The sequence below is a fragment of the Ranitomeya imitator genome, chromosome 8, assembly GCF_032444005.1.
Source record: "Ranitomeya imitator isolate aRanImi1 chromosome 8, aRanImi1.pri, whole genome shotgun sequence".
In the NCBI taxonomy this organism is placed as follows: domain Eukaryota; kingdom Metazoa; phylum Chordata; class Amphibia; order Anura; family Dendrobatidae; genus Ranitomeya; species Ranitomeya imitator.
Genome location: NC_091289.1, coordinates 19474099 through 19546187, shown reverse-complemented (window position 1 = coordinate 19546187; position 72089 = coordinate 19474099).

Genomic DNA, 72089 nt, shown 5'->3' with positions numbered 1-72089 from the left:
ACTCACACAACCAATAGTCCAGCAAATTCCAGATTCCATAGGGCGGCTGAGCAGTCACTCACAGCGTTCCTTGGCCACAGTCAGTTATGAAACTGCAACAGTTAAAATTCATTTACCCATAATCAGATATGTTGAGGTAATTTTAAAGAGAACCTGTCACCCCCAAAATGGTAGTTGAGCTAAGCCCGCCACCATCAGGGGCTTATCTACAGAATTCTGGAATGCTGTAGATAATCCCCGATGTAACCTGAAAGATGAGAAAAAAAGGTTAGATTATTCTCACCTGGGCGGGTGGTCCGATCTGATGGGCGTCGCGGTCCGGTCCAGGGCCTCTCATCTTCTTACGATGACGTCCTCTTCTTGTCTTCACACTGCGGCTCCTGCGCAAGCGTACTCTGTCTGCCCTGTTGAGGGCAGAGCAAAGTACTGCAATGCGCAGGCACCGAGAAAGGTCAGAGAGGCCCGGCGCCTGCGCACTGCAGTACTTTGCTCTGCCCAACAGGGCAGACAAAGTATGCCTGCGCCGGAGCCGCAGCATGAAGACAAGAAGAGGACATCGTCCTATGAAGATGGGAGGCCCCGGACCGGACCGCGACACCCATCGGACTGGGCTGCAGCGGGAACGCCCCTGGGTGAGTATAATCTAATCTCTTTTTCTCATCTTTCAGGTTACATCAGGGGCTTATCTACAGCATTCCAGAATGCTGTAGATAAGCCCCTAATGCTGGTGGGCTTAGCTCAACTTCCATTTTGGGGGTGACAGGTTCCCTTTAACATTAATAAGGCTGTATTTTTGTTTCAGATCTTGGAAGGGGTTTGGATACAGTCCTATGAGACCGTAGAGTCTTACATGTGTCTTTTCAGGGCAATTGGTGGCTTTGAAATATTTGTTGCAAGTCAATTTTTGTGAAAAATTTTATGAAGCTGGCAAATTCCGACTACAAAAACTTTGCTCATCGCTAATTATTTTTAATGCTTCAAGTCTAAATCCATTCATTGGCCAAATCTTCTCTACTTGGCCATTGCCATCATTCTGCCATCTCAATAGTCCTGCTGATATGACTTGTCGATGTCTGCACACCAAGGTTGCTACACCATACCTTAAATGATCTGTCCCACTACTTCCAGTACCTTTGGTGGATGGTTAATTATTATATGGCTTCTAGAGGTATGTCAACCGGAATCAGGGGAAACTGATAGTGCTATAATGGAGGAACTGAGATTTATAAGACCAGGCGACTATCTCAGCATTTAGCTGCCATAAATTGTCCTAAATAGCCAGGCTGAGGCAAAGTTTTGGGATCCAGGAACAACATTCAAGTCCTGCCAGACCCCCTATTTCTGACCCTCAGCAACTACTTTTGTAATTTTTCTTCATGGCTCGACACATGATTTGGTGATACTCTGCAAGGAGATGTTTATGCTATCTATGTCTATGTGGCATGTGGTTATGATATGAGTTGCAGAATATCAAGAGTATTTGATATATGGAAATGTTTAGTGAAAAAATTAGTAAACCCTAAAGAAATTCATAGAAAGTTAAGGAGGTACCCAACTGTACCATGAAATGATTTTTAGATGTTCTCCACTTCTCAGTCTTTTGTTGATCACCTCTAAAAACATCTCGCTTATGCACACTATGTACCATTTTTAGGTGCGTTTTGTTTGGACCACACATGATCTTCTTCGCATGTCAAACTAAAAAAAAACAAACTAGATGACATTTTTTGGCAAGGTATTTAAAACCCATTTAGCTTTTTTTATGTTGCGTAGATTTTATGCCTTTATGTGGCTTTTTCTTTCTTCGTTAGAATATGCCAGACCTATAAATCATGTTACATTCTTAAAAGAAAATTAACAAAGGATCTTGTAAAGAAAATGGCTCTACCTAGTGATATAATTTGGAAAATTATTTATTATGGAGAATGGAATATTCTGGGGAAAATCTGCTTGACCTATATGAATTTACTGTATCGTAAAAAGGTTATTAAGCATTTGCATCAAAATTATCTAATAAAAAGCTTAATTTTTTATCATTCTGGTCGTCAGATGTCTCGGAGGTAAATTATTCATTGCAGCCATTTTAGTTGCTAAATTGAAGCTTCATGTATATATTTACATGGCAAAAGGGATGAATAAAATTAGCTCTTTGTTGGTAACTAGAGTGTGCGGACAGCTGTGACTTACAGTGACTCATATTTCACGGCTTATTGTGTGCGTGTATGTTACCTAGAATTTCTACACAATTTTTGACAACTGAAATAACATTGTCAAACATTACTATCATCTTATTATTTTTTAGGGAAGGGCAGAAAATTAAAATAATAATAAAGGACAGAAGTGCTGCCCATCCTCCATCTATCCATGGGCCAAGTAGAATTGGCAATAGAAAGGTGCAAAAATTTTTTGGGGAAATTGAATTCTACTCGAAATTTACAAAATGTAGATTGTTTTTAATAATTTGCTTCTGCCAGGATTTAGCAAAATGGTATTTTTTGGAACCTTAAAAAATCAAAATGAAAAAAAGAAACTCACATTACTCACATCGATGGCCCCTCCACTCTTCATCGTCACCTGTCTGGTCCTCGTCACATTTTCAGATCGATCCCAGGTCTCTCGCGCTTCCAGGTTAGAGTATACAGGGGAAATGTTCTGTACATGCGTATGTGAAGTCATGGCACTCGTGAAGTCCGGGCTCGGCGTCAGAAGCCCAAGGATTTCAGTGAAACTAGCAGTGATCAGAAGATGTGACAAGGACCAGATGGGTGACGGTGAGGAGCAGTGAAGTGAGTATAAGGATTTATTTTTTATTTTTTTACATATTATGTTTATCATGCTCCGGGGTCTGGAGAGCATAATAAGAGATCAAATTAGCAGAAAAAAACTTCACACAGCAGAGAAAACTTGTAAATGTAGCAGAGCCCAGCGATGTAACAGAATTGAATAAGTTAAGAAACTCACTGTCGTAATGTAGTAGAGCTCAGTGATGTAACAGAGTTTGGTAAGTTAAGACACTCACTGTAGAAATGTAGTAGAGCCCCGCGATGTAACAGAATTGAATAAGTTAAGAAACTCACTGTCGTAATGTAGTAGAGCCCAGTGATGTAACAGAGTTTGGTAAGTTAAGACACTCACTGTAGGAATGTAGTAGAGCCCAGCGATGTAACAGAATTGAATAAGTTAAGAAACTCACTGTAGTAATGTAGTAGAGCCCAGTGATGTAACAGAATTGAATAAGTTAAGAAACTCACTGTAGTAATGTAGTAGAGCCCAGTGATGCAACAGAATTTGGTAAGTTAAGAAACTCACTGTAGAAATGTAGCAGAGCCCAGTGATGTAACAGAGTTTAGTAAGTTAAGACAATCACTGTAGAAATGTAGCAGAGCCCAGTGATGACACAGAATTTAGTAAGTTAAAATACTCACTGTAGTAATATAGTAGAGCCCAACGATGTAACAGAGTTTAGTAAGCTAAGAGACTCACTGTAGAAATGTAGTAGAGCCCAGCGATGTAACAGAATTGAATAAGTTAAGAGATGCACTGTAGTAATGTAGTAGAGCCCAGAAACGTAACAGAATTGAGTAAGTTAAGAGACTCACTGTAGAAATGTAGTAGAGCCCAACGATGTAGCAGAGTTTAGTAAGCTAAGAGACTCACTATAAAAATATAGTTGAGCCCAGCGATGTAACATAATTGAGTAAGCTAAGAGACTCACTATAGAAATGTAGTAGAGCCCAGCGATGTAACAGAATTGAGTAAGTTAAGAGATGCACTGTAGAAATGTAGTAGAGCCCAGCAACGTAACAGAATTGAGTAAGTTAAGAGACTCACTGTAGAAATGTAGTAGAGCCCAACGATGTAGCAGAGTTTAGTAAGCTAAGAGACTCACTATAAAAATGTAGTTGAGCCCAGCGATGTAACATAATTGAGTAAGCTAAGAGACTCACTATAGAAATGTAGTAGAGCCCAGCGATGTAACAGAATTGAGTAAGTTAAGAGACTCACTGTAGAAATGTAGTAGAGCCCAACGATGTAGCAGAGTTTAGTAAGCTAAGAGACTCACTATAGAAATGTAGTAGAGCCCAGTGATGTAACAGAATTGAGTAAGTTAGAAGATTTACTGTAGCTATATAGCAGAGTTTACAGACGTAACAAAGTTGAGTAAGTTAGAAGACTCAATGTTGATGTAGCAAAGCCCTGAGACTTTGCAGAGCTCAGTATCTCAGGAGAATCACTCATGCAATGTTCAGTAGAAAGGAACAGTAGAATATTCATAAATAGTGGCTTGAATGTCATCTACCTGAATCCTCATGTGGCATTCACGGCCTGAGCTGGCCAGGGAATATTAAAATTGAGGAGCGTCATTTTACTATAATAAGCCAACATGCAGAGCAACAGAAAAATCTTGCTATAGAAGCTGACAAGCAGCGAAGTCAACTCCAGCTGGGACAGGTGGGTAGCACTGGTTTCTCTATGATGTTGAGTGAATGAAGTTACTAATCCTATTAGAATGTTGGGGTTTGGGAGTAAACCTGGATGAAGCCAAAGTATAGCAAGAACATACAAACTTCATGCAGATGTTGGAGTTTGAACTCAGGAGGACCCCAGGTTATTCTGTTCAATGCGGCTTTGCGGAAAAGTTTCCGGTAAATGGATTTAATGTTGGATGAAGTCTTTACATACATATCACAAAAACTGGGTGGAGACGTACAGCAGAAACATCTTCCAACATAGTAGCACACAACAATGTGGTTTGTTTTCCAAGTTGGTCACTTATTTCAAGAAATGCCCGGCCAGGATAAGGACGGACACATCTGTGCCTTCAAACCTCAAGATCTGTCCTCTGTATTAACCTATACACCCTTTGGCCATTTCCTCCTCCACTTCCCGATGCCCCACACAAGTTTTTGATTCTTCCAGCACTGAGGCCAGACAAGGTCAATCAAGGTCAAAAAGTTATCTTACTTTTTACATCTTTGAAGAGACATGGGTGCATCACTAGGGGTTGTCTGCTAATAGAAGAACCTACCTACTTTCCTCCAGAAATAGCGCCACCTTGGTTGTCTTTGGTATTGCAGCTCTACTGAAATGAATGGGGCTGAAATGCAATATCACACGCAACCTGTAACCCGATGGGGTGCTGTTTTTTGGTAGCAAGCAGCCCTAGTTTTCCAGTCCTGCACAACCTCTTTAATTATAGCACCTACGGTTTACATCTCCAAGTCTATGCCAATCTTGCTATCTCCAGTAATTGTTGGCCGAGTCGTTAATTACCCGCACAAGGTTATATGGAATGACCCTGCAATTGGACCAAAAATGTTTAATTGTACTTAACTGGAGGGTTTATTTGAAGGGCTTTTCCTAAATCTGAATTAGCATCGAGATGGGTAGGTCTCGCGGGAGGAGATAATCACTGCTCCCAATTAGGCATGAATATCTATTAAGCATAAATAGCTAGCAAGCGGCAAGAGTGAAAACTCCGGGGATTATGTATGTACTCTTCATTGTTAAATGAATCTAATAAATTAAACGAGATTTATTCTATTGATGATGTCTGAAGGCAGAAGCCAAAGTGTGATTGCTTTTATTACTGTGATTTATATGTTTATTACTTATACCCTAGCATCAAAAATCAGTCCTGATTGATAGTGGAGGGCTGCGGAGAGTCACACATGAGGGGTGCATTTGATGAATTTGCGAAACTTAGCAAATGGAAGATGATTAATGCAAATATATCAGGACATTTTCTCATAGTTCTCCAACCTTGTATTTTTCACTTTACAATGATGAAAACTACTATTTTTTTCGTGTCTTCCATTTAAAGTGCACTCAGCATAATAAACGTTGCACTGAGTGCGAGATAAGCCCGTCCCACGCTTACAATACGGGACCGGAAATTCTACAACATGTGATCCAGTTATTGGTATACGTATTCACATGTCATTTCTAAGTGTTATCATCACTGGGGTCTTATAAGGGGGATCTCATTCATGTAAAGTATGTCAGTGAGAGTGCAGCGGAGTGCTGGCTACAGATCCCACACTGCGGGGGCTTCTGACACCCAGAGACCCCCAAATGCTGCTCCAGTCAGACAGAACATCAATCCATGTAATGTCTTATACCCTTACTGGAAATAAAGACCTATCAGCTCTTGGTACATGTCTGCATTAGTGAGTACTTGTAGTCTACAATTCTGGATCTACTAACTAGTTCCTTAAAGGGGTTATCCAGGACTTTGAGGTTCTTTTTGCTATGGGGCTAAGAACTTCATGGCAGGTAGTTAGCAAAAATCTGCCGATTCTGCCCATGAATGATATCTTCCTGCTCAGAGCGGTCGAGGATTCTCCCACCTCCGGTGATGTCACGTCAACAGAGCAGCTCTGTCGACGGAGCATCACTGCCGACATCATGCTGATTGACAGGGCCAAAAGACAGGTCTCTCCCGGGCCAAAAGTCTACAAATTTAAAGGGCGAGTAAGGTGCACTAATTTTAAAATAGCATTAGCCTGATGGGAGGAGAAGCTCAGACAACATGTAGGCAGCCACCTTCAAATGTACAGTATATTACAGAGAAACCAACTCACCTGAGCGAAGTGCGAACAGGAGCAAGTAGCTGTGACTGGCGTATACACAAACCAAAGAATACAGCCGCCTCCGTGTGCGCAAGATGTCGGCAAACACTGAATATATGAAATGTAAGCTGCTTTATTGCCATGATGACTATACTTATAAAATGTATATATAGTGCAGTCACAGCACCTTGTTCACATTTGCTTAATTATTTTAGGAGCTGTTGATTTTTGTATCTATCGATTATCTATCAAATATTTATCTATCAATTATCTATCTATTATTTATCTATCTAATATCTATCTAATATCTATCTAATATCTATCTATTATCTTTCTATCCATTATCTACATAAATATCTATTATTTATCTATATATTATCTGTTATCTACATATCTATCTATCTATCTTCTATCTATCTATCTATCTATCTATCTTCTATCTATCTATTATCTATTATCTATCTATCTATCATCTGTCTATCTATTATCTATTATCTATCTATCTATCATCTATCTATTATCTATTATCTATCTATCTATCTATCTATTATCTATCTATCTATCTATCTATCTATCTATCTATCTATCTATCTATCATCTATCTATCTATCTATCTATCTATCTATCTTCTATCTATTATCTATTATCTATTATCTATCTATCTATCTATCTATCTATCTATCTTCTATCTATCTATTATCTATCTATCTATCTATCTATCTTCTATCTATTATCTATTATCTATCTATCATCTATCTATCTATCTATCTATCTATCTATCTATCTATCTTATATCTATCTATTATCTATCTATCTATCTATCTATCTATCTATCTATCTATCTTCTATCTATCTATTATCTATCTATCTATCTATCTATCTATCTATCTATCTATCTTCTATCTATCTATCTATCTATCTATCTATCTATCTATCTTCTATCTATCTATCTATCTATCTATCATCTATCTATCTATTATCTATCTATCTATGATCTATCATCTATCTATCTATCTTCTATCTATCTTTATCTATCTATCTATTATCTATCTATCTATTATATATCTATCTATCTTCTATCTATCTATGATCTATCATCTATCTATCTATCATCTATCTATCTTCTATCTATCTATTATTATCTATCTATCTATCTATCTATCTATCTATCTATCTATCTATCTATCTATTATCTATCTATCTATCTATCTATCTATCTATCTATCTATCTATCTGTTATCTATTCCCCATATACATTCACAGTGACGGTATACAACAATCCATGAGTCTCTGTGCACGATTACCTCTTCCGAGAACTGAATACTCAAAACGCAGTCGGAGCATAATCGCATTGTAATTAATTGCAGTCATATTCTTGCAAAAAAAAAAAACATGCAGGAAAATTACATCTTCTTCGATTAACATGAAATATAAGTGTCACCGCGGTGATAAAATCCCAATCAATAAGACAAAATAACAACGCTGTTAAAAGGGTACACAGGAAGGTGTTCTGGTAACTTATTTTCGAGGTTAGAACCCCTTTTAAAATAAAGGGATTTCATCTTCGCGCCGCGTCACGTAAATCACGGCGCTGTTTGTGTATACAATTATAATCAGACAATAAATTGTAGCTATCGGATGGATTATGTCTGCGCCGGGCGACCTTATAAATCTCGGCTTGTCGTACCTTTGGAAAATGCCCGTGTAACAATCAGTTGATTACATGTCGGGAGCAGCTGCATGTATGTTAGCTGGAAAATATGAAAGGCCGAGGGTAATTCAGAGTTCACCCATAGACGCGGATGAAATATTCGTCTGACAGAAAGTCTCATTGTACGACTGAGAAATCCTTGTTTAACCTGAGATTCTGCTCCGAGAGATTTATAATGAGCTCCCCGGAAAGTTCTGCTAAATGATGCCATTTTAGAAGAATGTGAAAGCAACAAGATAATTGTATTACATAACAATAGTAAATATTGGGACACAGAGATACAATGTTCTAAGGAGGAACCTTTCTTCTTCTGGATGAATGTAAGGAGACTTAAAGGCCATGCAGTTGTAGTGATCTGTGTATGTCCTGTGTCTCACAGCCAATGGTCAGGTCACATTGGGGAGTTGTAGTGTCCTGTGTGTGTCCTGTATCTCACGGGCAATGGTCAGGTCTTGTCAGGAGTTGTAGTGGCCTGTGTATGTCCTGTATCTCACGGGCAATGGTCAGGTCACATTGGGGAGTTGTAGTGTCCTGTGTGTGCCCTGTATCTCACGGGCAATGGTCAGGTCTTGTCAGGAGTTGTAGTGATCTGTGTATGTCCTGTATCTCACAGCCAATGGTCAGGTCACATTGGGGAGTTGTGGTGTCCTGTGTGTGTCCTGTATCTCGCGGGCAATGGTCAGGTCTTTTTGGGGAGTTGTAGTGATTTGTGTATGTCCTGTATGTCACAGCCAATGGTCAGGTCACATTGGGGAGTTGTAGTGTCCTGTGTGTGCCCTGTATCTCACGGGCAATGGTCAGGTCTTGTCAGAAGTTGTAGTGATTTGTGTATGTCCTGTATCTCATGGCCAATGGTCAGGTCACATTGGGGAGTTGTAGTGTCCTGTGTGTGTCCTGTATCTCACGGGCAATGGTCAGGTCTTGTCAGGAGTTGTAGTGGCCTGTGTATGTCCTGTATCTCATGGCCAATGGTCAAGCACATTGGAGATTGTAGTGTCCTGTGTATATATCTTGCATCTCACGGCCAATGGTCAAGTCACATTGGGAGGTTGTAGTGTCCTACGTATGCCCTGTAACTCATAGCCAATGGTCAGGTCACATTAAGGGGTTATAGTGTCCTGTGTCTCACGGCCAATAGTCAAGTCACATTGGGGGGTTATAGTGTCCGGTGCATGCCCTATGTCTCATGGCCAATGGTCAGGTCACAATGGGGGCTTTTAATGTCCTGGGCATGCCCTGTATGTCACGGCCAATGGTCAGGTCACATTGGTGGGTTGTAGTGACCTATATCTCATGGCCAATGGTCAGGTCACATTGGGGATTGTAGTGTCCTATGTATGCCCTGTATCTCATAGCTAATGGTCAGGTCACATTAGGGGGTTATAGTGTCCTGTGTATGTCCTGTGTCTCACGGCCAATGGTCAGGTCACATTGGGGGGTTATCGTGTCCTCTGCATGCCCTATATCTCATGGCCAATGGTCAGGTCACAATGGGGGCTTTTAATGTCCTGGGCATGCCCTGTATGTCACGGCCAATGGTCAGGTCACATTGGGGGGTTGTAGTGTCCTATGTATGCCCTGTATCTCATGGCCAATGGTCAGGTCACATTGGGGAGTTGTAGTGTCCTGGGTATGTCCTGTATCTCATGGCCAATGATCAGTTACAATGGGGGCTTATTATGTCCTGGGCATGCCCTGTATCTCACTGCCAATGGTCAGGTCACATTGGGGGGTTGTAGTGTCCTGTGTATGTCCTGTATCTCATTGCCAATGGTCAGGTCACAATGATGGGGGCTTATTATGTCCTGGGCATGCCCTGTATCTCACTGCCAATGGTCAGGTCACATTGGGGGGGGGTTGTAGTGTCCTGTGTATGTCCTGTATCTCATTGCCAATGGTCAGGTCACAATGATGGGGGCTTATTATGTCCTGGGCATGCCCTGTATCTTACTGCCAATGGTCAGGTCACATTGGGGGGTTGTAGTGTCCTGTGTATGTCCTGTATCTCATTGCCAATGGTCAGGTCACAATGATGGGGGCTTATTATGTCCTGGGCATGCCCTGTATCTCACTGCCAATGGTCAGGTCACATTGGGGGGTTGTAGTATCCTGTGTATGTCCTGTGTCTCACGGCCAATGGTCAGGTCACATTAGGGGGGTTGTAATATTCTGTGTATAGAGTATAATAACAGTGTATATAATCATGTCCGGTAGTGAGATACGAAAGAGTTTGCTCGAATTTGACAAAAAAATTGAATTCCTGCTACATTTATTCATATTTGTAGGACACTTTTATTTATAGAGTATAAAAGAATTGCATAGGGTCCTGTTGGGTGTTGCAGTTTTCTATATTTAAAGGTTCCGGTTAAAATAATTTTCTATAGGTAATTGGACACACGGCCCCCATCATTATATAACAAGCTGTAGATCGCTGGGGGTCCGACTACTGGGACCTGCCACACCAATCGTGAGAACGGACACTTGTATCCCCGTTGGAATGTAGTGCGCGCTCAACCACCGTTCCGTTTATTCTCTACATGGCTGTGCGACAAAGCCGCAGTCACATAGGGAGTAAATGGATTGGAGGTCTCAATTCTTACAGGGATAAAAGTACCCCTTTCCATGAGGATACCAGCGGTTGGACCACGACCGATCAATAACTTATTACCTATCATTTGCATGTAAGTGTAGGAGAATTGTACGATCGGTGTAGTGTTCTCAGTGGTTAGTACTGCAGCCTTGCAGCGCTGGGGTCCTGGGTCAAATCCCACCAAGGACAACATCTGCAAGGAGTTTGTATGTTCTCCCCTTTTTCTGTGGGTTTTTTCCGTTTTCCTCCTACACTCCAAAGACATACTAATAGGGAATCTAGATTGTGAGCCCCGATGGGGACAGTGATGATGTCTGTACAGCGCTGTGGAATATGATGGCGATATATAATCAAGTACAATAAATAATAAGATACGGTAATATTATTATAATTTCGTCCTATGTTACGGTCAGATTGGAGGTTATTCTTACATCTGTATAGAGTGCAATCGTTCTGCCCACGTCGATAATAACTATTCCACAGAAACTGCACACTTTGCAAAGTTTTCCTCCATTAGTTATCCTTCACGCCGGACAATGACCTGGTCACTGTTCCTAAAGGAGATATATGAAATAAACGCTCACTGATCATGATAAAGTCTCGTCCCTAAAAAGATTTCTCTTGTGCGCAGCAATATATCAGACGACTCTTTCCCGAGCAAGTTTCTAGAGACTCCTCTCATTAGTCTTAAGGAACAAGGTCAAGGAAGGTATCAGAAAGATCAGAAAGTAAAATATAAAAAAAACCTCCGCATCTGACGGCGCGTCGCCTTCTCATCTCGCAGCGTCATCTCTCCACCAGCTCAATGGCTCATTTACCTGAGCTCTCGGCTAATTCACCCGTCTAGCCTGCAATTTATTTCCTTAATGTAGATAAACAAATTGTGGCTTTTGCTATAATTGATCATATCATAAGACAATTAGAAAGTCTTCCGAGTGGTAAATTCTCTTCTCTTACATTAGTTCTCAATTTCCAATTATTAAACCAAGTCATGAAAATCATGGCACAAGTTGAGAACAAAGCAGGGTCACAATATCTGCTGTATGGAATACAAAATCGATGCATCAATCACATTTTTAGAGATTTTCTTTATCTGGTGTAAATGCCGCTGTTCTCCTGAATCCGGCGATGCTTTTCTTTTCTTCCTGCGCCTCCCCGTTCCTGAGATATGGCCGCCTAGTTACTGTATATAAGTTTGTTCTTGTTTGCTGAGTGGGTGTGGCTAAAGAATACGCCCACATAGAGGAGTTGAAGGCCACACCCATTTGACTAAAATTACATTTACACACAGGAAAGATACAGCTATATCTCAGAAAAGAAAAAGAAAAACATCAATCAATTTCACATGGTGTTGTGCAAATGGAATAGACAACAGATGGAAATTATTGGCAATTATCAAGACACACTCAGTAGAGGAGCGGTTCTGCAGGTGGGGACCACAGACCACATCTCAGCACCAATGCTTTCTGGCTGATGTTTTGGTCACTTTTGAATGTTGGTTGAGCTTTCACACTCGTGGTAGCATGAGACGGACTCTACAACCCACACAAGTGGCTCAGGTAGTGCAGCTCATCCAGGATGGCACATCAATGTGAGCTGTGACAAGGTACACCAGGAGACGTGGAGGGGTCCATAGGAGGGTAACAACCCAGCAGTAGGACCGCTACCTCAGCCTTTGTGCAAGGAGGAACAGGAGGAGCACTGCCAGAGCCCTGCAAAATGCCTCTTCTGAGAAAAAGAGGACTTAAACTCTATAGCGCCACCTGTTGGAAGTAGCGATCCTACAAGTCACAATCAACTCTTTAACGAGTCGTGCAATATGACTTAGGATAAAAGCCAAATTAGTATCTCAATTCGCAGACACGGTGTTTCGGGCTGTTGGCCCTCGTCAGTGCGAAGCATGAGAACTAAAGACCCCCTTAGACCCCAGTCCAGAGCCTCTCACCTAGCCAAATTAGTTCTCATGCTTTGCACTGACGAGGGCCAACAGCCCGAAACACCATGTCTGCGAATTGAGATACTAATTTTGCTTTTATCCTAAGTCATATTGCACGACTCGTTAAAGAGTTCATTGTGACTTGTAGGATCGCTACTTCCAACAGGTGGCGCTATAGAGTTTAAGTCCTCTTTTTCTCAGAAGAGGCAATTTGCATATTATATTTCCCAGAGAAGCATTGCACGGCGAATAAGCCTCCTTACCTTGACAAGCGAGAGATGGTATGTCGCTTCCTAAGTGGACAGTTTGATTTCACAGAAGTTTGATTTACTTGGAGTTAGATTCTGTTGTTTAAGTGTTCACTTTATTTTTTTTGAGCAGTGTATATTTGGTCTTGTAGATTTTTAGAACTTTTTTTTATAACTTTTGATGCATTAAAACGAAGGAAAAAATTGGCCATTTTTGTGGATTATAATCTGACTTTTTTTGTGTTCTTATGGAGCCATCACATGGAGGAGGCACATTTTAGATTTTTGCTCTCTGCCCTTTCATGTAAAGCGATCCTTAATATATTATGATTGTTTCCAAATTGGTGTAATGGCTTTATCATATTTTATAGTTTATTTTATTTAACTCTTTAGTCTTTACCTTTAAGATAATGAACATATGATATTTGGATAACAAAATACTACACTCTCATATTCTTAAATCCATGATAGCCAAACCCATGATGGGGAAATTTCAGACAATGAAATATTTTGGATAAAAAAGGGGTTTCCGGCAATAATTAACAATTTAAAAAAAAAACAAACTTAAAAATGTGGACTTTATCCTTAAATAGGAGTTATAAAGTAACATTCTGCACGCTCACTTTAATTTGATTTGAAAGCTGTAATATATGCCAGGACATGTGTAGAACACAAGTCAACTTCCATCTGTGCTTTTTTTCTGCAAATATATTTATTTTGGAACAATTTTCTGTCAAAATCAGTATATATTTAAACTATTTATCTCAGTTCTCATTAAGCGGAGAAAAAAATGTGCCTCTCAAATGGGTTTATTTGTTTGATTTTATGACTTAATATGAGGAACCTGAAATGACTCTTCATCGACTTACACAAGGAAAGTGCAGCCGAAACTCATCTGAAAATATGTGTTAGCCTAAAGAAACAATGGCCATCTGGGTTGAAAGGTTTAACAAAAAAGTTTTTCTATGTGTTTTTTTTTATTCCAGTCTGTATCAGAAAAAATATTCATAGGACTATGTTTTTACAGAATTTCACCCACGTGTCCTCTCACTTTGTTCCAGCATTCTCCTCACTTTACTCTTTTTGCCTTCCTTCCTGTATTGCTCCACTGTTCTCTCTTCTACTTCCTCCGTCCTCCATCTTTCTCTCTTTCTATCTCTTCCTTGTTTGCATGGAACACTCTCTCCATTCCCTCCACCTTTACTTTCTCCTTCTCTCTTCATCTCTCTCGCTTTCTCTTCCTCTAATCCTTCCCCTCCCCCTCCTCACATTATTTATTTTCCTATCCTCAACTTTTACTCCATCTAATACTTTCTAACTTCTCCTTTCCCTGTTCATGTTACTTTCTCTCTCCTCTTTTTTACTTCCCCCTCCCTCCTTTCTTCCTCCTTTACGTCTTCCTTTTATTTTGCTTCCTCCCTTTTTTCTCTCTTCTTTTCAGTTTTCTGTCTTTCTTTACCTCTCATTTCTTTCTCTGTCTCTTTTTCTCCCTTCTTTACTTTCACTCACTCTGACTCTCTTTCTACATTTGTATTTCCCATCTCTCTTTCTCCTATTTTCCTTGATCTTTTTCATTCTCTCTTCTTTTATCCCTTCCTCTACTTCCCTCATCTCCTGTTTTCACTCATCCTTCCTCTCTATTACTTCCTCCTTTTGTCTTCCGTCCTCTTTCATTCTCCCTCCTTTGCTCGCTCTACTTTTCTTCCCTTCCTCCTTGACTTTATTTCTCTCCATTCCTCTTTTTTTTCCTTTTATTTTTCTTCATCCATTCCACTTCTAACTTCCTTCCCTTCTCTTTTTTGTCCTCTCTCCTCCATTTCTTTTGCTGGTTCTCTCTCTTTATTCCTTCCACTTCCTTCTTTTCTCTGTTTCTCTACATCTATTTCTTTCCATTTTTGTTTCTTTTTGACTCTACCCCTTCTTCATTTTTTCTTTCTTTTCCACTATTCCTTCACCTTGCTCTCTCTTCCCATATACCTTCTCTTTTCCTTTCATCTTTCCTCTCTTTTACCCTTTAACTTTCCATTGCTCCCTCATCCTCGCTCACCCTCCTGTTGTTCTTTCTTTTGTTATCCCTTCTCCTGTCTACTTTTCCTCTTCTCCACTCCTTTCTCTCTCTTCCTTCCTCTTTTTTCATTCTCTCTATGACTGCCCTTGCCTCTCTTCCATTTTCCCCTTTCTCTTTTCCTTTTTTCCGCTCTCTCTCTCTTCCGCTATCCTCTCCTCTTTATTTGCCATTCCCTCCTAATGTTTCTATATGCCTTTCCCTCTCTATTTACCTCTTTCTTTTTTCTGTTTTTACCTTGTATCTTTTTTCTTCTCCCATTCTCTCTCCATTTCTCCCTTTTTTGTTCTCTCTTTGACTGTCATTTCCTCTTTTTCTTTCCGACTTTCTTTTCTTTTTCACATCCTCTTTCCCTTTTTTTCCACTATCCTCTCCTATTTATTTGCCACTTCTTCCTATCTTTTTCTTTCTACCCCCTTCTCTCTGCCAAGATAACGCAGCCCAGGAAGGTCACGCAGAATCTTTGTGTTGAACAGCTCTCTGATGCCCTCTAACATCCGGACAATTGCACGATTGACCGACAATCAATGGAGAAGGCCGCAGGCTGTTTCCACTAATAGGCCAGTTATTGGGATCTGAGGTTGTGGGTTGTAATAATCACCTCGGCAGGTTAACAATGCAACTATTTTGTATTCCTTATGTCCATGGTTTTACAGCAAATTCAGGTAGATGGTCAAAATAAATTGCCCCCAGTCCACAAAATCCCCTCCCCAAGACCAGTAGTCCAACTGCCCCTGTGCCAGGCGATACTCACTGTTTCCCAGCTTTTGGTTGGCCCACAGATTTTACATCTCACGTCAGTAGTATAATTTGTAGGCACAGTCCACGCCCCTTCAGCCTACGCCCATGTATCTAGGAGCAACAATCCTTAAGAAAGTTCCTGAAATCCAGACGACAGATCCCTCAACCGTAGCAGGAGTTCCATCCCAGCCGACAACCAATCTCCAAAACTCCATAGGCCATCCATCCATGGCTCCTTGACCTCTGCCTACATCCTCTCCCTTCAATGTCACACTCCCAGCTCCCTGACTAAAGGTACCTTCACACTGAACAACTTAACAACGATATCGCTAGCGATCCGTGATGTTGCAGCGTCCTGGATAGCGATATCGTTGTGTTTGACACGCAGCAGCGATCTGGATCCTGCTGTGACATCGTTGGTCGGAGCAGAAAGGCCAGAACTTTATTTCGTCGCTGGACATCCCGCAGACATCGCTGAATCGGCGTGTGTGTGTGTCTTCACTGGTAACCAGGGTAAACATCGAGTTACTAAGCGCAGGGCCGCGCTTAGTAACCCGATGTTTACCCTGGTTACCAGTGTAAATGTAAAAAACAAACAAACACTACATACTTACATTCCGGTGTCTGTCGCGTCCCCCGGCGTTCTGCTTCCCTGCACTGTGTCAGCGCCGGCCGGCCATAAAGCAGAGCACAGCAGTGATGTCACCACTCTGCTTTACGGCTGGCGCTTACACAGTGCAGGGAAGCAGAACACCGGGGGACGCGAAAGACACCGGAATGTAAGTATGTAGTGTTTTTTTTTTTTTTTACATTTACACTGGTAACCAGAGTAAACATTGGGTTACTAAGCGTGGCCCTGCGCTTAGTAACCCGATGTTTACCCTGGTTACCCGGGGACTTCGGCATCGTTGGTCGCTGGAGAGCTGTCTGTGTGACAGCTCTCCAGCGACCACACAGCGACGCTGCAGCGATCGGCATCGTTGTCTAGATCGCTGCAGCGTCGCTAAATGTGATGGTACCTTAAATGTGTGGCTCCTTTTCCTCCCTCCCTGGGATCAGCCCCCTGAAAGTGCAGAATTATTCACACTCTCCCCTTAAACATTTACTTTTAGCTCAAAGAATGAAGAATATTCCATAAGCCCTTCACCTTGGATATCATGTGAGACCCTCTGTAGTGACAGCTCTGCTGGGTCTACAATCCCCATCCACACAATTGGACTAGTGGCTGGAAAAACAATGGAATGATTGAGTTCCTTGATAACTAATCTTGTGTTTGGCCTTAAGGTACCGTCACACAAAGCGACGCTGCAGCGATACCGACAACGATGTTGATCGCTGCAGCGTCGCTGTTTGGTCGCTGGAGAGCGGTCACACAGACAGCTCTCCAGCGACCAATGATCCCGAGGTCCCCGGTAACCAGGGTAAACATCGGGTTACTAAGCGCAGGGCCGCGCTTAGTAACCCGATATTTACCCTGGTTACCAGCGTAAACGTTAAAAAAACAAACACTACATACTTACATTCTGCTGTCTGTCCTCCGGCGCTGTGCTTTCCTCTGCACTGTCAGCGCCGGTCAGCCGGAAAGCAGAGCGGTGACGTCACCGCTGTGCTTTCCAGCTGGCCGGCGCTGACACAGGATGCAGGAGGAGTGCAGAGAAGCACAGCGCCGGGGACAGACAGCTAAAGGTAAGTATGTAGTGTTTGTTTTTTTAACGTTTACGCTGGTAACCAGGGTAAACATCGGGTAACTAAGTGCGGCCCTGCGCTTAGTAACCCGATGTTTACCCTGGTTACCAGTGAAGACATCGCTGGATCGGCGTCACACATGCCGATCCAGCAATGTCTGCGGGAGATCCAGCGACGAAATAAAGTTCTGGACTTTCCACAGCGACCAACGATCTCCCAGCAGGGGCCTGATCGTTGGTCGCTGTCACACATAACGATTTCCTTAACGATATCGTTGCTGCGTCACAAAAAGCAACGATATCGTTAACGATATCGTTATGTGTGACGGTACCTTTATGTATACATAAGATCTAGCCTGCATGTCTTCCTCTGCTAAAGGTACCGTCACACTCAGCGACGCTGCAGCGATATAGACAACGAGCCGATCGCTGGAGCGTCGCTGTTTAGGTCGCTGTAAAGACATCAAACACAGCAGCTCCAGAACGATGCAGGAGCGATCCAGTGACATAACGGCGACTCACTTATCGTTCTCGCTGGTTGTTCGCTCCATGTAAAACATTGCTGGCATCGTTGCTTTTGATGTCAAACATGACGATACACGCCGACCTGACGACCAAATAAAGTTCTGGACTTCTAGCTCCGACCAGCGATGGCACAGTGGGATCCAGATCGCTGCTGCGTGTCAAACACAACGAGATCGCTATCCAGGACACTGCAACGTCACGGATCGTTGTCGTTCTCGTGGTAAAGTTGCTGAGTGTGAAGGAACCTTTACTGAATGGCAACATTGATTCCTGAGGCTGAACTAATGAGCAAGCAAATCTCTAATAAAACACAGTAAGCAAATCTCTAATAAAACACAACAATAATATTGACGCAATCAGTGCTCCATGCTGGAAAAAGTCTGCATCCCTTAGAGCCGTGGACTCCGCTCTACGTCCATTCATCCAATAGACTTCAGTAAGTGGCCAGCTCCTCACTGCAGTGTTTATAAAAAATGTACAGAAGATTTTACAAAGGCGACAAAACAATACAGCATATACAGTGCATAAAATAAAAAGGAATAACAGAAGGAATTAACTACGCCACTCACAGAGATGAGTCAACTTAACCAAAGGAGAGCACTTCGATTTTGGGGACGTTCAGCAAACGGGATTCATCCATACATGATGTGTATCTCTCTATAGGAACACCAATCAAAATGTGTCTTGAGATTTTATCAGTAGCTCAGTTACATCACGTGGGCCAGGTTGATGGATGTCCTAAGCCCTTCAGCCTTTTATGAAGTACCCAACTTATGCGATAACTTCCCTCCTGATGATTGCAGAAGTTTGAGATCGCTGCCATATTTTCCATCAGGATTTTACTTTTCCCCAGAGATCAAACATGACATGGCTGTTGTCAGTTATCTGGCCACTATGGATTTGTGGCTTATAGGCAGGGGTTACAGTCATGAGAAAACAGACATATTCTTCCCTGATTAACTCTGAAGTCGAAAATGCATGTCCCAATCTGTAACTCTTTGTCCATACACAATAGACATCCTCAGTCAGTCACCTGGGGTATTTTGTCCTAAAAGGAGCTCCTGCATGTTAATTAAGCTGGCTCACTACAGTGGCTTAGAGATTTTTTAATATTTTTTATTACACTCTCTCTTTCCCATTTCTTACTTTTTCCCTCTTTCAGCTTTCTTTTTTCCTCTCTCGTTTTCTTTTCCTTCCCACATTCCTCTAAAAAAAAAATCTACTACTGGGAGAGTTGTGTAACAAGACAACTATTAAGATCACACGGAGGTCGTCATCTAGCTTTTCATGACTCCGAAATGGTAATTTTACCAATTTTTACACATGTACTTCTTTGTGCAATCCAACACTGATCCATAATTAGGTTGATTTGTCTCTGGGACACCAGTAAAGTAGAGCCAATCTCGTAGGATGTCACTGAACAGAACAATCTACATTGCTTCATTTTCTGGTTGATTCTTCTTTAAGAAAAGCGCTTTAAGTGTTTTGCATATAAAATGTATATTGCTCCTTTTTCATCTTTCATGCAAATGTCTGAGACAATGTCATCATATCCCAATCTCATTGTCGCAATTGCAAATCTATAAACTCAGTGCATTATATCGAAGGCTCTAAAAAAAAAATAATCAAAGTTGCATAATATTCCTACAAAATATCTCCAGCTGGAAAACCTTCCATCCCTCTATAGAAATATCCCCTAATGATGCTATTATCACGTGCGATTCCTATATTTACCTTTAAATAAGAGTTATCATAAAATGAACGATTATTTATTATTATTTTATTCCAATCTCTCTTATTTGGAAGGGAAGAATTAACCCACGCAGGGCGTCACGATGACGTGACCCTTCCCGACTTAATAAACAATGCACGTCGTACTGCCGAGCACTTTTGAAAAATCATATCAAACTCTTAGCTTAGTAATTTAATTCCAATTTCGCAACAAAATCTTTCGAAAAAGAAAAAAAATCTCAACTAAAAAAAGAAACTTTAAATTGCAATGGAAAATAATAAAAAAAAAAAATAGGGGAAATCAGCCAGCAGATAGCTTCCCAACAGTGAAAATAAGTTTTAAAGAGGTTTCTTTTTCATTATAATGGGCCTAATTTAGGGGACATTTGCTGTGAAATAATCACAGGCTTCCTGGTAATTGTACATTATTATATGATGTTTTCACCGCATGCTATAAATTCTAAGCAGACTGGAGCTGATTCTATGACGAAATCCTCAGTATCAGCGCTCCGCTAACCTGTTTGGTGAAGATCTGGGTTATCAAAAGAGTGTTAACCCCCTACCTGCGTCTAATACACCATTTCAATTAGCGCTTTGGATAACTAACTTGGATTTTGCTCGGCAAATTCAGCCGTAATTGCCCTGTTAATAATTGTTTTACGTTTTAAATTAGTGCCGTCTTCTTCTCATTTAGATTAGACGGAAAGCTTTGAGAAATCATTTTGCTCACTCTGCGGTCAATCCTTCTACGCTAATCCTGTCCATAACAAACAGGCAAAATGGCCAACTAATGTTTTTTTGGGGGGAAAAAAAGGAAGAATGTTTTTCAGCCATTTCCAAGCTTTTGAGCAATGTAACTAACTCTCCAGAGACCCTAAATGGCACAACATCACTTACTTTAGAGCTGACATAAGCCCTAAGCATCCAGTTGCCAGAATCTTTGTTCCATAAGGGATTTTGCTCTTTGCTTGTTAAGCCAGTGGTTGGGTAGTGTAAAGGTGTAACTGGCGGGGCTGAGGTTCGTATCCGAGCCCCACCGCACCATAGGAAATGTGGACCCTGGTTGAGTGTGTATCCTTTTACCTTAGCGAAATGCCACTGTACACCGCATGCTACCGCTTGACATGGCAGACAAGAACCCGAAGAAGTAGAGATGAATGAGGGAGACCAGAATCCAAAAAAATCAACTTTTCTTTACCGAACAAACTGATTAGAAGTATATATATCACATAGCAGGCACAACACTTAAAGAATATGTCTTCTGCCCAATCCAGAAGCAGGAACTTCATGGTTACAGTACATCACTTCACGTTATATTAGTCCAGCAAAATCACTATGGGAACCTCCATCTTCCCCTTTGTATGAGAACTTCTTCAGCTGGGGTGCCTCCTCACTACTATTCTCAAGGTCTATTTGATGAGCACCACATTCTCCTTGGTGTGCCACTGGATCATCAGTTCCTCATAGGAGAGCATTTGTCCCAGCCTGAACATCTACTCATCTATGACCCTCAGGTCTGGCTACAGTTCCATTTCTTATCTAGTATAGATAACATTTGCTCTAGGCCCCACTTGCCTGAGATAAGAAATCCTTCTGCAACTTAACCCTTGTTTACTTCAGAACATGCTTTCTGATTATGGTCTCCCTTCACACACAAACACCCTTTACAGTGCAGGTCTGCTAACATTAAGACCATAGATCCTTCTCTTTTCACTGGTTTTCCCTTTCTGCCTAACAGGAACTGGGTTCCTTTTCCCATTTAACTCCTCCCTTAATGGGTTGGTGCCAATAGTTTGTAGCTAACCAACTGTTGTAGGCAACTAACCAGATAAAACAATATGGCAATGCATCATATACCCATAAGATCCTCAATTGTGTGTCAACCGCTTCTCTATGCCTTTATAAAGGTTCAACCAATGATCGGGAATGAGGGTTCTTATAAGTTCATCCAATTATTGGCCATTGTGACCCAAACTTCAACTATGTAACATCCCTGTAATGTTGATGACTTCCACGCCTTCGTTTTATAAGTTCGTCCCTCCAATTTATAGAAATCCATCAGCAAATATTTATGAATATTTCTGAAAATGATAAACAAGTGCAGGGGGCTTGGCCTTGCACTTACAGCTCTCTAGCCTCTATTTCCCCACCTGCTGCTGGCCTTCTGTCAATGATTGACAGGTCATTCTTCCCTGTGACCTGCTCTACCACACGTGATCCTGAGCAAGCACTGTCATTCCCGGGGGCAGCGCATGTGCAGAACATTAATCCAGCTCATGAACATCATCAGGACCTTTCTGCACGTGTACCGCCCTGGGAATGATACAGCTTGTACCACATCTCGGGAAGGGGATGTGGAACAGTCACTGACAGGAGGGCAGTGGTGGGAGGAGAAAGAGGACAAGAGGTCAGAGAGCTGTAACTGCAGGGCCATGCACTCTGAACTTGGAGGCTCATATGCAAAAAATTTTACTAATGGCTTTCTAGAAAATGGAAGCATGGAGTTAAAAGATAAAGGTATGGATGTCATCAAGATTGCTTTTTAATGGTCCATCACCTCAAAATTGACTAGGCTTAGCAATAGCCACTATCATTATCAGGGTGTAAGAAGCTAGTTTTTATCTTTCATCCGAGTGTAAGGATATGGACATGCTGCCGACCTTTCCCCCTTGAAGAAACAAGTCTTATTGTTAAAATGTGTTATGTAATGTGAACTTTGATGTTCAATATGAATTGTGCTATGTGGTAATGTTAGTGATATTTGTAGAGTTAATGGTTGGGAACAAGCCCAGATTGGGAGGGGATGAGTTTCAGGGAGAGTGACAATTTCTGTCTCAGAGACAGATAGAGCCTGGAGTGTATAGTGAGTGGATCAAAAGGTTCAAGTTGAGCAGTGTCACATTCTGAGGTGAACTTAAGTGAGAGGAGACTGAAGAAAAGGGATAGCAAGATCTGGAGCATAAGTGACAGAGAGACAGAGTGACCTTCCAGAAATGTGTCCTGGAAGAGGATGCCTAACTACGAGACCTCAGGCTTATAATGCTGGAAGGTAATGGGCCTAGAGCAGCACTGAGTATGTGGCATGAGTAGAGTGTCCAGCGGGAGTTCCAGCGATTCAGCATTTCAGGAAAGAGGATGTGGAACCACAGAGATAGTAAATTACACTTGTTAATCAGGACTGTAGTGTTAAAGCTGAGTTGCGGTGAAGTAGTGAGAAACAGTGGCCATAGGGGGCATTATTGACTACGACGGGAGGAAACTGAGTGGAAAATGCATTGAACTGCAAAGGAAACATCCAAAAAACGTTGTACCCACTACCCCTTGTATACAACACTTACCAAGTTGCTGCTCAATAAAGAGTTTAATTTTGAATGGTGGTCTCCCTCATTGAGGTTTGAAACATCTGTTTCTGGCAAAGCTACAACAACGGTTCAATGCGACCTTCATGGACATTAGGCCCTCATAGCACAAGTCCACACAGCCAGCAATGTAACATGCCAAGGTGCCACAGACTAATGCCTCGCCCACAGCTACTGCCCAGCACCAGGTTACACAAGGACAGAACTGTATCCAAATACATAGGCAGGGATACCCGCATCCAAGACCGGGAGGCCAGACAAAGGTAAAAAGGTAAAGAATGGTCAGGCAGCCCAAGGTGCAACTGGTGTGGCCATCCTGGGGTTATTCAGGAGGAGAGTCAGGCAGTGAAATAAACTAGATCAGAACACAGATTTAAGGTGGTTTTGTCCCATTGTAGACATTTATTTCATATTACTTCATTTTTACATAAATGCATTTCCTTGGGGTTAAACAAAATCATTTTTATAATTGGGTTTCATTAAAAATTTTGCACTATTTTGCCTTTACGGGCTTTTTCTTTCCTGAACATTTATGTTTGAAGGGGTATTCTCAAGTTGTAAAGTTATCTCCAAATGGCAGAAAAAGGTATAACTAGCTAATCATTGGGGGTCTGACTGCTGGCACCATCAGAGATCTGAGAGCTGGAGATCTGAAGAGCCCTGTGTGAACAAAGAAGAGGTCCATCATGTGTACAGCTGCTCCATTCATTCGGAGGGGAATGTCAAAGATAAACCAATCAGTGAATGGAGCAGCAGAGGGGAGCCCAGAGTGATCCTGTCACGGGTGTGTCAGATGCTACAGACAGTCCCTCTGCATCTGGCTGCAGAAGATCTCTGCGATGGCATTGCAGACAACTTTCTAATCCTTCTGACTTGTGGACCCAGTGACATCCTCCCTCCAGCTCTAATTGACGCACCTGGACCTGGGTGTTTATAGACTCTCAGTCTGCTTCAGGGAGCCGCCGGTGATATTTACATTTTCCCTTGTGAAGGATTGGAGCTATAGCAGTCAGCTTACTTCCTCTCTGGTGGTGTTGGAGGATGGTTGGTGTTACCTCTCTGAGTCTTGTCAAGCTAAGTTGCTTCCCCCTTCGTTGTCTCCCTTCTGCTCTTTAGTGTACAGTGGGGAGTGACCAGTGTCTTCCCCGTCCCTATTCAGGGCCTGGCTCTAGGGATATACAGGGCTTAGGTTCCTGCTCGGTGTTTGGTGTGGAACCAATATAGAGACGGAAGGGAAGGCAGGGAGCTATTATATCTGCCTATGCGTCTCCACTCCCCCTTTCCCCAGCATTTGTGCTTCCTTCCCCTCTTTCCCTGCTGTGTGTGACAGATCCAATGATCTCGCCAGTTGCCATATTTTCAAACATGAAAGAACCCCTCAAATTATCACAGAACTTTGAGGGGTCGGTTTCTCCAATGGTTCTGGACAAAATTAGTAATAACCTATGTAGCTCCAGGCATCAGTTTTAGTTATATGTTTTCAATAAGACACGTGCACTGTCCTATAATTGCTTCAGCAACGAGAAGGAAAAAAAAATTACGTGCAATATTTGCATTAGTTGTGACTGGAAATACGAGTGCATTTGAGGGCCGTAATATGATTTTGGAAGCTGAAATATTGACTTTCAATTCTCCCAATATTGTTACCTTCCATTTACAGAGTCCTGTTTATACATGTTCCACGTCTCATCTGTCCCCAGCTACATTGTACAGAGGTTGATTCCCGTTAGGCTGTTTTGTGTCACCTCCGCTGCTTCTATAATTCTTTTTTTTTCATTTTTCTTAATTTTACCCTCCAGATCTACAGCGCAGGTTTTAAATAATTTGTTTAGCGATTACTTTCACCTTAATCAACAGTCTGTTTTATGCCAGCGATGTGAATTTCTGCAGTTTTCTTGTAAGATGCTCTACATTATGACTTGGCCGGCTCGCATCTTTTAAAAGTTAATGTAATGGTAATTTAATATCAGTACCTTTCAGATCATCTGCTCTCACCAACGCTACACAGAGCTGAGACAACATTTTCAAATAAATGTATTTAAAGGGGAATTATGGCCACGTTGAGGGTTTATTTAACCCTTTTTCCTTAAAGGACTATTTTTTACACCTTAACAAAATTATGAAATGGAAAAAAAAAAGTCAAAATCTTCCCCTACGACCTTTTATTTTCTCAAAGGTGTCATCTATCGTGTTGTAAAAATTTCCACCCGACAAATACAAATAAAATAATTATAAAATGGACAAAAAAAGGCAAAATTGTCCCTTTATAGCCATTTATTTTCTCAAAAACGTCATCTATCATCCTGTTGTGAAAATTTCCACTCGACAAATACAAATAAAATGATTATAAAATGGGCAAAATTGTCCCCTTATAGCCATTTATTTCTCAAAGGTGTCGTCTATCATGTTGTGAAAATTTTAACCAAAAATTTTCAATCATGGAAATCTTCATGTAGTTTTACATTGCAGGAAAATTTGTCAAAAATGCATCAAAATTTATATATATAGGAAAAAGTCTGACCCAATCAGCGTATAATTTCCCCTAAAAACATTTAGCAGGATGTGCAGAATAAAAAAATGCCTCTTTTGTCTACTCTTTAGTATAAAAACACACCCCAAATTTGAGAGCCCAAATACTTCCTGATACCATGATGAAAAGTCCCTTTATTGCCCTTGAGGCTGTGTATTTAGAGGATGTAACAGGATGTGATGGACAATGGTTGGTGATAACATGAAGAAAAGTTACAGGAAAAAATGCAGTAAAAGGCCTAGGGAGATGATGTCACAGGGCAGCCAACCGGCAAAGCACAATGTGGAGCACAACAGTGGGCAGCGGACAGAGGTGAAGGGGGCAGAGCCCGAAATCAGGGCATGTGTGTAGCATTATGATAATCCTTTAGATGTCATAACTGCAGGGCATTTTGGGAAGGTTGGTGCAGCAAAACAAAATTATGTTAGCTCATTCTCAGATGCTTCTATAGTGTAGAAAATCATGCTGACAAGTTTTTTTTTTCAAGAACCTAGAATCGAATTTCAAACTGTTCAAATTTGCATCAAACCGCAAATTTCAGGAGATTGGGCTTGAACTCTGTTTATCTTTAAAGGGGTGGTCTGATACTTTAACATTGATGACCCTCTTTTAGTATAGATGATCAATATCTGATTGGTGAGGGTGTGACACCCAGCATCCCCGCTGATCAGCTGTTCCCTGTGGCAGCGGTGTCTGGAACTGCTCAGTTACGAAGCTGCACAGTGCACCTCCGTCAACGGAATAGTGGGCGCAGCTGGGTCCTGCACATCCGCCACCAATCAGTTAAATAAGCGGTGGATGTACAGTACCCGGCCGTAGCCACTATTCCCTAGATGGATCTGAGTAGTTCCGGCACCCACCGACACGGGGAACAGCTGATCGGCGGGGTGCTGGGTGTGGCATTCTCACCGATGAGATATTGATGACCTAGCCTACAGATAGGCCATCAATGTTGAACTCCAATACAACTCCTTTAGTGATCCACTTGATCATAGGGATCATTGCAGGAAATACAAATGACCACATGGCTTTGATTTAATAGGGCATGAGCACTCCGTCCTCCAAGGAACCATATCAGCGCCTGTTCTGCTTACATGTTGACCAATAGGGGGCAGCAGATAGGTGTGGTCTCCTACAGCCTGAGAGCTAACTGGAAGGAAGCAGAGCTGTAATGCATTGTATATGACTAGTGTGTAAGACAAGATATGTCCAAGTACCAGGATGCTATGCTTTAAACAACATTTTGATGATGATAGTAGGACTACACAAACAAACACGGCTTTGTACAGACTCGGTATATGTGCTTAAGTCCTTTCACCTTGTCCTTTTATGACAGCACAAAAATACACCATACCTTCTGCAATACAACAGAATGTTTGCATTTATCCGTAAAATTTTTCACAGCAAGAGCTTTTAACTAGATGTAGAGATTTTTGTTCTCCTGCTGGGAAGTATCCACCTGGATTCCTAACAATCCCCAGATACTTACGGTCAGTGTCTAGAATCTCAAGTGTTTTCATTATTGCTCAAAGCTAAAACGCAGATGAAACCAGTAGACAACAATGAACACATTGAACGGCACCACAGGAACTTACTATTGAAATCCACTGCAGCACTGGAAGGCGAGGCAGCGAGCAAAACCCCAAAGCCGGCTGCACTTATGGGAACGGAAAAACATGACTCAGTGCCCATCACTAATGAGGATTAAGACGAGCACCCACTCCTGTCCTGTATGCAAGTCAACAATTAACTGTTCTTATAACAAGCGCACGGAAGAAAGCACGAAATATTGTGATTAAACCATTACACTCATATCTGCTGTGCGGAGACCAATAGACCTCATGTAAAAGGGCTTATGAGGATAGGACCAAGGAGCTGAAGACCAAGCAGCAGCCAAATAGTATATGAATTAGACAGAATCGCTGGCTGCTGAATTCATGGCACTACATTACTGAGGGAGCGGCACTGTCAGAGGGGCAAAACTGATACCGAGTCATACTATGTGGCCTGAGGAGTCGAGCAGAACAAATATTACCATAGGGCACAAATGCTCTGTGCCATGCTCCACCCTAATAAACTTGTATCAAACAAAAGAGCACCAAAAACGCAGTCAAAGACGTCCAATTAATGCAAATATGAAGAAACCTTTATTATGTGATAAAACACAGGTATACAGCATGGCAGGCAAACAAGTCCCCTACACAAGCCCGCACACACACCTCTCATAAAGGGACCAGACTAAAGTGCACAAATTCTTATATGGACCATAAAGGTAAAAGGTCCATGTATGATATCAATTACCATGAAACATAAAGAAACATCTATCCACAATGCCTGTGACTATAAAGACGTGTGTCAGACATCCAACACATACCGCAGTGGTGAGTCACAGTACCCGTGCACAGTAGTCCCGTCCTCCCCGACACGCGTTTCGCACTGCTTCTTCGGGACGCCGAGGCATTTACCCATGTGGCCAACTTACAGGTAGTTTACCCATATCTTTGTACTTACATGCTAATTGTGTTGAGAACCATGTACTATATTAGAAGGTTAGCATTGCTCACCTCACAATAGTGTAGGAATTTAGAGTACTTACTAAGTTGATGGTTTTCTTCACATCCATTGTTTATTAAGGTTGTTATGCATATATGGGATGCACATTATCGGTATTTATGCCATACCTATACGTTATGTTGTCCCACTGTTTGGGTTTAGCCTATGGCATTTCTTGTCCCTCATGTGTATTGTCCAGTACCCTTTTTCAGTACATTTATGTTGTTTTTATAAGAATTTTCTAATAAATTGGTGTTTTATATGAGTACCATGGTCATAGTCATTTCATTTTGTTTGATTAGACTTTACCTAATATATCTGTGTCATGCTCCACCCTAATATACCTGTATCATGCCCCACCCTAATATATCTGTGTTACGCTCCACCCTAATATATCTGTGTCATGCTCCACCCTAACATATCTGTGTCATACTCCACCCTAATATATCTGTGTCACGCTCCACACTAATAAACATGGGTCATGCTCCACCCTAATATATCTGTGTCATGCTCCACCCTAATATATTTGTGTTATGCTCCACCCTAATATATCCGTGCCATGCTCCACCCTAATATATCTGTGTCATGCTCCACCCTAATATATCCGTGCCATGCTCCACCCTAATATATCTGTGTCATGCTCCACCCTAATATATCCGTGCCATGCTCCACCCTAATATATCTGTGTCATGCTCCACCCTAATATATCTGTTATGCTCCACCCTAATATACCTGTGTCATGCTCCACCCTAATATATCTGTGTCATGCTCCACCCTAATATATCTGTGTTATGCTCCACCCTAATATATCTGTGCCATGCTCCACCCTAATAAATCTGTGTCATGCCCCACCCTAATATATTTGTATCACGCTACACCATAATATATCTGTCATGCTCCACCCTAATATATCTGTGTCATGCTCCACCCTAATATATCTGTGCCATGCTCCACCCTAATATATCCGTGCCATGCTCCACCCTAATATATCTGTGTCATGCTCCACCCTAATATATCTGTGTCACGCTCCACCCTAATATATCCGTGCCATGCTCCACCCTAATATATCTGTGTCATGCTCCACCCTAATATATCCGTGCCATGCTCCACCCTAATATATCTGTGCCATGCTCCACCCTAATATATCCGTGCCATGCTCCACCCTAATATATCTGTGTCATGCTCCACCCTAATATATCTGTGTCATGCTCCACCCTAATATATCCGTGTCATGCTCCACCCTAATATACCTGTGTCATGCTCCACCCTAATATACCTGTGTCATGCTCCACCCTAATATATCTGTGTCATGTTCCCCCCTAATATATCCGTGTCATGCTCCCCCCTAATATATCTGTGCCATGCTCCACCCTAATATATCTGTGTCATGCTTCACCCAAATATATCTGTGTCATGCTCCACCCAAATATATCTGTGTCATGCTCCACCCTAATATTTCTGTGTCATGCTCCACCCTAATATATCTGTGTCATGCTCCACCCTAATATATCTGTGTCACGCTCCACCCTAATATATCCGTGCCATGCTCCACCCTAATATTTCTGTGTCATGCTCCACCCTAATATATCTGTGTCATGCTCCACCCTAATATATCTGTGTCATGCTCCACCCTAATATATCTGTGTCATGCTCCACCCTAATATATCTGTGTCATGCTCCACCCTAATATATCTGTGCCATGCTCCACCCTAATATATCCGTGCCATGCTCCACCCTAATATATCTGTGTCATGCTCCACCCTAATATATCTGTGTCATGCTCCACCCTAATATATCCGTGCCATGCTCCACCCTAATATATCTGTGTCATGCTCCACCCTAATATATCCGTGCCATGCTCCACCCTAATATATCTGTGTCATGCTCCACCCTAATATATCCGTGCCATGCTCCACCCTAATATTTCTGTGTCATGCTCCACCCTAATATATCTGTGTCATGCTCCACCCTAATATATCTGTGTCATGCTCCACCCTAATATATCTGTGTCATGCTCCACCCTAATATATCTGTGTCATGCTCCACCCTAATATATCTGTGCCATGCTCCACCCTAATATATCCGTGCCATGCTCCACCCTAATATATCTGTGTCATGCTCCAGCCTAATATATCTGAGTCATGCTCCACCCTAATATATCTGTGTCACGCTCCACCCTAATATATCTGTGTCACGCTCCACCCTAATATATCTGTGTCATGCCCCACCCTAATATATCTGTGCCACGCTCCACCCTAATATATCTGTGCCATGCTTCACCCTAATATATCTGTGTCACGCTACACCATAATATATCTGTGTCATGCTCCACCCTAATATATCTGTGTCACGCTACACCATAATATATCTGTGTCATGCTCCACCCTAATATATCTGTGTCACGCTCCACCCTAATATATCGGTGTCACGCTCCACCCTAATATATCTGTGTCATGCTCCACCCTAATATATCTGTGCCATGCTCCACCCTAATATATCTGTGTCATGCTTCACCCTAATATATCTGTGTCATGCTACACCCTAATATATCTGTGTCATGCTACACCCTAATATATCTGTGTCATGCTACACCCTAATATATCTGTGTCATGCTACACCCTAATATATCTGTGTCATGCTCCACCCTTATATATCTGTGTCATGCTCCACCCTAATATATCTGTGTCATGCTCCACCCTAATATATAATAATAATAATAATAATCTTTATTTATATAGCGCCAACATATTCCGCAGCGCTTTACAGTTTAAGAGTTTCAAACACAACAGTCATAGGTAACAATGTTAACAATACAGTAATAAAGCAAAATAAGACGACCCTGCTCATGAGAGCTTGCAATCTACAATCTACAGGTGTGTATTTACAATGATGTATTTACAATGATGGTCCAGCCATCTTCAGGGGGTGGGGGGTAGATGGAGATAGTGAATGGGCTACACAAACACAAACATAAAATGACTGATTAGGGAACGTGATAGGCCGCTCTGAACAAATGAGTTTTGAGCCTAAAACTATGCAAGTTGTGGATGGTCCTAATATCTTGGGGTAGAGCATTCCAGAGGATTGGTGCAGCACGGGAGAAGTCTATATATCTGTGTCATGCTCCACCCTAATATATCTGTCATGCTCCACCCTAATATATCTGTGTCATGCTCCACCCTAATATATCTGTGTCACGCTCCACCCTAATATATCCGTGCCACGCTCCACCCTAATATATCCGTGCCACGCTCCACCCTAATATATCCGTGTCATGCTCCACCCTAATATATCTGTGTCATGCTCCATCCTAATATATCTGTGTCATGCTCCATCCTAATATATCTGTGTCATGCTCCACCCTAATATATCTGTGTCATGCTCGACCCTAATATTTCTGTGCCATGCTCCACCCTAATATATCTGTGTCATTCTCTACCCTAATATATATGTGTCATGCTCCACCCTAATATTGGCACAGATATATTAGGGTGGAGCATGGCACAGAAATATTTGGGTGCAGCGTGACACAGATATATTAGGGTGGAGCGTGACACAGAAATATTAGGGTGAAGCATGACACAGATATATTAGGGTGGAGCGTGACACAGATATATTAGGGTGGAGCGTGACACAGAAATATTAGGGTGGAGCATGGCACAGATATATTAGGGTGGAGCATGACACAGATATATTAGGGTGCCATGCTCCACCCTAATATATCCGTGTCATGCTCCACCCTAATATATCTGTGCCATGCTCCACCCTAATATATCCGTGTCATGCTCAACCCTAAAATAGCTGTGCTATGCTCCACCATAATATATCTGTGCCATGCTTCACCTTAATATATATGTGTCATGCTCCACCCTATTATATCTGTGTCATGCTCCACCCGAATATTTCTGTGCCATGCTCCACCCTAATATATTTGTGCCATGCTTCACCCTAATATATCTGTGCCATGCTCCACCCTAATATATCTGTGCCATGCTCCACCCTAAAATATCTGTGCCATGCTCCACCCTAATATATTTGTGCCATGCTCCACCATAATATATCCGTGCCATGCTCCACCCTAATATATCTGTGTCACGCTCCACCCTAATATATCTGTGCCATGCTCCACCCTAAGGTATTTGTGCCATGCTCCACCAAAATATATATGTGCCATGCTCCACCCTAATATATCTGTGCCATGCTCCACCCTAATATATCTGTGTCATGCTCCACCCTAAGGTATTTGTGCCATGCTCCACCCTAATATATCTGTGCCATGCTCCACCCTAATATATCTGTGTCATGCTCCACCCTAATATATCTGTGCCATGCTCCACCCTAAGGTATTTGTGCCATGCTCCACCCTAATATATCTGTGCCATGCTCCACCCTAATATATCTGTGTCATGCTCCACCCTAATATATCTGTGCCATGCTCCACCCTAAGGTATTTGTGCCATGCTCCACCCTAATATATCTGTGCCATGCTCCACCCTAATATATCTGTGCCATGCTCCACCCTAAGATATTTGTGCCATGCTCCACCCTAATATATCTGTGCCATGCTCCACTCTAATATATTTGTGTCATGCTCCACCCTAATATATTTGTGCCATGCTCCACCCTAAGATATTTGTGCCATGGTCCACCCTAATATATCTGTGTCATGCTCCACCCTAATATATCTGTGTCATGCTCCACCCTAATATATCCGTGCCATGCTTCACCCTAATATACCTGTGTCACGCTCCACCCTAATATATCCGTGCCATGCTCCACCCTAATATATCTGTGTCATGCTCCACCCTAATATATCCGTGCCATGCTTCACCCTAATATACCTGTGTCACGCTCCACCCTAATATACCTGTGTCATGCTCCACGCTAATATATTTGTGCCATACTCCACCCTAATATATCTGTGTCATGCTTCACCCAAATATATCTGTGCCATGCTTCACCCAGATATATCTGTGTCATGCTCCACCCTAATATATTTGTGCCATGCTCCACCCTAATAGATCTGTGCCATGCTCCACCCTAATAGATCTGTGTCACGCTCCACCCTACTATTTCTGTGTCATGCTCCACCCTAATATATATGTGCCATGCTCCACCCTAATATATTTGTGCCATGCTCCACCCTAATATTTCTGTGTCATGCTCCACCCTAATATATTTGTGCCATGCTCCACCATAATATATCCGTGCCATGCTCCACCCTAATATATCTGTGTCACGCTCCACCCTAATATATCTGTGCCATGCTCCACCCTAAGGCATTTGTGCCATGCTCCACCCTAATATATCTGTGCCATGCTCCACCCTAATATATCTGTGTCATGCTCCACCCTAATATATTTGTGCCATACTCCACCCTAATATATCTGTGTCACGCTACACCCTAATATATCTGTGTCACGCTCCACCCTAATATATCTGTGTCACGCTCCACCCTAATATATCTGTGCCATGCTCCACCCTAAGGTATTTGTGCCATGCTCCACCCTAATATATCTGTGCCATGCTCCACCCTAATATATCTGTGTCATGCTCCACCCTAATATATTTGTGCCATGCTCCACCCTAATATATCTGTGCCATGCTCCACCCTAATATATCTGTGCCATGCTCCACCCTAAGATATTTGTGCCATGCTCCACCCTAATATATCTGTGCCATGCTCCACCCTAATATATCTGTGTCATGCTCCACCCTAATATATTTGTGTCATGCTCCACCCTAATATATTTGTGCCATGCTCCACCCTAAGATATTTGTGCCATGGTCCACCCTAATATATCTGTGTCATGCTCCACCCTAATATACCTGTGTCACGCTCCACCCTAATATATCTGTGTCATGCTCAACCCTAATATATCTGTGTCATGCTTCACCCTAATATATCTGTGCCATGCTTCACCCTAATATACCTGTGTCACGCTCCACCCTAATATATCTGTGCCATGCTTCACCCTAATATACCTGTGTCACGCTCCACCCTAATATATCTGTGCCATGCTCCACCCTAATATACCTGTGTCACGCTCCACCCTAATATATCTGTGTCATGCTCCACCCTAATATATCTGTGTCATGCTTCACCCTAATATATCTGTGTCATGCTCCACCCTAATATATCTGTGTCATGCTCCACCCTAATATATCTGTGCCATGCTCCACCCTAATATATCTGTGTCATGCTCCACCCTAATATATCCGTGCCATGCTCCACCCTAATATATCTGTGTCATGCTCCACCCTAATATATCTGTGTCATGCTTCACCCTAATATATCTGTACCATGCTTCACCCTAATATATCTGTGTCACGCTCCACCCTAATATATCTGTGCCATGCTTCACCCTAATATACCTGTGTCACGCTCCCCCCTAATATATCTGTGTCATGCTCCACCCTAATATACCTGTGTCATGCTCCACCCTAATATATCCGTGTCATGCTCCCCCCTAATATATCTGTGTCATGCTCCACCCTAATATATCTGTGTCATGCTCCACCCTAATATATCTGTGTCATGCTCCACCCTAATATATCTGTGTCATGCTCCACCCTAATATATCTGTGTCATGCTCCACCCTAATATATCTGTGTCATGCTCCACCCTAATATATCTGTGTCATGCTCCACCCTAATATATCTGTGTCATGCTCCACCCTAATATATTTGTGCCATACTCCACCCTAATAAATCTGTGTCACGCTACACCCTAATATATCTGTGTCACGCTCCACCCTAATATATCTGTGTCACGCTCCACCCTAATATATCTGTGCCATGCTCCACCCTAAGGTATTTGTGCCATGCTCCACCCTAATATATCTGTGCCATGCTCCACCCTAATATATCTGTGTCATGCTCCACCCTAATATATTTGTGCCATGCTCCACCCTAATATATCTGTGCCATGCTCCACCCTAATATATCTGTGCCATGCTCCACCCTAAGATATTTGTGCCATGCTCCACCCTAATATATCTGTGCCATGCTCCACCCTAATATATCTGTGTCATGCTCCACCCTAATATATTTGTGTCATGCTCCACCCTAATATATTTGTGCCATGCTCCACCCTAAGATATTTGTGCCATGGTCCACCCTAATATATCTGTGTCATGCTCCACCCTAATATACCTGTGTCACGCTCCACCCTAATATATCTGTGTCATGCTCAACCCTAATATATCTGTGTCATGCTTCACCCTAATATATCTGTGCCATGCTTCACCCTAATATACCTGTGTCACGCTCCACCCTAATATATCTGTGCCATGCTTCACCCTAATATACCTGTGTCACGCTCCACCCTAATATATCTGTGCCATGCTCCACCCTAATATACCTGTGTCACGCTCCACCCTAATATATCTGTGTCATGCTCCACCCTAATATATCTGTGTCATGCTTCACCCAAATATATCTGTGTCACGCTCCACCCTAATATATCTGTGTCATGCTCCACCCTAATATATCTGTGTCATGCTCCACCCTAATATATCTGTGTCATGCTCCACCCTAATATATCTGTGTCACGCTCCACCCTAATATATCTGTGTCATGCTCCACCCTAATATATCTGTGTCATGCTCCACCCTAATATATCTGTGCCATGCTCCACCCTAATATATCTGTGTCATGCTTCACCCAAATATATCTGTGTCATGCTCCTCCCTAATATATCCGTGTCATGCTCCCCCCTAATATATCTGTGTCATGCTCCACCCTAATATATCTGTGTCATGCTCCACCCTAATATATCTGTGTCATGCTCCCCCCTAATATATCTGTGTCATGCTCCACCCTAATATATCTGTGCCATGCTCCACCCTAATATACCTGTGTCATGCTCCACCCTAATATATCTGTGTCATGCTCCACCCTAATATATCTGTGTCATGCTCCACCCTAATATATCTGTGCCATGCTCCACCCTAATATATCTGTGTCATGCTTCACCCAAATATATCTGTGTCATGCTCCTCCCTAATATATCCGTGTCATGCTCCACCCTAATATATCTGTGTCATGCTCCACCCTAATATATCTGTGTCATGCTCCCCCCTAATATATCTGTGTCATGCTCCACCCTAATATATCTGTGCCATGCTCCACCCTAATATACCTGTGTCATGCTCCACCCTAATATATCTGTGCCATGCTCCACCCTAATATATCTGTGTCATGCTCCACCCTAATATATCTGTGCCATGCTCCACCCTAATATATCTGTGTCATGCTTCACCCAAATATATCTGTGTCATGCTCCTCCCTAATATATCCGTGTCATGCTCCCCCCTAATATATCTGTGTCATGCTCCACCCTAATATACCTGTGTCACGCTCCACCCTAATATATCCGTGTCATGCTCCCCCCTAATATATCTGTGTCATGCTCCACCCTAATATATCCGTGTCATGCTCCACCCTAATATATCTGTGTCATGCTCCACCCTAATATATCTGTGTCATGCTCCACCCTAATATATCTGTGTCATGCTTCACCCTAATATATCTGTGCCATGCTCCACCCTAATATACCTGTGTCATGCTCCACCCTAATATATCTGTGTCATGCTTCACCCAAATATATCTGTGTCATGCTTCACCCAAATATATCTGTGTGATGCTCCCCCCTAATATATCTGTGTCATGCTCCACCCTAATATACCTGTGTCATGCTCCCCCCAATATATCTGTGTCATGCTCCACCCTAATATATCTGTGTCATGCTCCACCCTAATATATCTGTGTCATGCTCCACCCTAATATATCTGTGTCATGCTCCCCCCTAATATATCTGTGTCATGCTCCACCCTAATATACCTGTGTCATGATTCACCCAAATATATCTGTGTCATGCTCCCCCCTAATATATCTGTGTCATGCTCCACACTAATATATCTGTGTCATACTTCACCCAAATATATCTGTGTCATGCTCCACCCTAATATATCTGTGCCATGCTCCACCCTAATATATCTGTGTCATGCTCCCCCCTAATATATCTGTGTCATGCTCCACCCTAATATACCTGTGTCACGCTCCACCCTAATATATCCGTGTCATACTTCACCCTAATATATCTGTGTCATGCTCCACCCTAATATATCTGTGTCATGCTCCACCCTAATATACCTGTGTCACGCTCCACCCTAATATATCCGTGTCATGCTCCCCCCTAATATATCCGTGTCATGCTCCACCCTAATATACCTGTGTCATGCTCCACCCTAATATATCTGTGTCATGCTCCACCCTAATATATCTGTGTCATGCTTCACCCAAATATATCTGTGTCATGCTACACCCTAATATATCTGTGTCATGCTCCACCCTTATATATCTGTGTCATGCTCCACCCTAATATATCTGTGTCATGCTCCACCCTAATATATAATAATAATAATAATAATCTTTATTTATATAGCGCCAACATATTCCGCAGCGCTTTACAGTTTAAGAGTTTCAAACACAACAGTCATAGGTAACAATGTTAACAATACAGTAATAAAGCAAAATAAGACGACCCTGCTCGTGAGAGCTTGCAATCTACAATCTACAGGTGTGTATTTACAATGATGTATTTACAATGATGGTCCAGCCATCTTCAGGGGGTGGGGGGTAGATGGAGATAGTGAATGGGCTACACAAACACAAACATAAAATGACTGATTAGGGAACGTGATAGGCCGCTCTGAACAAATGAGTTTTGAGCCTAAAACTATGCAAGTTGTGGATGGTCCTAATATCTTGGGGTAGAGCATTCCAGAGGATTGGTGCAGCACGGGAGAAGTCTATATATCTGTGTCATGCTCCACCCTAATATATCTGTCATGCTCCACCCTAATATATCTGTGTCATGCTCCACCCTAATATATCTGTGACACGCTCCACCCTAATATATCCGTGCCACGCTCCACCCTAATATATCCGTGCCACGCTCCACCCTAATATATCCGTGTCATGCTCCACCCTAATATATCTGTGTCATGCTCCATCCTAATATATCTGTGTCATGCTCCATCCTAATATATCTGTGTCATGCTCCACCCTAATATATCTGTGTCATGCTCGACCCTAATATTTCTGTGCCATGCTCCACCCTAATATATCTGTGTCATTCTCTACCCTAATATATATGTGTCATGCTCCACCCTAATATTGGCACAGATATATTAGGGTGGAGCATGGCACAGAAATATTTGGGTGCAGCGTGACACAGATATATTAGGGTGGAGCGTGACACAGAAATATTAGGGTGAAGCATGACACAGATATATTAGGGTGGAGCGTGACACAGATATATTAGGGTGGAGCGTGACACAGAAATATTAGGGTGGAGCATGGCACAGATATATTAGGGTGGAGCATGACACAGATATATTAGGGTGCCATGCTCCACCCTAATATATCCGTGTCATACTCCACCCTAATATACCTGTGTCATGCTCCACCCTAATATATCTGTGCCATGCTCCACCCTAATATATCCGTGTCATGCTCAACCCTAAAATAGCTGTGCTATGCTCCACCATAATATATCTGTGCCATGCTCCACCTTAATATATATGTGTCATGCTCCACCCTATTATATCTGTGTCATGCTCCACCCTAATATTTCTGTGCCATGCTCCACCCTAATATATTTGTGCCATGCTTCACCCTAATATATCTGTGCCATGCTCCACCCTAATATATCTGTGCCATGCTCCACCCTAAAATATCTGTGCCATGCTCCACCCTAATATATTTGTGCCATGCTCCACCATAATATATCCGTGCCATGCTCCACCCTAATATATCTGTGTCACGCTCCACCCTAATATATCTGTGCCATGCTCCACCCTAAGGTATTTGTGCCATGCTCCACCAAAATATATATGTGCCATGCTCCACCCTAATATATCTGTGCCATGCTCCACCCTAATATATCTGTGTCATGCTCCACCCTAAGGTATTTGTGCCATGCTCCACCCTAATATATCTGTGCCATGCTCCACCCTAATATATCTGTGTCATGCTCCACCCTAATATATCTGTGCCATGCTCCACCCTAAGGTATTTGTGCCATGCTCCACCCTAATATATCTGTGCCATGCTCCACCCTAATATATCTGTGTCATGCTCCACCCTAATATGTCTGTGCCATGCTCCACCCTAAGGTATTTGTGCCATGCTCCATCCTAATATATCTGTGCCATGCTCCACCCTAATATATCTGTGCCATGCTCCACCCTAAGATATTTGTGCCATGCTCCACCCTAATATATCTGTGCCATGCTCCACTCTAATATATTTGTGTCATGCTCCACCCTAATATATTTGTGCCATGCTCCACCCTAAGATATTTGTGCCATGGTCCACCCTAATATATCTGTGTCATGCTCCACCCTAATATATCTGTGTCATGCTCCACCCTAATATATCCGTGCCATGCTTCACCCTAATATACCTGTGTCACGCTCCACCCTAATATATCCGTGCCATGCTCCACCCTAATATATCTGTGTCATGCTCCACCCTAATATATCCGTGCCATGCTTCACCCTAATATACCTGTGTCACGCTCCACCCTAATATACCTGTGTCATGCTCCACGCTAATATATTTGTGCCATGCTCCACCCTAATATATCTGTGTCATGCTCCACCCTAATATATTTGTGCCATGCTCCACCCTAATAGATCTGTGCCATGCTCCACCCTAATAGATCTGTGTCACGCTCCACCCTACTATTTCTGTGTCATGCTCCACCCTAATATATATGTGCCATGCTCCACCCTAATATATTTGTGCCATGCTCCACCCTAATATTTCTGTGTCATGCTCCACCCTAATATATTTGTGCCATGCTCCACCATAATATATCCGTGCCATGCTCCACCCTAATATATCTGTGTCACGCTCCACCCTAATATATCTGTGCCATGCTCCACCCTAAGGCATTTGTGCCATGCTCCACCCTAATATATCTGTGCCATGCTCCACCCTAATATATCTGTGTCATGCTCCACCCTAATATATTTGTGCCATACTCCACCCTAATATATCTGTGTCACGCTACACCCTAATATATCTGTGTCACGCTCCACCCTAATATATCTGTGTCACGCTCCACCCTAATATATCTGTGTCATGCTCCACCCTAAGATATTTGTGCCATGCTCCACCCTAATATATTTGTGCCATGCTCCACCCTAATATATCTGTGTCATGCTCCACCCTAATATATTTGTGTCATGCTCCACCCTAATATATTTGTGCCATGCTCCACCCTAAGATATTTGTGCCATGGTCCACCCTAATATATCTGTGTCATGCTCCACCCTAATATACCTGTGTCACGCTCCACCCTAATATATCTGTGCCATGCTTCACCCTAATATACCTGTGTCACGCTCCACCCTAATATATCTGTGCCATGCTTCACCCTAATATACCTGTGTCACGCTCCACCCTAATATATCTGTGCCATGCTCCACCCTAATATACCTGTGTCACGCTCCACCCTAATATATCTGTGTCATGCTCCACCCTAATATATCTGTGTCATGCTTCACCCTAATATATCTGTGTCATGCTCCACCCTAATATATCTGTGTCATGCTCCACCCTAATATATCTGTGCCATGCTCCACCCTAATATATCTGTGTCATGCTCCACCCTAATATATCTGTGTCATGCTTCATCCTAATATATCTGTGCCATGCTTCACCCTAATATATCTGTGTCACGCTCCACCCTAATATATCTGTGCCATGCTTCACCCTAATATACCTGTGTCATGCTCCCCCCTAACATATCTGTGTCATGCTCCACCCTAATATACCTGTGTCACGCTCCACCCTAATATATCCGTGTCATGCTCCCCCCTAATATATCTGTGTCATGCTCCACCCTAATATATCTGTGTCATGCTCCACCCTAATATATCTGTGTCATGCTCCACCCTAATATATCTGTGTCATGCTTCACCCAAATATATCTGTGTCATGCTCCACCCTAATATATCCGTGTCATGCTCCCCCCTAATATATCTGTGTCATGCTCCACCCTAATATATCTGTGTCATGCTCCACCCTAATATACCTGTGTCACGCTCCACCCTAATATATCCGTGTCATGCTCCCCCCTAATATATCCGTGTCATGCTCCACCCTAATATACCTGTGTCATGCTCCACCCTAATATATCCGTGTCATGCTCCACCCTAATATACCTGTGTCATGCTCCCCCCTAATATATCTGTGTCATGCTCCACCCTAATATACCTGTGTCATGCTCCACCCTAATATATCTGTGTCATGCTCCACCCTAATATATCTGTGTCATGCTTCACCCAAATATATCTGTGCCATGCTCCACCCTAATATATCTGTGTCATGCTTCACCCAAATATATCTGTGCCATGCTCCACCCTAATATACCTGTGTCATGCTCCACCCTAATATATCTGTGTCATGCTTCACCCAAATATATCTGTGTCATGCTTCACCCAAATATATCTGTGTGATGCTCCACCCTAATATATCTGTGTCATGCTCCACCCTAATATATCTGTGTCATGCTCCACCCTAATATATCTGTGTCATGCTCCCCCCTAATATATCTGTGCCATGCTCCACCCTAATATATCTGTGTCATGCTCCACCCTAATATACCTGTGTCATGCTCCCCCCTAATATATCTGTGTCATGCTCCACCCTAATATATCTGTGTCATGCTCCACCCTAATATATCTGTGCCATGCTCCACCCTAATATATCTGTGTCATGCTTCACCCAAATATATCTGTGTCATGCTCCCCCCTAATATATCTGTGTCATGCTCCACCCTAATATATCTGTGTCATGCTTCACCCAAATATATCTGTGTCATGCTACACCCTATTATATCTGTGCCATGCTCCACCCTAATATATCTGTGCCATGCTCCACCCTAATATATCCGTGCCATGCTCCACCCTAATATATCTGTGCCATGCTCCCCCCTAATATATCTGTGTCATGCTCCACCCTAATATATCTGAGTCATGCTTCACCCAAATATATCTGTGTCATGCTCCACCCTAATATATCTGTGTCATGCTCCCCCCTAATATTTCTGTGTCATGCTCCACCCTAATATATCTGTGTCATGCTCCACCCTAATATATCCGTGTCATGCTCCCCCCTAATATATCTGTGTCATGCTCCACCCTAATATATCTGTGTCATGCTCCACCCTAATATACCTGTGTCACGCTCCACCCTAATATATCCGTGTCATGCTCCCCCCTAATATATCCGTGTCATGCTCCACCCTAATATACCTGTGTCATGCTCCACCCTAATATATCCGTGTCATGCTCCACCCTAATATACCTGTGTCATGCTCCACCCTAATATATCTGTGTCATGCTCCACCCTAATATATCTGTGTCATGCTTCACCCAAATATATCTGTGCCATGCTCCACCCTAATATATCTGTGTCATGCTTCACCCAAATATATCTGTGCCATGCTCCACCCTAATATACCTGTGTCATGCTCCACCCTAATATATCTGTGTCATGCTTCACCCAAATATATCTGTGTCATGCTTCACCCAAATATATCTGTGTGATGCTCCACCCTAATATATCTGTGTCATGCTCCACCCTAATATATCTGTGTCATGCTCCCCCCTAATATATCTGTGTCATGCTCCACCCTAATATATCTGTGTCATGCTCCACCCTAATATATCTGTGCCATGCTCCACCCTAATATATCTGTGTCATGCTTCACCCAAATATATCTGTGTCATGCTCCCCCCTAATATATCTGTGTCATGCTCCACCCTAATATATCTGTGTCACGCTCCACCCTAATATATCTATGCCATGCTCCCCCCTAATATATCTGTGTCATGCTTCACCCAAATATATCTGTGTCATGCTTCACCCTAATATATCTGTGCCATGCTCCACCCTAATATATCTGTGCCATGCTCCACCCTAATATATCCGTGCCATGCTCCACCCTAATATATCTATGCCATGCTCCCCCCTAATATATCTGTGTCATGCTCCACCCTAATATATCTGAGTCATGCTTCACCCAAATATATCTGTGTCATGCTCCACCCTAATATATCTGTGTCATGCTCCCCCCTAATATTTCTGTGTCATGCTCCACCCTAATATATCTGTGTCATGCTTCACCCAGATATATCTGTGTCATGCTCCACCCTAATATATCTGTGTCATGCTCCACCCTAATATATCTATGCCATGCTCCACCCTAATATATCTGTGCCATGCTCCACCCTAATATATCTGTGCCATGCTCCACCCTAATATATCTGTGCCATGCTCCACCCTAATATATCTGTGTCATGCTCCACCCTAATATTTCTGTGTCATGCTCCACCCTAATATATCTGTGTCATGCTCCACCCTAACATATCTGTGTCATGCTCCACCCTAATATATTTGTGCCATGCTCCAACCTAATATATCTGTGCCATGCTCCACCCTAATATATCCGTGTCATGCTCCACCCTAATATATCCGTGTCATGCTCCACCCTAATATATCTGTGTCATGCTCCACCCTAATATATCCGTGCCATGCTCCACCCTAATATATCTGTGCCATGCTTCACCCTAATATATCTGTGTCATGCTCCACCCTAATATACCTGTGTCATGCTCCACCCTAATATATCTGTGTCATGCTCCACCCTAATATATCCGTGCCATGCTCCACCCTAATATATCTGTGTCATGCTCCACCCTAATATATCTATGCCATGCTCCACCCTAATATATCCGTGCCATGCTCCACCCTAATATATCCGTGTCATGCTCCACCCTAATATATCTATGCCATGCTCCACCCTAATATATCTGTGTCATGCTCCACCCTAATATACCTGTGTCATGCTCCACCCTAATATATCCGTGCCATGCTCCACCCTAATATATCTGTGCTATGCTCCACCCTAATATATCCGTGTCATGCTCCACCCTAATATATCTGTGTGATGCTCCCCCCTAATATATCTGTGTCATGCTCCACCCTAATATATCTATGCCATGCTCCACCCTAATATATCCGTGCCATGCTTCACCCAGATATATCTGTGTCATGCTCCACCCTAATATATCTGTGTCATGCTCCACCCTAATATATCTATGCCATGCTCCACCCTAATATATCCGTGCCATGCTCCACCCTAATATATCTGTGCCATGCTCCACCCTAATATATCTGTGTCATGCTCCACCCTAATATATCTGTGTCATGCTCCACCCTAATATACCTGTGTCACGCTCCACCCTAATATATCTGTGTCATGCTCCCCCCTAATATATCTGTGTCATGCTCCACCCTAATATATCTGTATCATGCTCCACCCTAATATATCTGTGTCATGCTTCACCCTAATATATCTGTGTCATGCTCCACCCTAATATATCTGTGTCATGCTCCACCCTAATATATCTGTGTCACGCTCCACCCTAATATATCTGTGTCATGCTCCCCCCTAATATATCTGTGTCATGCTCCACCCTAATATATCTGTGTCATGCTCCACCCTAATATATCTGTGTCATGCTTCACCCAAATATATCTGTGTCATGCTTCACCCAAATATATCTGTGTCATGCTCCCCCCTAATATATCTGTATCATGCTCCACCCTAATATACCTGTGTCATGCTCCCCCCTAATATATCTGTGTCATGCTCCACCCTAATATATCTGTGTCATGCTCCACCCTAATATATCTGTGTCATGCTTCACCCAAATATATCTGTGTCATGCTCCACCCTAATATATCTGTGTCATGCTCCACCCTAATATATCTGTGCCATGCTCCCCCCTAATATATCTGTGTCATGCTCCACCCTAATATATCTGTGTCATGCTTCACCCAAATATATCTGTGTCATGCTCCACCCTAATATATCTGTGTCATGCTCCACCCTAATATATCTGTGTCATGCTCCACCCTAATATATCTGTGTCATGCTTCACCCAAATATATCTGTGTCATGCTTCACCCAAATATATCTGTGTCATGCTCCACCCTAATATATCTGTGCCATGCTCCCCCCTAATATATCTGTGTCATGCTCCACCCTAATATATCTGTGTCATGCTTCACCCAAATATATCTGTGTCATGCTCCACCCTAATATATCTGTGCCATGCTCCCCCCTAATATATCTGTGTCATGCTCCACCCTAATATATCTGTGTCATGCTTCACCCAAATATATCTGTGTCATGCTTCACCCTAATATATCTGTGCCATGCTCCACCCTAATATATCTGTGCCATGCTCCCCCCTAATATATCTGTGTCATGCTCCACCCTAATATATCTGTGTCATGCTTCACCCAAATATATCTGTGTCATGCTCCACCCTAATATATCTGTGCCATGCTCCACCCTAATAAATCTGTGTCATGCTCCCCCTAATATATCTGTGCCATGCTCCACCCTAATATATCTGTGCCATGCTCCACCCTAATATATCTTTGCCATGCTCCACCCTAATATATCTGTGCCATGCTCCCCCCTAATATATCTGTGTCATGCTCCACCCTAATATATCTGTGCCATGCTCCCCCCTAATATATCTGTGTCATGCTCCACCCTAATATATCTGTGCCATGCTCCACCCTAATATATCTGTGTCATGCTCCCCCCTAATATTTCTGTGTCATGCTCCACCCTAATATATCTGTGTCATGCTTCACCCAGATATATCTGTGCCATGCTCCACCCTAATATATCTGTGCCATGCTCCACCCTAATAAATCTGTGTCATGCTCCCCCCTAATATATCTGTGTCATGCTCCACCCTAATATATCTGTGCCATGCTCCACCCTAATATATCTGTGCCATGCTTCACCCAAATATATCTGTGTCATGCTTCACCCAAATATATCTGTGTGATGCTCCCCCCTAATATATCTGTGTCATGCTCCACCCTAATATACCTGTGTCATGCTCCACCCTAATATATCTGTGTCATGCTCCACCCTAATATATCTGTGTCATGCTCCACCCTAATATATCTGTGTCATGCTTCACCCAAATATATCTGTGTCATACTTCACCCAAATATATCTGTGTCATGCTTCACCCAAATATATCTGTGTCATGCTCTCCCCTAATATATCTGTGTCATGCTCCACCCTAATATATCTGTGTCATGCTTCACCCAAATATATCTGTGTCATGCTTCACCCTAATATATCTGTGCCATGCTCCACCCTAATATATCTGTGCCATGCTCCACCCTAATATATCCGTGCCATGCTCCACCCTAATATATCTGTGCCATGCTCCCCCCTAATATATCTGTGTCATGCTCCACCCTAATATATCTGTGTCATGCTCCACCCTAATATACCTGTGTCATGCTCCACCCTAATATATCTGTGTCATGCTTCACCCTAATATACCTGTGTCATGCTCCACCCTAATATATCTGAGTCATGCTTCACCCAAATATATCTGTGTCATGCTCCACCCTAATATATCTGAGTCATGCTTCACCCAAATATATCTGTGTCATGCTCCACCCTAATATATCTGTGTCATGCTTCACCCTAATATACCTGTGTCATGCTCCACCCTAATATATCTGAGTCATGCTTCACCCAAATATATCTGTGCCATGCTCCACCCTAATATATCTGTGTCATGCTCCACCCTAATATATCTGTGTCATGCTCCACCCTAATATATCTGAGTCATGCTTCACCCAAATATATCTGTGTCATGCTCCACCCTAATATATCTGTGTCATGCTCCCCCCTAATATTTCTGTGTCATGCTCCACCCTAATATATCTGTGTCATGCTTCACCCAGATATATCTGTGTCATGCTCCACCCTAATATATCTGTGTCATGCTCCCCCCTAATATATCTGTGTCATGCTCCACCCTAATATATCTGAGTCATGCTTCACCCAAATATATCTGTGTCATGCTCCACCCTAATATATCTGTGTCATGCTCCCCCCTAATATTTCTGTGTCATGCTCCACCCTAATATATCTGTGTCATGCTTCACCCAGATATATCTGTGTCATGCTCCACCCTAATATATCTATGCCATGCTCCACCCTAATATATCTGTGCCATGCTCCACCCTAATATATCTGTGCCATGCTCCACCCTAATATATCTGTGCCATGCTCCACCCTAATATTTCTGTGTCATGCTCCACCCCAATATATCTGTGTCATGCTCCACCCTAACATATCTGTGTCATGCTCCACCCTAATATATTTGTGCCATGCTCCACCCTAATATATCTGTGCCATGCTCCACCCTAATATATCCGTGTCATGCTCCACCCTAATATATCTGTGTCATGCTCCACCCTAATATATCTGTGTCATGCTCCACCCTAATATACCTGTGTCATGCTCCACCCTAATATATCTGTGCCATGCTCCACCCTAATATATCTGTGCCATGCTTCACCCTAATATATCTGTGTCATGCTCCACCCTAATATACCTGTGTCATGCTCCACCCTAATATATCTGTGTCATGCTCCACCCTAATATATCCGTGCCATGCTCCACCCTAATATATCTGTGTCATGCTCCACCCTAATATATCTGTGCCATGCTCCACCCTAATATATCCGTGCCATGCTCCACCCTAATATATCTGTGCCATGCTCCACCCTAATATATCCGTGTCATGCTCCACCCTAATATATCTATGCCATGCTCCACCCTAATATATCCGTGCCATGCTCCACCCTAATATATCTGTGCTATGCTCCACCCTAATATATCCGTGTCATGCTCCACCCTAATATATCTGTGTGATGCTCCCCCCTAATATATCTGTGTCATGCTCCCCCCTAATATATCTGTGTCATGCTCCACCCTAATATATCTATGCCATGCTCCACCCTAATATATCCGTGCCATGCTTCACCCAGATATATCTGTGTCATGCTCCACCCTAATATATCTGTGTCATGCTCCACCCTAATATATCTATGCCATGCTCCACCCTAATATATCTATGCCATGCTCCACCCTAATATATCTATGCCATGCTCCACCCTAATATATCTGTGTCATGCTCCACCCTAATATATCCGTGCCATGCTCCACCCTAATATATCTGTGCCATGCTCCACCCTAATATATCTGTGTCATGCTCCACCCTAATATATTTGTGTCATGCTTCACCCAAATATATCTGTGTCATGCTCCCCCCTAATATATCTGTGTCATGCTCCACCCTAATATATCTGTGTCACGCTCCACCCTAATATATCTGTGTCATGCTCCCCCCTAATATATCTGTGTCATGCTCCACCCTAATATATCTGTGTCATGCTCCACCCTAATATATCTGTGTCATGCTTCACCCAAATATATCTGTGTCATGCTTCACCCAAATATATCTGTGTCATGCTCCCCCCTAATATATCTGTATCATGCTCCACCCTAATATACCTGTGTCATGCTCCCCCCTAATATATCTGTGTCATGCTCCACCCTAATATATCTGTGTCATGCTCCACCCTAATATATCTGTGTCATGCTTCACCCAAATATATCTGTGTCATGCTCCACCCTAATATATCTGTGTCATGCTTCACCCAAATATATCTGTGTCATGCTTCACCCAAATATATCTGTGTCATGCTTCACCCTAATATATCTGTGCCATGCTCCACCCTAATATATCTGTGCCATGCTCCCCCCTAATATATCTGTGTCATGCTCCACCCTAATATATCTGTGTCATGCTTCACCCAAATATATCTGTGTCATGCTCCACCCTAATATATCTGTGCCATGCTCCACCCTAATATATCTGTGTCATGTTCCCCCCTAATATATCCGTGTCATGCTCCCCCCTAATATATCTGTGTCATGCTCCACCCTAATAAATCTGTGTCATGCTCCCCCTAATATATCTGTGCCATGCTCCACCCTAATATATCTGTGCCATGCTCCACCCTAATATATCTGTGCCATGCTCCACCCTAATATATCTGTGCCATGCTCCCCCTAATATATCTGTGCCATGCTCCACCCTAATATATCTGTGCCATGCTCCCCCCTAATATATCTGTGTCATGCTCCACCCTAATATATCTGTGCCATGCTCCCCCCTAATATATCTGTGTCATGCTCCACCCTAATATATCTGTGCCATGCTCCACCCTAATATATCTGTGTCATGCTCCACCCTAATATATCTGTGTCATGCTCCACCCTAATATATCTGTGCCATGCTCCCCCCTAATATATCTGTGTCATGCTCCACCCTAATATATCTGTGCCATGCTCCCCCCTAATATATCTGTGTCATGCTCCACCCTAATATATCTGTGCCATGCTCCACCCTAATATATCTGTGCCATGCTCCCCCCTAATATATCTGTGCCATGCTCCCCCCTAATATATCTGTGTCATGCTTCACCCAAATATATCTGTGTCATGCTCCACCCTAATATATCTGTGTCATGCTCCCCCCTAATATATCTGTGCCATGCTCCACCCTAATATTTCTGTGTCATGCTCCACCCTAATATATCTGTGCCATGCTCCCCCCTAATATTTCTGTGTCATGCTCCACCCTAATATATCTGTGTCATGCTTCACCCAGATATATCTGTGTCATGCTCCACCCTAATATATCTGTGCCATGCTCCACCCTAATATATCCGTGTCATGCTCCACCCTAATATATCCGTGCCATGCTCCACCCTAATATATCTGTGTCATGCTCCACCCTAATATATCTATGCCATGCTCCACCCTAATATATCCGTGCCATGCTCCACCCTAATATATCTGTGCCATGCTCCACCCTAATATATCCGTGTCATGCTCCACCCTAATATATCTATGCCATGCTCCACCCTAATATATCCGTGCCATGCTCCACCCTAATATATCTGTGCCATGCTCCACCCTAATATATCCGTGTCATGCTCCACTCTAATATATCTATGCCATGCTCCACCCTAATATATCTGTGTCATGCTCCACCCTAATATATCTGTGCCATGCTCCACCCTAATATATCTGTGCCATGCTCCACCCTAATATATCTGTGTCATGCTCCACCCTAATATATCCGTGCCATGCTCCACCCTAATATATCCGTGCCATGCTCCACCCTAATATATCTGTGCCATGCTCCACCCTAATATATCTGTGCCATGCTCCACCCTAATATTTTTGTGCCATGCTCCACCCTAATATATCTGTGCCATGCCTCACCCTAATATATCCGTGCCATGCTCCACCCTAATATATCTGTGCCATGCTCCACCCTAATATATCTGTGCCATGCTCCACCCTAATATTTTTGTGCCATGCTCCACCCTAATATATCTGTGCCATGCTCCACCCTAATATTTTTGTGCCATGCTCCACCCTAATATATCCGTGCCATGCTCCACCCTAATATATCTGTGTCATGCTCCACCCTAATATATCCGTGCCATGCTCCACCCTAATATATCTGTGTCATGCTCCACCCTAATATATCTGTGTCATGCTCCACCCTAATATATCTGTGTCATGCTCCACCCTAATATATCCGTGCCATGCTCCACCCTAATATATCTGTGCCATGCTCCACCCTAATATATCTGTGCCATGCTCCACCCTAATATTTTTGTGCCATGCTCCACCCTAATATATCTGTGCCATGCCTCACCCTCCATATGACTGTTCATGCTCCATCCCATATGCCTTGATCATGAACCACCCTCATATACCTGTGCTATGCTCCATCCCCTTTACATTTAACATAAATAGCAGAATTTTATTAAAAAAAGCTCATTTTCTCACTACCTTTCCTGTAAATGGGTGTTTTCCATATTAGGTATAGTAGATTAGCTCTCAATAATGGGTTCGCCATCTAACTCAAGAATGGGGCGATGACTCTGTCATAGGCCAGGCGGTTGAAATGTCTAATAATTTCTATAGGATTTTTGACCTCCTCTTCCCTGGCAACCGCACGTGACTGTACTATGTTCTCGAAATAGAGACAGATCCTATCTTTCAGAGTCCTGTTGGATCTGCATCTACTATAAATGAGTGACGTTTCCTGTGGATACAACATGAATGGTTAAGATGTGAATACCTGTGCTATGCACTGTAAATGTATTACCAGTAGGAGTCCACAATGGCGTACAGATGACACCTTGCTGCCATAGCCGAGATCACAGCTACCTCTGATCCTTAGATGCTGGGATCATTCCCTGCCTCAGCTTTTATACAGGCTATAATTGTCCTTTATGATTGGCTGTGCTATACAATGTGATGTAATGTCTGCAAGGTATTATTGAGAAGCCCACCTGAGGTAATGGGATCCTTCTTTAGCTGATGTAATCTTTTGCAATAGATCTAAAATGCTGAAGGCCATTTTAGGTGATTCTCAGGAAGCAAATTGGGAATGTTTTGAAATCACCGACTAGAGCAAATTCCTAAAAATTCCACACAGATTCAATTTGGATCTCTTTTGATAACCTATCCTAAGACTGGATCATCATTATCCTAGTCTTGGACATCCCCATTATGTTCTGCATTTTTCTGCAGCACACCCGCAGGAGATATGAAGTATTGCATGGTGCTTATTAGAATCTATAGATTGTTTGCAATACATCGATTTGCCAGGTGCTTCAAAGCAAGAGATGCTCTTAGTACCTTACTTGGGTGAACGGGGACCCCTTTCTATTTTCTGAAAATGCCATAATGCGGTATTTTAAAATAAGGTTTTCTAAACCATTTTTACGTGAGGAAACAACATGAATACAGATGTGAATGAAGCGAGCTGGATATCGGTTCCATGCTCTCTGGCGGTGGAGACGTTATCGTATTAAATACACCGTGCCATCTGTGTGTGGAGTGGGAATTCAGCTGGTACGGGCTCAAGACCTGTGTCAGTGCTTTCACAGAAGGACTGTTTATGAACAGATGTTATGGGGTGTTTTTCAAAGAAAATGGACTCTGGAGAGGGAGAATGTCTGTCAATGACTGTGATAATGTGCTGAGCCACAATATTTAACCTTGAAAGTAACATAGGACTCTTCAGGAATTTTTTTCTCTCTTTTTATTACGCACGTGGAGCTCCTCGTACTTCCAGGAAGGATTAGATTTTCATTTTAGAAGTTGTCAAAAGCTTCACTGGCACCTTGCATACTTCCAAACATAGAGTGCCCACACATTAAGGAGATGTAAGATCGCGCCTGAAGAGCGGAAGACATATTTAAGTAACTAGTTCCTTAAAGGGGTTATCCAGGACTTTGAGGTTCTTTTTGCTATGGGGCTAAGAACTTCATGGCAGGTAGTTAGCAAAAATCTGCCGATTCTGCCCATGAATGATATCTTCCTGCTCAGAGCGGTCGAGGTTTCTCCCACTTCCGGTGATGTCACGTCAACAGAGCAGCTCTGTCGACGGAGCATCACTGCCGACATAATGCTGATTGATAGGGCCAAAAGACAGGTCTCTCCCGGGCCAAAAGTCTGCAAATTTAAAGGGCGAGTAAGGTGCACTAATTTTAAAGCAGCATTAGCCTGATGGGAGGAGAAGCTCAGACAACATGTAGGCAGCCATCTTCAAATATATAGTATATTACAGAGAAACCAACTCCCCTGAGCGAAGTGCGAACGGGAGCAAGTAGCTGTGACTGGCGTATACACAAACCAAAGAATACAGCCGCCTCCGTGTGCGCAAGATGTCGGCAAACACTGAATATATGAAATGTAAGCTGCTTTATTGCCATGATGACTATACTTATAAAATGTATATATAGTGCAGTCACAGCACCTTGTCCACATTTGCTTAATTATATTTAGGAGCTGTTGTTTTTTGTATCTATCGATTCTATCAAATATTTATCTATCAATTATCTATCTATTATCTATCTATTATTTATCTATCTATCTATTATCTATCTAATATCTATCTATTATCTTTCTATCTATTATCTACATAAATATCTATTATTTATCTATCTATTATCTGTTATCTATCTATCTATCTATCATCTATCTATCTATCTATCTATCTATTATCTCCTATATATCTATTTATTATTTATCTATCAATTTATTTATCTATCATCCAATTGTCTATCTATCTATCTATCTATCTATCTATCTATCTATCTATTATTTATCTATTATCTAGCTATCTCCTATATATCTATTTATCATCTATCCATCAATTTATTTATCTATCATCCAACTGTCTGTCTATCTATTATCTATCTATCTATCTATCTATCTATCTATCTATCTATCTATCTATCTATCTATCTATCATCCATTTGTCTATTTATCTATGTACCTTTATCTATCCATGATCAATCCACATTTGACTTTTCATACATTTGCCCTGTAAACAATAAACCACGTTCCCTTTGCCACAATATTAATAAACAACAATCTAAAAATTAAAACAAAAGCAAATAACAACAACAAAAAATAAAGAAAACCCCTAAACACCCCGTTGGATTTTAATATTCCACTCACAATACTTCTCCGGTGAAACGCTTTGTGGTAGAAGATTAAACTATTCAGTAAATAGTGTTTAATGACCTGAAATGACCTGTTGAAAGACACCGCATTTTGCATAATACGTACATATACTTTTTCATCTTCTCTTAATGCCCCTATTATTTATTCAATAAATCCCCCTTTTTTTTTTCTTCCTGACAGCAGTTGTATTTAGAAAGATAAATCCAGCGTTGAGAAATGTTCATCTTTCTATAAACCGAACGCTAATGTTTTATTTATGTGCAACGGAGAGAGAAAATGAACCAATCCGATGTTTACCTAACAAGCAGCGAAAAATGTAGAGGGAGAGAATGGGAGAGATCACGAGCGTTCCGGGCTTGTAATTTCTGATGTCAACATTCGAATTGCAGAAAGATCGGAGGCAGGCGCGGCACGTATACAAGCGCATTTGTGATCTACGGCAATAAAAAAATAACATCTGTTTAAGCATACATTACATTTAAAAATAACTATACAGTGATCAGCTGGTTAAGTACAGTTAACCAGATGTCGCATCGAGGCGCCAGATGGAACAAGGAATTTCAAATTGAAAATCGGAAAAAAAAAATAAAAATCTTTTTTTTTTTTTCAAAAAAGGTCAAATCAATTAAGCAACCTGTATCGTTGGCATTTAACGCGTAAAAGAAAGTTTGAACGTCTCAAGAAATGGAAGGATTCTGTATGCAGAGATAACAAAAATGGTGGACGAAGCGGCGGTGGCGAAGAGCCCGGAGCTGGCGTGTTCGAGGGTCGAGATTGAAGGTCTCTTCGCCTTTAGGAAGCGCGTTTTATACCCAATGTTAGAGAAGAATAATATTACTGAAGTTACAAGGAAAATGTATTGCTCCATTTGTGTTCCGAGGAAGCAAAAAGTTTGACAAAGTTTTTTGCTTTTTTCTCAAAATTCCATAAAATGCAAAGAAAAATTAAAAAAAATTTTTTTCTAATCCATCATGTGATAATTTGGAAGATGTGATATTTTAGCACTTTTTCCAGGACTGTCGTACCATTGGGGTTGCTAGAGTTAAGGGGGCCACATCCAGCTCCTAAGCAGGTGGTTTTGTGCACTATGATGAGCTATTGGGCTGGAAAGGGCCCGCATTTTGTTCTTGCACGGGAGCCCTCTTCTGTCTGCGTTCTCCGGTGGTGCAATATGTTGCAGCAGAAGACTCGTTCCCTTTTGCCATACTACAGGCCCATGTCATCAGATCTTAAAGGGGTATTTCCATCTCAGAAAAATGATGGCGCTTCGGTAAAATCTGGCATCTTCTTATGATCAGTGGGGTCCAACCTCTGATTCCTTCATCATCAGTCCTAAGAATGAAGAGGGTGCAGTTTTGGTGAAGCAATTTGTAATTATTTTTTTCTGAGACAGCACCTCTCCAATGTGCAAGGAACGCTACCAGGTGATCAAAGGCTGCTGTGCAGGAAAAAAAAAGGAGGAGGACACAGCACTTCATTTTCAGGATTGATAGGGGTCACAGAAGTTGGACCCCTCCCCATCGTAAAATTAAGGCATATTCCAGTGAAATGTCATCATTGTATAAGAGGGGAAAACCCATTTAATAATTGCCCATCCCCTTACTGTACTGTCAGTGCTTAGTCCATTAAGTCCCCACCTGTGATTGATGGGGAAATGTGAAAGATGATCAAATCGATTGTTAGAGGATCGAGGTTGAGTCGAATTTACTGAAATTCACAGCTTTGAGCAACTTTGAAGCTTTGAGATGCGATTCGTGGTTCACAGTGGTGTCAGTACATGGGACATCACAGATCAGGGGTTCCCAGTGGATCAGAGAGGGGTCATTTAACATTTCTACCTTTGGAACATTTGGAGCTTGAAATTTCTGGGATTTCTAGTGTTAAACAGCAGAGAGATTTTCTATCTCAAGAGTCACTGGGTAAGACTTTTAGGGTAGAATGTAAGCTCTTATGGTCAGTGTCACGATATGGTATGAAATATCATAAGTAGTTCTCTTGCTAGCCTGCGTGGGCTAAGCACGGAGCGATGGAGTGATGCTGCAGCAGTTTGTAGCTTCAAATTCCTTCCCTTTCACTCAGCCAAGAGCTGCTTTGCCAATGTATGGGGGAAGAGAAGTTTTATGGCCGAACGGTATTTACGACCAGGTTAGAATCTTCCACTAGCTGGAACTGGAAAAATGGCTCCAAAATTCATGAAAGATTCTTTGTTTGGGTTTTGTACGATAGTATGCACCAGGTTTACGTTAAGACCACGAAAATATATATTCGTATTCTCACTCGGTGTATCGACCCATCCCCCGAAACACGGGCTTCTAACTCCATCTGGTAAAGAAGTAGGGTTTTCTTGGTAAATATGTATCCCAGATAGGACATATTTGATCTCATTAGAATGCTCACGTTAATCCGAGATGAATTATGGGTTCGTTATGACTATGACATGTTTTGTAGCGAAGTTATAGCAAGTAGATAAATTTAAGATTGAAGTACTCAGAATGTACAGAGAGGAGGGTCTGGATAAGACAGCCTTTCTGTGATGTCACAGCCTTCAGGTTTTAAGTGTCTGGCAGGCATCCCCAGCTTCTTCTTGTCCTTTTTTTCCTGGAAGAGCTGAGTACATCCCATGAGCTGGGACTTATGGAAAACTGCCCTAGCCTGGGTGCCTGCCATGCGTTGAACATGTGAGTGTTATCTTTTCTCCTTTATTCCCTTTATGTTATAATTACCCGTGTACATATTTGCAATTGTCTCATTTGTAATATCTTTATAAAATATTTTTGATAAAGCACTGCCTAATTTTTTATGGGATATAATATTTAATATTAGTTCGTTCTCCTGTTCTAAACCGTACCCTAAGTCTTCTGAAGGGAAATACGCGACTGTTACTGTTGTGTTGGGTTAGCTTCAGACCCGTTTAATCGAAGCTGGTGGCGGCGATACCGTGTGCAGGCTTTTGGGGTGCTGCTGTAGCGACTGCGGTGTTGATAATTATTGTTCCTGCCTAAGTGGGAGTAGTTAATCGCGTCGCTGCAGCGTGCCCAATAGCCAGTACATAGCAGGCAGCCTGTCTGGCGACTAATTACCCTAGGTGCTGTACCTAATCTGACCTGAGAGTAAGGGGGGCGCCAGAGAGCTGCAAGTGTTAAGTGGAACTGTAAGCGGGATATACATAAATCCCTGCAGTTCGTGGTATATAGAAAAGCAGTGGGATACCTAAAATAAGCCCCTGCTGTAAACTAAGAGGTCAATAGCCTTGTGTGTGGTTTTTCATCACATCGTGGAGTAGAGGGATAACTAAGATAAGCCCCCCTGCACATGTGATAGCCGTCTGTTGGCCTAAAGTCTCCTCAATCCGTGACGTAGGGGTGACGGTCACGGTGTGAATCCTGACCAATTGGTGACAGCGGTCAGGGGAATCGTGACAGTCAGCGGCGTTCTCTCTCTCTCCTGTAGAGTGTAGCTCTTATGGTCAGCAGGGTTCTCTCTCTCCTGTAGAGTGTAAGCTCTTATGGTCAGTGGGATCCTCTTTCTCCTTGTATAATGTAAACTCTTATGGTCAGCGGTGTCTTCGCTCTCTCTCCTCATATAGTGTAAACTCCTACGGTCAGCGAGGTTCTCTCTCTCTCCTCATGTAGTGTAATCTCTTATGGTCAGCGGCATTCTCTCCCTCTCCTGTAGAGTGTAAGCTCTTATGGTCAGCGTTGCCAGTGTCGGACTGGGTTGCCAAGGGCCCACCAGTAACATTGAATTAGGGGGAGGCCATTTTTCACCTCTCACAATTATTACACTACCCTTGTTCACAAATTTACCTATATCTCTATATAATAATAAACTGGATAGTTTGGTTAATGAATGATGAGATGCTGTTTTTTTCTGTGAAGAGTGAATCAAGTGAATTATGCTAAGTACTGTCCATACAGTGGCGTTGGGGGCCCATATCTACACAAGGGCCCACGGGATATTCCCCTGTTACCCTACAGGCCAGTCCAAGCCTGAGCGGGGCTCTTTCTCTTTCACTTTCTCCTGTGTAGTGTAAGCTCTTATGGTCAGCGGAGTTCTCACTCTCTCCTGTGTAATGTAAGCGTTTATGTTCAGCAGAGTTCTCACTTTCTCCAGTAGAGTGTAAGCGTTTATGGTCATCGGAGTTCTCACTTTCTCCTGTGTAGTGTAAGCTCTTATGGTCAGCGAAGTTCTCACTCTCTCCAGTAGAGTGTAAACTCTTATGGTAAGTGGTGCCCTCTCTCTCTCTCTCTTAATTTTCAAAATATCCACTCATCTCTAACAAAGAGACCAAGTCTCTTGCCGATTCTTGTATCGGCACTTACACTATGGAGAATTGCATCTTAGCCCAATTTCAGTAAGTGAGGTTGAACTTTAATACCTGCAATGCATTTGGGTGTTTAGGCATTTTGGAAGAAAATATTAGTTAAGTCTAGTGGGGATTTCCATGGTCAAAACCCTCATGATCCGAGTGATCATGTAAGAATGAAGTAATCAACATTGAGGGTGACTAATAAGAGAAGACTCCTGTGTGCCAGGTGTGGGTGATGGATGAGTTGTGGAATTCCCTTTTCACTGATGCAACCATGTATGAACTGTTTAGCTCTGAACGTCTCATATTTCTGCCTTGATTAAAGGACGGAGGTATGAAGGACATGTGTATGATGCACGGTGGAGAATCTAAAGCGGCGGGAGACTGAGAGTCATTTCTATTTCAGCTAGAACTTTGGGAAATAACAACAGGAGATGAAAAGAGAACATTAACCCTTTCATCTTGGTGGCTAAAGTGGGCACCAGGGCACTTCTACCACATAACAAAGCACCGATATAACAAATGGTATAGGAGGGGGTCACGTTACAACTCTTCTAGCTCCTGTTGTGATTGCTTTAGGCAATGCCAGTCCTACAAGGAACCAAGATCTGGCCTTAATTTGGATGGTGCCTTTTGTGGTGCAACTGATATGGTCATATAGTCTCTTCTACATTTGGAAGAAATCAACCATGTTTTCCTAATCCTGCACATTTTGTTACATACCGATATCTGAGTTGCCTCTGATCCTGGAAGTTTGGTGAGAACAGTAACACAAGTATCCCATGATGTGCATTTTCAGCACGGGTATAGAAGGTGTAACGCCTATGCCGGCGTATCAGCATGTTACGCCCTCTCCTCCCGGCAGGGATGCCGACATACTGATATTGCATACTTACTGTAGATTGTGTGCAACTGGTATGTTGCCAGGTTCTTGTGCTTGTACCCCATACAGTCTAATCCTGAACTCGGCGGTACCTGAACTTGAAGCCTCTCTGACGGTACCTGAATCCAAAACCACTCTGGTGGTACCTGAACCAGAAGCGTCTCCAGCGGTACCTGAACCTAAAGCTGCTCCGGTAGTACCTAAATCTGAAGCTTTTCCGGTTGTGCCTGAACCCGCTCCGGTGGTACCTGAACCTGAAGCTGCTCCGGTGGTACCTAAATCTGAAGCCTTTCCGGTTGTACCTGAACCCGCTCCGGTGGTACCTGAACCTGAAGCTGCTCCGGTGGTACCTAAATCTGAAGCCTTTGCGGTTGCACCTGAACCCGCTCTGGTTGTACCTGAACCTGAAGCTGCTCCGGTGGTACCTAAATCTGAAGCCTTTCCGGTTGTACCTGAACCCGCTCCGGTGGTACCTGAACCTGAAGCCTCTCCAGCGGTACCTGAACCTAAAGCTGCTCCGGTGGTACCTAAATCTGAAGCCTTTCCAGTTGAACCTGAACCCGCTCCGGTGGTACCTGAACCTGAAGCTGCTCCGGTGGTACCTAAATCTGAAGCCTTTGTGGTTGCACCTGAACCCGCTCTGGTGGTACCTGAACCTGAAGCTGCTCCGGTGGTACCTAAATCTGAAGCCTTTGCAGTTGCACCTGAACCCGCTCTGGTAGTACCTGAACCTGAAGCTGCTCCGGTGGTACCTAAATCTGAAGCTGCTGTGGTGGTACCTCAACCCGAAGTCACACAGATGGTACTTGAACCTGAAGACAGTTGTATCTTTATGGCTAACATTGCACAATATGAATCCTGTCCTGCCAGTGATTCTGAGTCCCTGACTGCAATCCTGACCCCTTGGGTCAGCAGCTGCAGTATCGGGGACTACCCAGGAGTGGTACCTGGCGGCTACCTGCAGCTGAAGCTTAACTCCACCATCAGGGGCTCTGGCGAAAATCAGGTAACTGCTTAGCCACGTCCTTCCTACGTAAACCCGGCCCGTGGCACAGTGGGTCTACCATCCACGTGTGTTATCGAAGGTGTTAATGTCTACTATGCTTTCCTTCCATGCTTCTATTTCCAACCATAGATGTCACTTTTTTTCTGCTCAATTTAGAAATATCTTGTGGAGCTCCAGGTGACTTCAGAAAATACAGATCCCGGGCGAAACAAAGGAAGAACAAAAGATCTAATCACAGAACACCGAGTCGCCTTGTGCTACTGCTCAAAATGTAATTATTTTATCTCCTAGAATAATGTGCCCTTCAGAAATCATTTTGGACTAGATGTTTCAAACCAATGATCCGTAGTTAATTATCTCTAATAACTGTTGCATATTATGGTTAGATCTATGTTTTTGCTAAACTAATTAATAATATCTTCATTAGTATAAAGACAAGGTAGATGGGTACTTTCATTATTCACACTGGAAGGATGGATATTTTAAGTGCTTAATCCAAGCATCCCAAATACTATTATTAATTAATTCACCACAGAGGAAGAGAAGTTTCTGTAAATCGCACATTATAACATTATAATATAAAGTCTATTTATTTCTTTTCTTTTTTTTTTCAGGTGGGTGTACTGTTTTACAGGGTTATTCCCTCACTTACCTACGGGACACAGTGCGATCCTCGGCTATTTCCAGTAGTCCCATAGGCAATGAATGGAGCGGAGGGAGCGCATGTATTCTTAATTTGTGAAAAAAAAAGTGCAATACTAATTCTTTTGTTGTCGTAATTGGGCATTTCAGACTCCAATTCTTGAAATCACTGGGAGTCCTAGAGGTCAGACCCCTAACAATCAGCAAGCTATCACTTATCTTGTGAATTTTTTATCAAGCTGATGTTAATGGTTTTAAGACACAAATCATTATTTAAAAGCAATAAAATGGTTTCAAGGGAATTTATCAGTAGGACCAACCCTCTTAAGTCATCTATATGGGTATGTAGGTCATAAGAAGATGAATAATTTGACACCTTAATATCTGCGATCTGATGTGTTATTCCCTAGAAATCCACGTTTTTCTTAATATGTAAATAATCTGTTAGGATCTATGGGCCGGGCATAGATCTCCCTGAGACTCCGCCTTCAGAGATAACTGTAAAAAAAAGAGACATTACCAGTGTAAGACATGCAATGTCTGCTCTCCTGATCTACATGTCTTACACTGCTAATACCTGCTTTCATTTATAATAAGCTCTGGAGGCGGAGTCTCAGGGAGATCTATGTCTGGGACATAGATCTTAACAGATAATTTACATAATAAAAAATATGTGGATTTCTATAGAATAAGACACAACATAATATCATTTTAAAGATTGACTCATTGGACTTTTAAAACAAAAGAACCGATACTCATCTACTGAATCCCTGATATTTGAGTCACCTGCTTCCTATGTCTCCTCACATGACCATTGCAGCCAGATAGTGACCACTGATTGGTTGCAGCGGTCACATTCTAGCTGAGCCAGAAAACTGAAGTAAGAGACAATCTTATCTATTTACCTTTAATTTATCTCATACCTATCTCATATCTGTCTCTCTCACTATATACCTATTTATTGTATGTCTATCTATAATCTATGTATCTGTCTACCTATCTATTATCTATTTTCCATCTATCATCTTTCTACTATCTATCTATTTATCTATCTATCTATCTATCTATCAATTATCTATCATCTATCTATCTATCTATCATCTATCTATCTATCTATCTATCTATCTATCTATCTATCATCTATCTATCTATCATCTATCTATCAATTATCTATCATCTATCTATCTATTATCTATCTATCTATCTATCATCTATCTATCTATCTATCTATCTATCTATCAATTATCTATCTATCTATCTATCTATCTATCTATCTATCTATCTATTATCTATCTATCTATCTATCTATCTATCTATTATCTATCTATCTATCTATCATCTATATATTATCTATCTATCTATCTATCTATCTATCTATCTATTATCTATCTATCAATCTATCATCTATATATATATTTATTTATCATCTATCTATCATCTATCTATTATCTATCATCTATCTATTATCTATCTATTTTCCATCTATCATCTTTCTGCTATCTATATATTATCTATCTATCTATCTATCTATCTATCTATCTATATATTATCTATCTATCTATCTATTTATCTATCTATCTATCTATTATCTGTCTATCCATCTTTCATCTATCTATTATCTATCTATCTATTTTCTATCTATCTATCATCTATCTATCTGTCTATTATCTATCTATCTATCTATCTATCTATCTATCTATCTATCTATCTATCTATTATCTATCTATATATTATCTATCTATCTATTATCTATCTATCTATCTATCTATCTATTATCTATCTATCCATCTTTCATCTATCTATCTATCTATCTATCTATCTATCTATCTATCTATCTATCTATCTATCTATCTATCTACATATCCAAGAACAAAGAAAACTGCGGCACTCACCCCGTTGTTGCTGTGTGAACGTGTTCTTTATTGAAACATGGCTTTACGGAAGATCATACATCCAGCTAGGCAGCAGGTTTTACAGGAGGGTGCGGTGATGGAGCGTGGACGACGGCCGTTTCGCACTGAGTGTGCTTCAACGGGTCCAGGTCCTATCTATCTATCTATCATCTATCTATCTATCTATCTATCTATCTATCTATCTATCTATCTATCTATCTATCTATCTATCTATTATCTGTATATCTATTATCTGTCTATCCATCTTTCATCTATCTATCTATCTATCTATTATCTATCTATCTATCTATCTATCTATCTATCTATCTATCTATCTATCTATCTATCTATTATCTATCTATCTATCCTCAGTGTCCTACACAGTACCATTCGCATATATGGTGAATTACACCTATAGGTCCATAATTACAATTTCATTCCTCTTCCCCCATTGTTGTTTGTAAGATTATGGGGATAAAGGAAAATATTTTATTAAAAAGAGAGGAACAAAGGGTCATTTCTGTGTATTATATTGCTTTGCGTCCACCTTATTTTCCTGGGCTTTTTGCCTCTTCAAACATTTAGCAAGTCCTCACATTTAAGCAAATGTAAGTAAAATATAAAAAGATGAAATTGTCGTGGCGAAATAAATTCTGTTAATGTTTTAGATTTTATGATGATTAAATTATTAATACATCACATTCTCTGATGTGAAATCTGGCTCTTTTTTTTGAGGCTTTGCCTTTGTATTACATGTAAGGTTATGGAGATCCATTGTTGACGTTTTCATTCTTGATGATTTTTGAAGGTTTTTTTTTGCATTTGAGGTGTATACAGGGAAGGACTGATCTCCTACTGATTAGATAGGATTATACGGGCGGCACGGGTGTTCGCTGGGACGTCTGTGGTTGTGAGCAGCTGCTGTGTCCTCAGAAAGGAGCTTGACACATTAACACTAATAAATGTACATGGCGAACGTTTCACCTAGAATTAATTCCACGTCGGAATGCCGCCTCTTAATCCACCCATATATATTTTTATATTCTTCGTCACCTGGCTGTTAAGGCGGTAAGTGAGTGCAGATGTGCTACATGTTTGTGTTTGCCGGATACTTTCTTTCTTTTGTGCTGCTTTACATCTATTGATTATGGTGTTTATTATATTACCGTTATATGGTTTATTATAGAACAAGTGGTTACAATGTATCACTGAGTACATGGATTATATTATATTCTGCATAACAGTGATATAAATGCAGATGTTGACATAATGTATATACTATTTGATACAACGTATGTACAAGTGATACACTATGGATACAGATATACAAGATGCCAAACCAATGTTTAATGTCAATGGGTGGCCACTTGTGTAGAAGCACTATTGTAGCGCCCGCAAGGACTGTGGGGTACTTGGGCTGGGTCCGATGGTTCTTCAGGGGGTTGTCACTGCAGCAGTGTCCTGGTCCATGGCCCTGGGCGTCCAATAAAGTCAATGAAAGGGGAAGGGAAATAAAGTTTATAGGGGATTTGTTTGTGACGCCACCCTTGGTGCTCGGCAATAGTGAAAAGGCCGACGCTGCGGTTCAGGTCCATTGGGGCAGGTGGTGATGCAGCAGAGTTGTTACACCTCTCCATGGGTAGAGCTAGGTCCCAGGGCAGTTAATGGGTAAAAGTCAATGATGGTGGATGTTGTGGAGCAGGCCCGGTGACACAATAAATAATTCTGAGGACACAGCAGGGTGCAGTTTCTGCACTTTACTCACAGTTCTTTCAGGTACAATCCCCAGCCAGGGTGCTGTGTCCTCCGGGTCAGTGGTCCAGCCAGCTCTCAGGTAATTTGGAGTACACTTTGCCAGAACCCCCTTCTTATGTTCCTTCTCTGGCCGTCTCACTGCGCTGGCTCTCGCCTCTCCTGCCCTGCGCCTTAACACACAGTGTCCCAAGCCAGCAGCCTCGCATCCTGTTGGGCGATGTCCTCCTGGTCCCCTTGATCCTATGTGGCTGCCTTTTGGCCGAATGTGTATGAATGTGGCACATACAATTACAATTACCACAGCTTCCGACTGGCTACCTGAGCCTTGTAGTTCTCCACTAGTCTGGGGGCCGGTTCCCCCACTGCGACCTGGTCCCTCTACCCAACTATGGTCAGTGTGGATCTGCTCTCCTCAAATTCTCCTCACTCTCTCTCTAACTCCTCCCTCTAGTTTCAATGACAACTCCTCTAACTGTCACTCTCTCCACCCACACCTTCTACCTAGTTCCTCCCTGGCCTGGGTGGTACCTCTGTGGCGACTGGACCCTCAAGACCGCCACATTCCCCCCTCCCCCTGTTAAACACAGCACGTCCTCGAGCTGGAATAAAGTAAATAAAATAAATGTTAAAAACATGCAAATATTTTCTGAATGCATTCAAACATGTACAATGGTCAAATCGGTAGCTCTTTCTTCCCTTTATGGGAGGCACTTTGTACTTAAACGTTACATATAAATAACAGGAACATAAAACAGTGTATTATTTTCAATAAAACTTTCTCAATGCCAGTTCAATAAATTACAGTGAGGTTGCGAGCCAGGTATTCTCCTCACTGTCCTTAGTTCAATATGGAGGAACCCATCTCAAACCCCCACTTGTAGGCCTTGGGCGTGGCCACAGGGCATAGCTGGTCACCTCGTTGGACCACTTTTCGGCCACGCCAGATATTTTTCTCTTTGGTCTTTTGTTAAAAAATAGAGTGTCCTGCTCGCACTATAAAGGAGTAATGTAAAATCAACAAGGAGCACATTAAGTGCTAACTTTGTACAATAAAAGTTATGGCCATTCACTGTCCTTGACCATTCTGTCTCTGCATTAACTAGACTTAACAAGACCTAACCAGGTTTACTTAACTATTTATAGTTATGTTCTGTCACCTCTTACTTCTTCCTCCAGGGCAGGTCCTCGGGCATGCAACTTCCTGGCCGGGGAAGTTCTGGCTCCTGTGTGACACTTGGTAACACAAACTGGTCAAGTCCTACCACCGGAGTCTGGGTGGCTTGTGTGCGTACTGCTGGTCTTACCAGAGCTGCAGGGATCGGTTCAGCATCTGAAGTAGCAGCCACAGGACTGGGTGCCACAGACCTCCACTGGCATTTTCTTATATTTGGGGCGTGCCACTCTTTTTCATTCCAGTGTTGGGTGTAAGTCACTTGGTCTCCCGGGTAGAGGTCATGACGTGGATGCCCTTCTAGAAGGTGTGACTCTACATACCGCTGGATAACAAAAATCTCAGAGAGCATCCGGGGCTCTTTAATGAACCCCCAGCCATTCTTCAGCTTGAAGGAAACCACCGTGCCCCGTTTCAGCAGTCAGTGTGTCTTGTCTTGTGAGCCTGGACCTTGGCCTGCCTGTTCCTGTCCTCCATGGCTCTGCGCCGGGCGTCACACTCGTCCTCCTCCTGCTCCCACTTGAGCACCTGCTGTTGGCAATACTCTTCCCAGCTAATGACCTCCACACGGTCCCCCTTCGTTTGGGCCTCCCCAGGGAATTCAATTAGATCAGTTCCCGTATGTTCCCAGTGCAATGCTACCCATTTTCCGTGCTCCTTCTGGGAGGTATGGTTTGGTTGCAGCGGCACTGCCAGTTGCTCCCCGATGTATGATGTCTCGTCTCAGGCTAGATTTTTGCATGTCTAGCGGGGTCTAAGGGCTGACGGGGGTTTCAGTGGGCCTACCAGGGTCTCCTCTGTCACCGGGGCAGGGTTGGTCAAAGTACCTGCATCCATTGTTTCTTCTGTGTTGGCCTCCTCCTCCGCTGGGATGGTAATGCAGGTCGCCAGGCCGACCACTGCTCACACATCTTCTCCAACAGGGCCGCTTTCCATTTTAGTACCGCGGTGATGTGCGATTCCAGGAGCTGGAGGCTCAGCTCCTCCACCTCAGCCCCCAGGAACTCTGGGTCCATGGGTGGCAGCTGGTCAAGGTTCTCATTCTGATGGCTGGGGAAGTCCTCCACCTCCACCCCAATGCTCCGGGTAACCACCGCTCGCCATCTTGTCAGGTTCTTGGTTGTACCAATGTGTTGTTCCCACTCTCTTCTTCATGGGCAGTCCTTCTTTTTCTTTCTCTTCCCATCATCCCAGACTAGGAGGCGGATCTCCATGGCTGACTGACATGTTCTCAGTGCACAGAAGAATCTACAATGGATAGGCGTGGTTTTCGCACCTTTCTTCCAGGTTCCACCCATGACGACACGCCTCTCTTCTCCCGTGTGCCGTGTGACGCAATAATGGCGGCGATTTCACAATTAAACAAAGTCTCTGGCACACAGTACCCGGTGGTACAGGGCTGTGAAATCCTGTTCGTGACACCAAAATGGAGCGGTTCTTCAGGGGGCATCCAATAAAAGTCAATTAAAGGGGAAGGGAAATAAAGTTTATAGGGGATTTGTTTGCGATGCCACACGTGATGGTCGGCATTAGGGAAATGGCTGACGCTGCAGTTCAGGTCCACTGGGGCAGGTGGTGATGCAGCAGAGTTGTTACAGCTCTCCATGGGTAGAGCTAGGTCCCAGGGTAGGTAATCGGTAAAAGTCAATGGAGGTGGATGTTGTGGTGCAGGGCTGGTGACGCAATAAATAATTCTGAGGACACAGCAGGGTGCAGTTTCTGCACTTTACTCACAGTTCTTACAGGTACAATTCCCAGCCAGGGTGCTGTGTCCTCCGGGTCAGTGGTCCAGTCAGCTGTCAGGAATTTGGAGTACACTTTGTCAGAACCCCCTTCTTATGTTCCTTCTCTGGCCGTCTCACTGTGCTGGCTCCCGCCTCTCCTGCCCTGAGCCCCACACACAGTGTCCCAAGCCAGCAGCCTCGGATCCTGTCTGGCAATGTTCTTCTTAACCCCTTGATCCTATGTGGCTGCCTTTTTGGCGAATGTGTATGGCTGGGGCTGTGGCACATGCAATTACTACAGCCTCCGTCTGGCTAGATGAGCCTTGTAGTTCTCCACTAGTCTGGGGGCCGGTTTTGCCACTGCGACCTGGTCTCTCTGCGGTCGGCGTGGATTTGGGCCCCACAGGTGGATTCCTCACTACCCGTGCCCCTAGGACCCCTTCTTTCCTTCTCTCAGGAGCTTTTTCCTGCATGTCTGCTCTCCTCAAATTCTCCTTACTCTCTCTCTAACTCTTCCCTCTAGTTTCCATGACAACTCCTCTGTCACTCTCTCCACCCATACCTTCTACCTAGCTCCTCCCTGGCCTGGAGAGGTCTAGTGTTGGGTGCTAGAGTGTGGGTACTAGGTGGTGTCCCCTCCTTACCTGAGAGCAGAGTACCACACCTCTGGCTGAGGTGTAGTACCTCTGTGGTGACTGGACCGTCAGGGGCGCCACATTATGATAGAGTGCAGCATGTCGTACATGTTGCCTTCAAGGGGTTTTCTGGGACTAAAATGTTCATGGTGGGGGTCGTACACTGGAACTAAAGCTAGAATAGCACAACAGTGCCATACAATGTGTAGTGGCCACTCTTGGGTAATGCAGCTTAGCTCCTATTGATGTGAATGTGATCTAAGTGGCAGTACCCATAATGGCCACTGCACAATGCACAAAGCTGCTGTGTTCTGGATCCATAAACTATCAACTTCTGGCGTCTGCAGCTTCAGTTGTCAAATGATTAGTGGGGGAGATCAGATATCGGACCCCCACTGTTCTTATATTGATAACCTTAGGATAGATTAATTAATTATAAATTACTAGTTCTGTATATCAAGTGACTTTGTGGTGTTCTCAGGACTTTAACCCCTGGGTACTGTGACTAAGGCTGTCACAGATCAAGTGCCAATTTTTGACCCCAATGCAAATCAGTTTCAGGGTCTCCATCTATCATGGAAAAGTTCTAATATGTATATACATGACAGAGGGGACTTTGCTGGCCCAACTCTCAGTACAACCTCCATGATCTCCATCTCATCCTTGTCTGATTGTCTATGGTGGGGACCCCTTTCAATTATATAAAAACTCAAGGAAAATAGCTGTAAGAAGACCAGGGACCATAATATATATGCACACAATGGCAGGTAGTACAGTAGTATTATAACCCTTGACATAGTTTATAAGGGGCTTTGCATCAGAACACACAAAAATTGTACATTTCTAAAAGTTGAACATATGTTCAAGAAGATGTAGAAAGAAAAGGAAGAAGAAAACAAAAGAAAAAAAGAGAGAAAAAAAGGAAGAAGAAGATAGAAGAAAGAAGAAGAGGGAAGAAGAAGTAAGAGGAAGAAGGAAGAGAAAGAAAAAGAAGTAAGAAGGATAAGAAGAAAGAAAGAAAGAAAGAAAGGAAGAAAGGAAGAAAGAAAGAAAGAAAGAAAGAAAGAAAGAAAGAAAGAAAGAAAGAAAGAAAGAAAGAAAAAGAAAGAAAGAAAAGAAGAAGTAAGGAGAGAGAGAAAAAGAAGAAATAAGGAGAGAGCGAAGAAAGCAGAGGAGAAAGAAGATGATAGAAGAAAAATGAGAAAGAGGGAGGAATAATGAAGAGGAAGAGAAAAGAAGAAATAAGAAGGAGAAGAAGAAGAAAGAAGAAGAGATAAGAAGTAAGCAGATAGAGAAAAGGAAGAAACAAAGAGAGAAAGAAGAACAAGATAGAAGAAAGAGGAAGAAGGAAGGGGAACAGAAAGAAGAAAGAAGAAGGAGGAGAGAGAAGAAGAAGCAAGGAGAGAGTAAAAGAAAACATAAGGAGAGAGAGAAGAAAAAAGAGGAGAAAGAAGAACAAAATAGAAGAAAAGGAAAGAGGAAGAAGGAAGAGGAAGAGAAAGAACAAGAAAGAAGTAGGAAAAGAGAGATGAAGAAGTAAAAAGAGGGAGAGAGAAAAAGAAGAAATAAAGAGAGATAAGAAAGAAGAGGAGAAAAGAAGAAGATAGAAGAAGAGGAAAGATGAAGAGGGTAGAGGAAGAGAAATAATACGAAGAAATCAGAAGGAGAAGGAGGATAAGAAGAAGAAATAAGGAAGATAAAAACAAGAAAAAGAAGAATAGACCACATGAAGATCGTGTGGTTCAAGATGTTTTGTTAACCTGTATATGGCAGACCGGGCTCCCGAGCGGTACAGATTTCCATACAGTTCTCCGACCTTCTCACTCCTTTCTGTTTTCCATGCTATGAGAAAGAAATGTTTTGCTTCTCTCTTGTCACCCGTGCACAAGACCTATCTTAAAAGGATGGTGTAAATGGCAATCAAAGAATAAAAGGAAGATAACATTAAACCAATAAAAAGAAGTTCTTACTGTGATTATTAAACTTTAGACACATCTGACTAAAAATTCTTGGAAGTCATCTCAGTGACCTCTCATTAAATGGTACCTCCAATGATACCGCCATTGGACAATGACCTATAGAGCAGCTACATCCAATAGGTGGCACAAGACAGCAAGCTAGAATCTAAAATATATTGGCACAAGTAGGTGAGTACAAATTTTACATCGGAAAATCCCTTCACCTGAGTGGGACCCGTGAGTCCAGTAGCTGAAATCATCAGCGATCATCTGATCTCTCAGAAAAACTGTTAGCAGCTGCACATATTTCCTACAGTGACCACTACAGGTGACGTGTGGAATTGCATGACCAAATAAATGGGTGATCACCGGATACCTTGTTGGGAGCCAATTTGAAGCAATCTCAGCTCTGTGTAATATTCAAGGTCCAGAGCAGCAGGTTCCCCTCTATGATTTTGATACAGAAAGGGGTTGTAAAAAATGTGACAAATCCTTTACATTCGTCACTTGTAAGAGTATTATTTCGATACGCAAAGCACAACAATGCAAAGCTTTCATACCCGTTAATGAGAACATCTCAAAGCTTCCCTGGAGCAACATTAAATATTAATGCTTTCAGAAGCTTCTCGTTGTCCAAGTCTATGATCCCCAATGGCTGACTCTTTCTTGCCACTATTAGACTCAATGAATTTATAATTATTGACTAGTACAAAACTAATTACTAGTAAATATAACTTATTAATGATCAATTTCATTTTCTGTGTGAAGACTGGCATCTAAAAAAAGCTAATCTCCATGATCAACTGAATGCCCCTGATCCGGAATGTGCAAAATTGGGATCAGCCAAAAATGTTTTCTCCAATGGCGGCTACAGAAGAAATGCAGTATTACATGAAATCAATTGTCGGTATAGGAGCTTCTCTTCCTTACTGCATTTCTATCTAATAGACATTGAAGGGAATTTATCAAGACTGGTGTTTCCTACCACCAGACTCAAGACAATTATCCCTTCAAGTATGGTGCACAAAAATTATAAAGAGCTGCATATTTGGTCTGTCTACATGCCAGAAATAGGACTTTGCGCCATCTTTGCGTTGTCTTCTGGTGAAAAGCATAGCAAATTTGTCACATGGCAGTTGGCCTCACCCCACTTTTTTTTTTTTAAGACAAAGGGTTGAAAATTGCAATTTATTTCGCAAATACACCTTTCACCAAATTTTGACACCAAACAACTTTTCGGGAGGAATGATACTGGCTCTTAGTGAGGATTCTTTTTTGTGACGGTTTACACTTATTTCCACTATTGGAAACATTCTAGAATTGTGCCTCCTGGTGTGGACTGTGTATTCTGGTGTAGACGTTTTCTCTTGGTGTGGACTATGCATCCAGGTGTGGCCTGTGCCTCCTGATGTGGATGGTGCCTCCTGGTGTGGACTGCGCCGCTGGTGTGCAGTGTATCTCCTTGTGTGGACTGTTCCCCCTGATGTGGACTGTGCCGTCTGGTGTGGATTGTGTCTCCTGGTGTGGACTGTGCTTCCTTTTGTGTTCTTCCAGGTGTGGACTGTGCTTACTGGTGTGGACTGTGCTTACTGGTCAGGACTGTGCCTACTGGTCAGGACTGTGCCTTCCATTGTGTACTATCCCTCTTGGTGTGCACTATTCCTCCCAGTGTGGACTGTCCCTCCCAGTGTGTACTGTGCCTCCTGGTGTTCACTGTTCCTCCTGGTGTGGACTGTTCCTCCTGATGTGAATTGTTTCTCCTGGTGTAGACTGTGCCTATGGGCAGTGGACTGTGTCTCCTGGAGTGGACTGTGCTTTCTGGTGTGGAATTTGCTTACTGATGTGGAATGTGCCTACTGGTCAGGACTGTACCTCCCAGTGTGTACTGATCCTCCTGGTGTGGACTGCTCCTCATGGTGTAGATTGTGTCTCCTGGTGTGGACAGTGCCTACTAGTGTGTACTGTGCCTCCTGGTGTTCACTGTTCCTCCTGGTGTGGACTCTTCCTCCTGATGTTGACTGTTTCTCCTGGTGTAGACTGTGCCTATGGGCAGTGGACTGTGTCTCCTGGAGTGGACTGTGCTTTCTGGTGTGGAATTTGCTTACTGATGTGGACTGTGGCTACTGGTCAGGACTGTACCTCCCAGTGTGTACTGATCCTCCTGGTGTGGACTGTGCCTATTAGTGTATGCTGTGCCTACTGGTGAGGACTGTTCCTCCCGGAGTGTACTGTGCCTTCTGGCGTGGACTGTGCTTATTGGTGTGAACTTTGCTTACTGGTGAGGACTGTTTCTCCCAGTGTGCACTATGCCTCCTCGTGTGC